Source organism: Rutidosis leptorrhynchoides, chromosome 2, assembly GCF_046630445.1.
Source record: "Rutidosis leptorrhynchoides isolate AG116_Rl617_1_P2 chromosome 2, CSIRO_AGI_Rlap_v1, whole genome shotgun sequence".
In the NCBI taxonomy this organism is placed as follows: Eukaryota; Viridiplantae; Streptophyta; class Magnoliopsida; order Asterales; family Asteraceae; genus Rutidosis; species Rutidosis leptorrhynchoides.
In genome coordinates this window covers 454,534,484-454,606,572 of record NC_092334.1, presented here as the reverse complement: position 1 = coordinate 454,606,572, position 72,089 = coordinate 454,534,484, and the positions used below count along the sequence as shown (strand labels likewise).

Here is a 72,089-nt window from a genome sequence, read left to right as displayed (position 1 = left end):
TTGAATATTATATGAAGTTACAAGTGGGTGGAGTTGGTTAATATGAGGTTGACGTGTTGTTCTTTTCTGTTCCTTATAAAACCCCAAGAATCCAATGGCATATTTAATTGATGCTACGTAATAGAACTAAAATACCTGGCTGCTGCTACGCTTATTTTTTTTTCTCTGACTTCTGTTTACTGTTGAAACGCCACGGAGCACCACCACAAACCATAATAAACGCTGCTATTTCAATTCTTGTTTCTGTTCGCTTTGATAATAAAGATGATGAATAGTGAACGTATGAATGAGGGATGATGAGTTCGTAGGGAAGAAGGGACACGATGATCTGCTTAAATTATTTTTTGTTTGTGGCCGACAACTTCAACAAATGAAACCGAATCCCTTTATTTTTATTTACTGGATCGTTTATCATTTGGGCCAATTAGTGTGTTAGTGGACTGCAATAATTAATTTAATACATGTTTGGACCGAGATAGTTAAAGGCCGCAGGCCACTTTCTTGAAAATGTTTGGCTGTGATTTTCTGTTGTTGGGTCGAGATCCTTCTGGGCAGTTAGTGGGCCGAAATTTATATATTGATTATCATGATTCGATTGTGTTCATGTGACGTTATGATGAACGATTAAGATCGTGATTGAAATAATGAAGCACGTTGATGATAACGGTAGCTTACGTGAATCGTGATGATGATCATAAATAGATGACGATTATGAGCGAGAAAAGATAGTATAAATGATGATATAGAGAATGATATAAATAATGATATAGATGACGATTTAGAGGATGAGGTTATGATCGAAATATAATAAGTTAGATAAAACATAATGATGATAGTTAAGATTAGATGATGCTGATTCGGTTTGAGGATAAAAAGTTAATAATAAAAATTATGATGATTAGGATTAGGTTATGATAATGATAAGATTATGGTGATGATGATGATATGATGATACATGTTGGTGAGGATACGGAAAACAAAGGTGAATAGATTAAGGATGTTTACGGGTTAGCGGGACGTCACGGGTTCAAACCCGGACTTGGGCATTTTTAAGGGCTACTTCTGTGAGGTAGCTATTTATTTATTTATTTACTTATTATTATTCTCTTATTATTACTATCATTATCATTATCATTATCATTATCATTATTATTATTATTATTATTATTATTATTATTATTATTATTATTATTATTATTATTATCTAAGAAATATTAGATACATAAAAATATATTTGCTACATGATATATTAGTATTACATAAAATTATAGAATAAACGTATTAACATGAATTATATAAATATTTACATAATAAATTATTGATTTTCAACATAATATTAATCATGTAGTTATATATATAAAACTATCTAAATATTTATTATTTTAAATGAATATACAAATTAAGTATACACGATATATAATTTGATATATAATATATAAATTTGTTCGACTATAATTATGTGTGTTAATATATACATAAATGATATAGGTTCATGAATCCGAGTCCAACCCTGCATTGTTCAATATAGTCATATGTATTTTTACTACAAAATACATTAGGTGAGTTCATTTGCTCCCTTTTTACTCTTTATATTTTTGGGACTGAGAATACATGCGCTGTTTTTACAACTGCTTTATTAAAAGCTTTTGAAATATATTTTTGAACTGCGATTACATGAAATGCTTTTATAAATGTTTGACGAGATAGACACAAGCAAAACATTCCTCGAATGAATTATTATGCAGACAGAAGTTCTGTGGATTATTATTGAATAATGTGGACTTGATAATTGCCACTAATTGTTGTGAATATTTTTCCCCTGATTATTATTGCTTGGTAACCTAAGAATTAGAAACGGGTATGGCCCTAATTCACGCGAATCCTAAAGGTAGCTACCGGGTTTAACAGCCCCACCTAGAATGTTCACTAGACGGAAGGGCTAGTGGGCGTGGTGTTTAGTACTTCGAAGTTTATATGATTATTATACAGACGAGATGTTATGTTTTGAGGATATTACTATGCGCATTATATGTTAAGGTCGGTTACCAAGCCAAGCTATGAAAGTAATGAAAAATGAATGTTATGTATCGAGAGAATGATTTTATACACAGGTTATGTGTATGATATTTTTGTGCACAAGATATGTGCACGGTTACTAAGATTTATGAAAGATGATTTCGTACACGAGAAAGGTGTACTGTATTTAAAAGATATCACATTTACATTACAGGTGGGTATAGGATTCGGGCCCATTCATATCATGCAGCATTTAAATCTTGTGGTCTATCAAAATTACAGAATTTTATTATTTTATGATAAACTTATGAACTCACCAACCTTTTGGTTGACACTTGAAAGCATGTTTATTCTCAGGTATGAAAGAAATCTTCCGCTGTGCATTTGCTCATTTTAGAGATATTACTTGGAGTCATTCATGACATATTTCAAAAGACGTTGCATTCGAGTCATTGAGTTCATCAAGATTATTATCAAGTCATTCATAGTTGGATATATTAGGAAATGTTATGCATGTCGTCAACTTTTGATGTAATGAAAGTTTGTCTTTTAAAAACGAATGCAATGTTTGTAAAATGTATCATATAGAGGTCAAGTACCTCGCGATGTAACCAAATGTAAGGTATTCGTCTAGATGGATTAGGACGGGTCCTTTCAGTTGGTATTAGAGCGGTGGTCTTAGCGAACCAGGTCTTGCATTAGTATGTCTAACTGATAGTTGTTTAGATGCATTAGTGAGTCTGGACTTCGACCGTGTCAGCATGTCAAAAGTTTTGCTTATCTTTTCGTGTCAAAAATTACTTGCTTATCATCCTTAAAGTCTAGACACATCTTACTGCCTCTATTGCATAGATAGTGTATAGATAAATTCGTATCTTAGCGTATCTGTTACTGTAAACCTTTCCTGACATATTACGTAGATTCCTCCGTAACTTATGGGATTTTAGTATTTTATATGCATATGTAAATTATGTATTGCGGGGTACTAATCTACATACTATAATCTATTCTTATCGAAAATCCTTCATCTGATCGTACGAGATGAATCCCTCAACCAATTCGAATTCCTCGGATTCCGACAGCTATTCCGATATGGAGTTTCACCTAAGCTCCGGAAGAAGTGTCACCAGAATGAATCAACCAATCAGCCATCCCCAATTCATCTAATGGATTCGTAGCTTACTTAATCATTGGAGGCAAGAAGAAGGTGATCCCTTCCACCAACCGAATTCACCTCTTGGTGAAGAACCTGATGCACTTATTGGTGAACCTATCCGAAACACCATTTTCAGCCTCATTTCCAGAATATCTCGTCACGATTATATACTATCTCAGATTCTAGACCTTAATCATTCGCTCGTTCCGACCGACAATCACCCCGGTGTAATAGAAGAAGTTAACGAACTTCGCGCTCGAGTAATCAATTTGGAGAATATGGTGTAAAAATTACCAGCTTCAGCAACATCACCGGCATCAACAGTACCATCAGTAACAGCCCCAGTACCATCAACAAACCATGCCTCAACATCTCAATCTATACCTCGAGCATAATCTACATGACGTTCTACAGCATTTATCTTCGTTCGACATGACGATTATGTAATCTCTAATATTTTAGAGATTATATATTCTTATTTTAACGGTAAATCAAATGAGTTTAATATTATATTGACTCATTAATCTATGATACATATGAAGAAAATATATATGTATATATATTTTCATAAAGATTGTAATTAAAAATTCTTTCGTACAAACTGTTAATGAAGAAAATATTTTAACGGGTAGGTAATACCCGAGGAATATTTAGATTTCATATTAATAAGTTATACTGTACAATCTTCAAATCTGATTCAACAGTCATTCACTATCATACTTACATCCACAGATATATGAATCCGTTCATCACAGAATAACCATTTTCATTCAATTTCATATTTGGATTTTGATTTACCATAATCCAACAAGTGGCATAATGAAGAAAACATTGGACAAAATAAAATTTGTTAGAAACAAACAAATTAACTATGAGAAATTCTATTAAGAATCCACGCTAACAAAATCCTAGCTAACTGTTCCTAGCTAACTGTTTATTCCGTATTACCTTTTATTTATCGCAATTTATTTATCGCATTTTATTTATCACAGTTTTAATTCTCGCAATTTTATTTATCATCATTTAATTTCTGTTATTTATTTTATGCACTTTAAATATCGGGACACGTATACAGGGTTTTGACATATCATATCGACGCATCTATATATATTATTTGGAATAACCATAGACACTCTATATGCAGTAATGCTGAAGTTAACTATACAGGGTTGAGGTTGATTCTACAATAATATATATAGTTTGAGTTGTGATCGAGTCTGAGACATGTACACGGGTCACGATACGTATTAATTAATTCGAATATTATATATTAAACTATATATCAATTATTGGACTGTAACTGTGGACTATCGACTGTGGACTAATAATATTGGACAATTGAAATTAATTAAAATATTGATCATAACATATGAAACTAAACAAATCTTCAAGTTTACCACTTGATTTCATTTTAAACCTCATTTGTATCTTGACGATTACAATCTGCGATTCAAACCTTTCATAATTCTTGAAAACACCTCAATTTAGAGGATGAACCAACCGCACTTCATCTATGGAAGAAAAGATTGACGCATGTAGTTATCCACCTGAAGAACTCTCGAAAACTGAGTAAACATTTAACACGTAGCTGTGCTAATTCCTTAGTGTTATTATTACCCAAAATAACTTGGTAATCCCTTTCAAAGTAGCAAATTTTGTCACAGCTCCAGCAAGTCAACTTCGACTTTTCATTTGAATTAACCTTATTATAACCTTGATATATATGCGTGCTCATTTATTGTTACCAGAGAACCTTTTATATCCCACCATACTACCATCAGAGTTTAATTATCTAAAAACACAATTCTCTTGAAACCACCTCGGATTGATAAACGACGATTCAGATATGGCTGCATTAAATGCAGAGAAAACAGAAAAATTGTAGATGGCCTAAATGGCCAAGAGTTGATGATAAAGAATGGAGTGTTAAGAACGCTCGATAGAAAATTTGGTACTAAAAAATGAATTGAGCTAATCATGAAGAAAACCAAGGACAAATACAAGGACCAAACCCTATATTCAAAGAATCCAGGTAATTCTGGATCCGATGAAATCTTTAGAGAATATCTTGCTCCGAAGTCATGTTAAAATCTTGCGGAAAATTTTTTCTTCATTAACCTTCGAACTTAGAAATTCCAAAATACCATCATAAATATCTTCGATATTTGTGAGGATATTTTCATAAATATTCTTGTCCGAAATTATCTACCTCTTCGTGTTTTCTGTACTTCATTATATTTAAAACTTCTGTAAAATCTAAGTATAAATTATGAATGATTTCTGGAGAAGTGTTGGGAATTGAAGCATGAGTTAGTGTAATATAATGACGCTTGGCCAACGTGATTATATTACAGTAAATCATGCTGAGTTTCTAATGGAACGTGATGATTCACAGAATCATAACATCATCATTTACCATGTTACACGATTCTTACATTCTACTAAATCTCTAAACAAAATCAAGAACATATTTTCTTGATAATTCCATCTTTTCCAGTGACTTCTGATGATTTGACAAATATTTTGGAAAAATGAATTGAAGTATAAAAGTTGAGAGTTGTGGGAAATAATGGAACGAAAGAGGTTCATTTATAGTGGGAGTATCAGACGTTGAAGTCGAAACAAATTATCGTATTTATTTAAAGAGATCTTAATTTTCTTAAATTTTGAAGAATCAGATCTTATAGATTTCTAAGATTTTTTTTTAAATCCCTTAATTTCGGAATTCAAACGTGACTACGTCAAGAGTTAAGAAGAAACCTTATTTCTTCATTTCACCCTTTTGTGATAGATTCACTCGTACTCTTCAAGTAATCGAATTAATTTATCCTTATTACTCTATGGTAATAAAACTCTAGTTATCAACTCATAATCGTCATGAAAACATTTTTATTGTTAGCCATGACCACCTCACTCAAATTTTGGGACGAAATTTCTTTAACGGGTAGGTACTGTGACGACCCGGAAATTTCTGACCAAATTTAAACTTAAATCTATTACGATTTCGAAATGATAAGCAAAGTCTGTTACGTTGCGTTTCAAAATTTTTGAACTAGTTTGTACATACTTTTGACCTTTGACCATTTTCGACGATTCACGAACAACTATTTGTAAATAGATAACATATATATTTAAAAAAAATATTTATAATTTGAAATATAATTTGGAATATTATATAATCTAATTATTAGAATTTATATTGTAAAATAAATAAAATAAAATGCGATGTAACGGAAACTATAATTATGAATATATAGATATATATAAATATGTATATAAATATTACTTTTAAATATATAAAGTTATATTAATTCTATTTGTTTAAAAATATATAATATATTTATCTTAATAATTAAAAATTGCTATTTTTAAACTATTTATATATAGAAAGGGAATATATTAAAAATAAATGATTTCGAGTTTAATTAGTAAACGTCAGAAATACTCGGTTGACATTTCGTTAGTGTTCATATAGATTTAACATGAGTTTATGAAGGATTAAAATAAAAGTTGAACCGTAATTCGATTACGAAGATTATAGATTTGTTAAAAATATTTTTACCTATTTAAGTTTAAATATTAGTACTCCGTACATATAAATTGGAACAGAAAATAAATAATTTTCGAACCTTTTTGATCAGGTTTCAAACATTTAATGACCAAAATAAATAAATATATTTAATTTAAAAATTGGGAATTTTTCGAAAGACTTTTAGATATTAACTGTTTAGCAATGAACCACGACATATTACTCCGTAAAATGGTGTTGGTAAGTAGACGCCAAATTAAAAGGCTGGCAAGACTTAATTATTTGGTTTGACTGTAGTGCTTTATATGTATGATATTTCAATTATATATGTTGCCTGCATTCAATCAATAATCAATCAATACTCAATTTGTTGCCATCTTTGTTTTTCCAATCGATTGAACTAAGAAAACCATCACCACACCTTCATCACTTCCAACGGCTCACCACCCTACCACCACCGGAGAACCGTCATCACCATCATCAAACACCACGAACTACCATGGTTCAACCACCACCCTAAACTGCTAGTTACCATTTCTATTCCGAGTTTACACGAAACCCACTTCCATTTCTGCTGTAAAAGATCTAAACCCCAAACTTGCTGTTGTTCAGCTCACTCGATCACCATTTGTTTACACCACTCAAACTATTGAATGAGCTACTACACGATTATGTTTTTTTTTCCAACAAATAAAAACCAAGAACCAAATGCTTTTGGTTGTGCTACAGTTATTCGATATATATACACTCAAGTCAATCCATCATCAAACAATACCACCCTATGCTTGATCGATTGCTAATCTGTTTTGATTTCAGTTCGCAACCAACATCATCCTACCATCACCTTCGTGACCCCTACATGTTATAAATACCACCTTCGGCTATATCACAGCCGGGAATCACCTTCCAATACCACTAAACAACCGACAACCTCGAGTATTTTTTTTAAAAAATCACAATAACCGTCACCTTCTGTTTCATCTTCTTTTCTAAAAGTAAACATAAATTGACACCTTTTTGCTGTTGTTGCTTTCTCTTCGTGATTACCATGGTGGGCTGAAAGTATTATCATCTATGCAACTTGGTTCTTTTTATTAATTGATGTAATAAAGTATTATATAAATGGTGGCCGACAATCACAAAACCAATACCCCCATTTGAATATTATATGAAGTTACAAGTGGGTGGAGTTGGTTAATATGAGGTTGACGTGTTGTTGTTTTCTGTTCCTTACAAAACCTCAAAAATCCAATGGCGTATTTAATTGATGCTACGTAATAGAACTAAAACACCTGGCTACTGTTACGCATATTTTTTTTCTCTGACTTCTGTTTACTGTTGAAATGCCACGGAGCACCACCACAAACCATAATAAACGCTGCTATTTCAATTCCTGTTTCTGTTCGCTTTGATAATAAAGATGATGAATAGTGAACGTATGAATGGGGGATGATGAGTTCGTAGGGAAGAAGGGACACGATGATCTGCTCAAATTATTTTCTGTTAGTGGCCGACAACTTCAACAAATGAAACCGAATCCCTTTATTTTTATTTACTGGATCATTTATCATTTGGGCCAATTAGTGTGTTAGTGGACTGCAATAATTAAATTGATACATGTTTGGACCGAGATAGTTAAAGGCCGCAGGCCACTTACTTGAAAATTTTTGGCTGTGATTTTCTATTGTTGGGTCGAGATCCTTCTGGGCAGTTCGTGGGCTGAAATTTATATATTGATTGTCATGATTCGGTTGTTTTCATGGGACGTTATGATGAACGATTAAGATAGTGATTGAAATAATGAAGCACGTTGATGATAACGGTAGCTTACGTGAATCGTGATGATGATCATAAATAGATGACGATTATGAGCGAGAAAAGATAGTATAGATGATGATATAGAGAATGATATAAATAATGATATAGATGACAATTTAGAGGATGAGGTTATGATCGAAATATAATAAGATAGATAAAACATGATGATGATAGTTAAGATTAGATGATGCTGATTCGGTTTGAGGATAAAAAGTTAATAATAAAAATTATGATGATTAGGATTAGGTTATGATAATGATAAGATTATGGTGATGATGACGATATGATGATACATGTTGGTGAGGATACGGAAAACAAAGGTGAATAGATTAAGGATGTTTACGGGTTAACGGGACGTCACGGGTTCAAACCCGGACTTGGGCATTTTTAAGGGCTACTTCTGTGAGGTAGCTATTTATTTATTTATTTACTTATTATTATTCTCTTATTATTACTATCATTATCATTATCATCATCATCATCATCATCATCATCATTATTATTATTATTATTATTATTATTATCTAAGAAATATTAGATACATAAAAATATATTTGCTACATAATATATTAGTATTACATAAAATTATAGAATAAACGTATTAACACGAATTATATAAATATTTACATAATAAATTATTGATTTTCAACATAATATTAATCACGTAGTTATATATATAAAACTATCTAAATATTTATTATTTTAAATGAATATATAAACTAAGTATATAAGATATATAATTTAAGATATAATATATAAATTTGTTCGACTACAATTATGTGTGTTAATATATACATAATGATATAGGTTCGTGAATCCGAGGCCAACCCTGCATTGTTCAATATAGTCATATGTATTTTTACTACAAAATACATTAGGTGAGTTCATTTGCTCCCCTTTTTACTCTTTATATTTTTGGGACTGAGAATACATGCGCTATTTTTACAACTGCTTTATTAAATTCTTTTGAAATGTATTTTTGAACGGCGATTACAAGAAATGCTTTTATAAATGTTTGACGAGATAGACACAAGCAAAACATTCCTCGAATGAATTATTATGCAGACAGAAGTTCTGTGGATTATTATTGAATTATGTGGACTTGATAATTGCCACTAATTGTTGTGAATATTTTTCCCCTGATTATTATTGCTTGGTAACCTAAGAATTAGAAACGGGTATGGCCCTAATTCACACGAATCCTAAAGGTAGCTACCGAGTTTAACACCCCCACTCAGAATGTTCACTAGACGGAAGGGCTAGTGGGCGTGGTTTTTAGTACTTCGAAGTTTATATGATTATTATACAGACAAGATGTTCTGTTTTGGGGATATTACTATGCGCATTATATGTTAAGGTCGGTTACCAAGCCAAGCTATGAAAGTAATGAAAAATGAATGTTATGTATCGAGAGAATAATTTTATACACAGGTTATGTGTATGATATTTTTGTGCACAAGATATGTGTACGGTTACTAAGATTTATGAAAGATGATTTCGTACACGAGAAAGGTGTACTGTATTTAAAAGATATCGCATGTACATTACAGGTGGGTATAGGATTCGGGCCCATTTGTATCATGCTGCATTTAAATCTTGTGGTCTATCAAAATTACAGAATTTTATTGTTTTATGATAAACTTATGAACTCACCAACCTTTTGGTTGACACTTGAAAGCATGTTTATTCTCAGGTATGAAAGAAATCTTCTGCTGTGCATTTGCTCATTTTAGAGATATTACTTGGAGTCATTTATGACATTTTTCAAAATACGTTGCATTCGAGTCATTGAGTTCATCAAGATTATTATCAAGTCATTCATTGTTGGATATATTAGGAAATGGTATGCATGTCGTCAACTTTTGATGTAATGAAAGTTTGTCTTTTAAAAATGAATGCAATGTTTGTAAAATGTATCATATAGAGGTCAAGTACCTCGCGATGTAACCAAATGTAATGTATTCGTCCGGATGGATTAGGACAGGTCCTTTCACACACGTAATGACCCGTAGGGACTGTTCAGGTAGTAGTTCCCTTATTTCTTGACCAAAGATTTGGACCTTCATTTGTGTCCGTGAGATATGTAGTCTGAATGTGTATAGACTGTGACTGAACCAGTAGGTGTGACTGACCGAGTAGTGATATTATATGACAGGACTTGTTGTGTGGAACCTGTAGAGTTGACCTGAAGAATTATTTTCCTTCTTTGGTTTAACCTGACCTTGTGTATGGTCCTTAGAAGTTTATTGAGGGAGGCTTTCTTTATTTAGTCTTTTGGGGAGATAGAGATAGACTTTGACCTAACTTTAATCTGGGTATTAATTATACTGTTGACATTAAGATCAGAACAAGTGTCAGACTATGTTTGGGGAATATTGTGGCTAGTATCTCCTTAGAGTAAATTGGTATGGTTTGACCATGACTATTTCAAATGGTAGTGGGATCTCGTTAGTTGACAGTTGTGACTATATAGGACGTGAATGTGGGCGACGAATCGTGTGGACTCTCTAGAGAATAAGTGACACTTGACCTGAATGAAGATTTGTATCCGATCTGTGCTGTGACTGAGATACAGAACAATTGGTTAGACGAGACTTATAATTGTGATTGGGATATCGGTAGAATTGCATGATGTGATTTAATATATTCCTATACTTTAAGAGTTGTGTGATATCTTTACTTGACGATTGTAATCTTCAGGGGTTTGAATGGTAATGATGGGGTTAGTTATTGGTTGATGGTGTCATGTTTCGAGGAAACTATAACTTCTTCATTTGACAGCTGTAACTGTAGAGGATTTGAGTAGAAATGACATAATTACCAGTGGTTTTCTCAAAGGAGATCAGTTGGGTAAGTTTGAACGGTATGATTGTGGCAAGTGTGCTAGTATACCGGGATAGTAGTAATCAGATGATCCAGTTAGAAACCTCGTGTTTAGAATAAATTTGTATTAGTGGACTATAACTACCAATGACCCGAAAAACAGACGGTAATAGATTGACGAACTTGAATAGGGCCATGCTTCAAATTACTCAAAATGAAGGTATGATTTGGGATAATGTATTTTGTCTGGCCAACAGAAATACATTATGGTAAATCATACAGTAGTTTCGAGAGTCGGATGAGATATAGCAGGAAATGGACCAGGGGTTGATTAATGGTATGTATGTACATTTTGAATGAAAACATTAATTCAATGGATTGTAATCTATGGGTTGTATAGAAATTGATATTTCAAGAAAACTTGAGGGAACACAACTGATTTTGTTAGTGGAATTTCTTTAATGCCGGTCTATTGCGATTTTTAAGGACTTTTGACCAGAAGTTGACTTTTCGAATATGGTAATGAACGTTGGTTTGGAATTGAATGTCGGTTTATTAATGATTAAACAAAGTTTAATCGCGAGTCGTGATAGAGTTTTAACCAAGTAATGACAATTTTGAAGTGGTATATGTGGTGTCAGATTGGTGTATTGATGTTATTTGATTGAAATAACTTGTTAATAACCATGTCATAACTGTATAAGTGGATATTCGCTAGCAGAAATCATTGATGATATGATTGAAAATGATTTGAGAATTGTGTTTGTAATAATTCTTACTATTGAATAGATGATCAGAGACATGTTTTAGTCGATGGATTACGGGTATTTAACTGCAGATTAGGGATAAGTTTAACGAATAAGTGTTGACTTTGTGGTTCAGTAATTACGAAAATTGATTGAATAAGTGTTTTCAATTGATGTGATAATGACAGATTGATGGATTTGATGATTGGAATTGGAAAATTCGATGGAGTTATCTTATGGGTAATCTCGTAACATGATGATATGGTTTAAATACGATGGATTAAAGGTGGATTACCATCCGTCTTTATGACTTTCGATGTGCAATGGTCGTTCTAATGTGGAACTTTTTGTGAAAAGTGACTGAAACCAAGATGTTAGTGTAAATTGGTGGGCTAAATGGTGAACAATTATCTATGACTTGAGAAAACAGTGTGTATATAGTAACTTGATCTGATGCATGTTGTAAAAATTTATTAGATCGATGCCAGGTCGATGTATTGTTTATGTGTCGTTTCGGGTTTGAAAGGAGGATAATGATAGATGGTATTGAATTGATGAGTTGTTATCCTTTTATCTTAGAACTCGGATAGAAAATGACTTGCGCAGTTTTTTGTTTTTTTGGTATACGATAGATTGATGATACTTATCTATGTGTGCAAGCGAAGAGTGTGATACTATGGTCAATTATGTGGTAAATTGTCCGAATGTTGTGTTGTATGATTAGAATTTAGTGAATTAGATGAATATCCGTTGCAGGTGCTTAGAAATTTTAGGAAGGTAAATGCGTAAAAGAGATGAATGTTGTGACAAAATGAGAAATTTGTTGATAACGGATGGTATAGTAATACGATATGGACCTTGATCGATAAAAGGACTGTGGAAATTGTGAATGCTGGTTGTTAGGATTACGAACTTCATGGTAAACACCATTGTTGTTGACTGTGTTTTGTCATGAGAGTTAGTTATACTTTACATTTTGTTGGAAACGGCATTTGGTTTTGAACGATGAGATATTTGACTTGATTGTTGGTTTTAGTGAGTGAATCTGTTGAATCTTTTGATGTGAAAGCTACTGAAGGGGATTTAACCGATTATGTAAGTTAGAGTACATGTGTATTGCACATTTGATTAATACTTGGATTAGATATCAGTGAATGTGATTAGAACACGTGACTTTATTTTTGAGGTAGACCAGATTCCGAGGACGGAATCTCTTTAAGGGGGTAGATTTGTAACACCCTCGAAGCGGGCCTAGTTAAAATGGACTATTTTGTCCTTGTATGCTATTAATTGTGATATTTTTAATTAAATGTTTATAATTATTTAGTTACTTGGTTAAGACCAGTTCGTGACAAGGGTCACAGGGGTGGTTGGTTTATCTAAATTGAACCCCGTTTGGGTATCTAACTAGTTATGTTAGTAGTTAGATAACTGTTAAATACCTGTGTGTTGTGATGTATGGGGTTTTTAACCCTTAAGTATGTAGGTGGGAAGTATTATCTTCATTTTTCTGGATTCTTCCCCAAATATTACTCCCGTACGTTCATCTCCATCTCTCCAAACCCTAATCATAAAAACTTGTTCTTGAGCCCAAATTGATCTTCGAATCGTGTTCCTTGTTGTCTACTGATTCTAGCAAGGTAAGAATCATATGTTTTCATGTTCAAATCGTTGTTAAAAATTGAGTGTTTGTGTAAAGTTTTACAAAGTGAGTAATTTCGGTCAAAATGGTTAGATTTGATGTTGTTTGAGTCCAAATCTTGTGGGTTTATGTCTCTACATGTTTAATGTATTCGATTTGGTCAGTTTTGAGGTTATAATCGAGCTCTAGAGCAAGAATTGGTTGATTTTGGGTTAAACCCGTAGCTATGTTCATTTTCTTCATCAGATGAACACACTCGGCCGAGTGTCTCTTGACACTCGACCGACTGTGTAGACGATCGACCGGTTGAGTGACACACTCGACCGAGTGTGTATAGTTTCTGACCTGATGATTTGAATTTAGTCAGTCGACCGAGTGAGAGGACACACGACCGTGTGTGTGTACATAGTCGACCGACTGTGTTATGCAGTCGACCGAGTGTCTTTGACAGGGAAAAATTTTAATAAGTGTTGATTTCTAGCCGTTATGCTGTCCGTTTATTTATTGATGATTATGATAGTATAACTAAATTGCGTATATATGTTTCTCATGAGAAAAGGAGAAAGAGAAGGTTCGGTGATTAGACAGCTGAACACCTTCTCGTTTGCTGGTAATCGGTAAGTGGGACTAACTAGAGTATATAGTATAGAGTAGCATGTTATATTATGATTGCCATGCTTGTTAGATATACTTGCTACTGCTGTTAGTTAGTATTTTGAGATGACTGCATGTTAGTTGATGCATGTCTGCTGGAGCCCAGTGCGTCCCTATTGTGTGGTAGCCTCGGTAGGAGAGATCAACCTGCGGGTTGGGTTCCTCATTTGGTAGCCTAGACAATCGTGATGTATATATGTGTGAATGACGCCTCCGTCGAGTGTGGATTATATATATACAACACGGTGGTGGAGGAACTTCTGGTAAGCCCCAGTCCGATCAACTGGTGGTTAATGGTTTGGTCGAGCCGCCAGAGTCTCTGTAGACGGCATTTGGGTGATGTTTATGTGTTAGACTATGTGATATGATTAGTATGACGGTTCATGTATACTATTGCCTGTAGTTAGTTACACTCACTTAGCTTCGTGCTAATCCTCCACATCTTCCCTGCAGGTTATGGATTTGTTGTATGATAGTTATCAGGGTAAAGATGGGATGCTGGAAGATATGTTTGACAAAGCCGAAAACTCTGATGTCGTGTCCTTTATATTAAAAGCTGTTTTATTATTTTATATAACACCCAGACTTTTAAATATTAACGTGTTTAGTATTATTAAGTAGATATGATATTATGTATATGATAAACAGGTCTTTCGCTATATTTTAAAAAAAAAATCTGGGGTGTTATAGTTGGACTCGAGCATAAATAGTTTTCTAAACAGGCGACAGAAACTCTCCGAGCCACACCAACTTTCGGTCAAAAAATTGGGGCTAGTACCGTTTCCTAGTACTGTTTCTCTCTAATAATTCCGTTCCAAATGGTGCGACCTGAAATTTTCCTGCAACAAACATTAGTGTATAACCCCCCTTCCCGTACATACTAGATATTATTATTACCCATAGCGTGTTTTTTTCATTATTAAATCGCCACCACCATTTGCAAAGGAGAGAAATGTTTTTACAAAATAGTGATCCTATGTAACATCCTCAATCGGGCCTAGCTGTAAGATTACTATATTGCCCTTAAGTTAGCATTGTGTTACTATATGCTTTTATTTTTATTTAATGTTTGTTATTATTTAATGATGTGGTTAGGACCAGTTTGTGACAAGGGTCACAGAACAGGTTTGTTTATTTAATTTGGACTTCGTTTGGGTTGCCAAATGATGTACGAAAGATATCAGATAACTGATAAATACCCGTGTGTTACACAGTGTAGGATTTAACCCACTTTAAGTGGCTAGTGCTCCCATTTTCTTCTTTTGGTTTCCAGAAATTTCTCACACACAAACACACCCGTACTTCATCTTCTTCAACCACCAAAATCCTAATCTAGAATCCTTGTTCTTGAGCTCGAATCTTTCTTACTATCTTGTTCCTTGTGTTTTACTGATTCTATCAAGGTAAGATTTGTAGCATTTCATGCTCCAATCTTTGAGAAATTTGAGTTTTTGTGTTAGTTTTCGTAAAGTGTGTATTTTGGGTCAAAGTGGTTAGATTTGATGTTGTTTGAGTCCAAATCTTGTGGGTTTATGTTTCTTAATGTATAGTGTCTTCGATTTGGTCAGTTTTGAGGTCCTAATCGAGCTCTAGAGCAAGAATTGGTCGATTTTGGGTGAAACCCGTCACTTTGCTGCTGTTGCAGCTGATGAACTACCTTCGGCCGATGGTCGTTGACCATCGACCGATGGTGAGGGACGATCGGCAGGTGGACAAGACCATCGACCGATGGTGTATGACTTCTGACCAGCGGATGTAATTTTGACAATCGACCGATTGGGGGAGACCATCGACCGATGGTGTGTTGACGATCGGCCGATGGATGGGACCATCGACCGATGGTCTTAGACAGTGAAAATTTTACTAAGTGTTGATTTTTAGCCGTTATGCTGCCCGTTTGTATTTTGGTGTTTATGATGTAAATCTTGTAAATTTGTGCATAAGTGTTAAACAGAAAATTTTTAGCGGACACTTTTTCTGACAAAAATTTCAGTATTATGTTGTTTTGTGCTATCGGATAGAAACTAACTTGTGTATATGTTCTTCTCAGGAGAAAAGGAGAAAGAGAAGGTTCAGTGATTAGATAGCTGAATACCTTCTCGTTTGCTGTAATTGGTGAGTGGGACTAACTGGAGAATATAGTATATAGAAGCATGTTATATTATGATTGTCATGCTTGTTAGATATACTTATTGTTGTGGTTAGTTAGTTATTGTGATGACTGCATGTTAGTGGATGCTTGTCTGCTGGAGCCCAGTGCGTCCCTATTGTGTGGTAGCCTCGGTAGGAGAGATCAACCTGCGGGTTGGGTTCCTCTGTGGTAGCCTAGACAGCCGTGGTGTATATATATGTGAATGACACGTCCGTCGCGTGTGGATTATGTATATACATACGGTGGTGGAGGAACTTCTGGTAAGCCCCAGTCCGATCAGCTGGTGGTTAATGGTTTGGCCGAGCCGCCAGAGTCTCTGTAGATGGCACTTGGGTGATGTTTGTGTGTTAGACTATTGTGACATGATTAGTATAACACTTATGTATGCTATGGCCTGTAGTTAGTCGTACTCACTTAGCTTCATGCTAATTCCCCTCCATCTCCTCCCTGCAGGTTACTAGCTTTTGTAGATGTCGCATTTTGGGGAGAAGACGGGCATGGCGATGTTATGTTTGACAGGGTTAACTCTGATGTGGTCTTTTAGAATATGAACCGTGTACTTTTGAAAACAGAATGTATTTACTTCTTTTCCTGTTAATATGTAATTTGTTTTAATGACATGTGACATCGGTTTGTACAGATGTTGATATCGTATTTAATTAATATTATGCTTCCGCCATGTATATAAAAAAAAAATTAGCGGTGTCACATCCTACATTCAAACCGCCTTTGTCGTAAGGGAGAAAGATTTGTTCCCATTTAATCCAATTAATTTTTTGTCTGTATCAGACCCACCCCAAAAAAAAATTCGTCTTTTAGATTCAAGAATATTGATTATATTAGCGAGTGAATAAAATAGAGAGAAATAGTAGAGTGAGATACTAGTGAGGATGGATTTGATTAATGTGAGACGACCTCCAAAGGAGATAGATTTAGCTTTCTAGTCTGAGAGCCTTTTGTCGAATTTTTCAATGATTGGTAACCAAGATGAGTCCTTGGATGTGGGAACTCCAATGGGTAAACCGAGGTAAGTAAAGGGGGTTGTTCCGGCCGAACATTTAATATAATTTGCCATTGTTTCAACATCATTTTTCGAAACCCCAATTCCATACAAATTACTTTTTTTAAGATTGACTTTAAGTCCCTAAATATTTTCGAAGAACTTGAGTAGTTTAGAGATGTTTTTCGCATTTCGTTTACTCCACTCACTGAAGAAGATTGTATCTCCGTGTATTGTAAATGGGAGACCTTAACCTTATCATGACCGACATTTTTGACACGAACTTGATCGTTTATGATGGCACGTTTTGTTAGGATATTAAGACCTTCGGCCGCGATGATGAAAAGGAAAGGTGATATTGGATCACCTTGTCGTATACCCCTCCCGGGGGTAAACTCTTTGGTCGGTGAACCATTTATTAGAACGGAGATGGAAGAAGATGAGAGACATGCTCGGATAAAGCTAATCCATTTACTACCGAATCGCATATTTTTCATGGTATAAAGACGAAATCCCATTCGATACAATCGAATGCCTTTTCGAAATCAACTTTGAAAATGAGGCCTTTTTTGTTTTTTTCTTTTAAGTTCATCAATGATTTTGTTCGAAATTAATACGCTATCAAGTATGTTTCTACCTTTTAAGAAAGTGGTATGTTTAATTTCGATGACCATATAAATTACTTTTGAGAAGCGATTAGATAAGATTTTGGTTAGAATTTTATAGTAGCTTCTGATAAGACATATTGGGCGATATTCGTTGAAACCAATTAGATTAACTTTCTTTGGAATTAGTGTGAAGAAGGAGGCGTTACAACCTCTTGAGATTTTGGAGTTGAGCCAAAACCATTCAAGTGCATTAATGAGGTCCTCTTTAATCATCCACCAATATTTTTTAAAGAATTTCATATTGAAGTTGTTTGGTCCGGAGGCTTTTGAACTTTCACGATCCTGAAGTGCGTCAAAAATTTCTTTTTCGTTAAAACAGGCTTCTAGGATTAGGTTGTCGGAGTGGGAAATATATTCAAGATGGGGTTCATTTTCGAAGGAGCAAGAACGTTTTTGTTTTTTAGATTTGAAGATTGTCTCGAAGTATTGTAGGGCTTCATTTTTTATTACATTTGGATCTTCTGGCCAGGTTCCATTAGATGAAATACCACGAATGTTATTTTTATTTGAGCGTTTTTAATATACTTATGACAATATTTGGAGTTTTCATCGCCTTCGAGGGTCCATTTGATTTGAGCTTTTTGTTTTAACATTTTGGATTTATTTTTTTCTTTATTTAGGTGATTTAATTTTTCTTCAATCCATAATTTCCTTTCATATTCGATTAATGGCCTGGATTCTGCTTGTTTTTCCCATTATGAGGCATCATTAAGGTGAGATTTTATCTGGTTATCCAGGTTGTCTGGTTGGTTGCTACATCTTTTAAGTTATAGTTTCACATTTTTTAACTTGTTTCGAAAGATACAATCTTGACGGTTGCCTTTAACAGGTATGAGTCACGCGGTTTTAATCACTTCATCAGCATTTTTTAGTTTAAGCCAAGTATTGAAAACCCGAATGGGTTTAGGACCGAAATCCACGAAGTATTTTTTAGTATTATTGGATAGTGATCGGATAGGTCATGATCAAGTGTTTTAGAAGAGATGTTTGGCCATATTTTTAATATTTCATCTGAAACTAAGAAACGGTCGAGTTTGCTGAATTATAATTATTATCGCAAATACGTGTGAAGTTTTTACCACCGAGAGGAATCTCAATTAAACATGAGTCGTTAATGAATTTGTTATAATTGTCAGCCCATGATTGCTTAAAAACACAGTTAAGGCGTTCAGAGATGTATCTAACTTCGTTAAAGTCTTCGAAGATTAAATGTGGAACATCGAGGGAGGAAGAAAGAGCAGAAAGTTCAGCCCAAAATTGTAGTTTTTTTTATGTGAATGTGGACCATATACATTAATAGTAACAATATCAGTGTCATACCCAATCCATCTTCCTTTGATAGCAAGGAAGAATTCCCCTTCGATAGCTTGTTCGAATAAAAATGTGTTTGTAACCTAAATTAATATGATACCACCTGATGAACCAATTGCATCCTGTGGTTTTCACAATCTTCCTTTGAGGTTGGACAGTCTCTCACAATTTTCTTGAATTTCAGATCATCTGTCCTGTGGTTTTCTTTTTTGTTGATAGCGTTAGGTGATATAGAAGGTTTTTGTTTGGATTTGATTTCAGCAATAAAAGGGTTGTTTTCCATGTTAATTAAGTCGTTTGAAGTGTAATTGTTGTTTGAGAGATGGTGGTGATTTGATGGATTGACGAACTAAGTGTGTGCAGATGGTTTGATGATATTGTTCGATGTTGTGGGTGTGCTATTCGTATGGTTAAGGGATTGGTTTTGGGTGTACTGATTATGATCGCGTTTATTTTCCAGCTCGGTAATGGACTTTTTTATAGTAGGGGTGTGAATGAGTACTTGGGCTGGTGATTTGTTATTGGGCTCGTTGTCTTTGGGTAGGCTAGTGGGTTCCTGGATTGTGTTGGTAAAATTGGGAATGTGATCATGGGCTTTTGAGTTAATGTTGGGCTTATTGGATATTGGAGAGTTTATGGGCTTAGGAAATTGGGGGAATATGGATTTTGGGATAAGTGAGGATGAATAGGTATTGCAATTTGGGGAATTAATTTCTTATGTATCGTTATTTCCTGTAGAATCGATATCCTCAATATTGTTGCTGCAATTAATAGAGTTGGAGGAAAATTGGTGGTTTCGATGCGTTTAGATGACTGTGTTGCCGATTGGGATTTTTGGCAGTCTGTTCCGGCAATGTTGGGAGCCCCGTTCTCTTCCGGTGGATTATGATTGTTGTTGGAGCAATTTGTGTTATGACCCAGGGTTTTATGAGACGATTGACCTTCAAACAAATGGTCTTCATCCATATGAGATTCCTCATCGGAGACGATGTCATCAGATTGGTCATCATCATCCCATACCGATGATATGTTATCATTTGAATTAAAATCCACTTGCCAATTGCAATTTTCACGAACGAAAGCCTGGGTAACCTGAGAATCATGTTCAATATTGACCGGACTGTTGATGAATGTGAAGGAATCTGTTTTTATAAGAGCTTTTCCCTATGATAGATCTTGAGTTCCTTTGTCAACAATGGTGCAATTTTGTAATTCAATTACTTCGCCCCAGCAACAAGCGATGTCCTTGAAAGTTTTTCCGTTCAGCAAGTGATAGGGACACCTTTTGATATTGAGCCAAACTAAACGACCAGATGATGAATATTCTTCGGGATCCTAAGGTTGAATGTTGTCAAGCCAATTCCAGAGTGGGTGTTTCATGTCGTTTAACATGTACAGGGCCACCCTTTTGTCTTCATAGATTAACATTAATTCATAACCACCTAGGTATTTTGATTCAAACCCATATAGATTTTCAGCTTTACATAAATCACTGAAATAATCTAAGTATTCCAATTTTTTAACCCCACCAATGAGAGTGTGTCCTAATAGATCAATAAGTTTCTCGTCATAGCTCGCTTTGTTTGTGAACACAATGTTTACCTTATTGAATTAAACAGCTCCATTAGCATTGTTGGTCCCAATTGTGGCAGTCTTTCGATTAATGACCTCAGCGAAGTTACGATCATCAACACACTTGTTGGTATCACATCTTGGTGTGGGTCTTGGTTGTGGGTTGGGGGTATAATGTGTTGGGACATCTTATGGGGAGTTTGTATGGGGTGAGTTACGGTCCCTGGCTTTGTAGGCTTTTAGTAACATACCTTCGACATTAATCATGTTTAATTTTCTTGCCATAGATTCGATTTGGTGGTCAGGGATGTTTTTGAATCTGACGAAGCCGAACCTCTTCCCACTCTTCAGCCTTTTTTGGGAATATAAACTTCAGTGATATCCCCATATTTTTTAAACAGACCCCATAAGTTAACGGAGTTCCTGTTGTCGGGTGTAAGACCCGAATAATTATTGTACAGAGTGTAAATAGGGTACATAAAGTGTGGGCTGCATTATGTATTTAAAAAGAAGTCAGAAACCTGCCCGGAACCTTGTGCGCGCCGCGTAGGGTTAAGTGTGCGCGCCGCGCACTAGCCCTGTGCACAGATTCCAGCTTTTTAAATTAAAGTTTAATGAGGGGCATTATTGTCATTTCACATGAGGTCGGGTTTAGGTCATTTATGGCCAGTTTTGTGGTGGTTGAAACACATTCAACACAACCACCAACGCCATCTTCAATTTTAGAGAAAGAAACCCATTGAGAGAGAGAGAAAGCTCAAATCAAGGAGGAAGAAGCTTGATTCGGGTTAAATCTCAAGTATTAAAGTTGTTCATCTAGCCTTTAGCTACGTTTTGATTGTGGTGGTAAGTCTTAACTTTGATTTCCTTATTTTAATTTGTTTAAGGGTTAGGGTTTGGATTAGTGATGAACATAAAACCCATATTTGGTGATTTTGGGTGTTCTTGGGTAAGATTGAGTCATGAGGACTTGATAGAAACTAACATAGGGTTTCAAAATGTTAATGGGTGATTATGAGACTTAAAAGGATAAGTTAATCACTAGCACGCTTTGTTGTTTTTGTAAATGAGTGTATTTGGGTGGTGGATGACCCAAGTGGGTGTGTTGACTTTGAAATGGGTCAAAAGGGTTTTGAATGACCTAGTGGTGTATAGTAGGGTGATTTAACGCCATGGTCATTAGTTTTAGTGATTGTTGGTAAGTTTGGGCCTATGATTGGTATTATGAGAACAAAGGGTGAACACTTACACTAAGCGGTCTATTTGGGCGGGTTAAAGGTCCCATTTAGACAAGTGTTGATTTTATGTTAATATCATAGGTGATTTCGTTGACGGTTGAAGAGCTTGTGGGCTTACCTTCGTTTTGAATACAAGGTGAATGGAATAATTATATACGTATGTATGTGATGTATTTATTTGTATGCTATGGTATGAACCAAAGAGTCGGTAGTGCCATAGTATGTGCGATTGTGCTATGATGTGAACCAAAGAGCCGGTAGCATCGTAGTACGTGTGTTGTAGTGTGAACCAAAGAGCCGGTAGCACTAGCTCGAGTATGACTCGGGTTGTGACGTGAACCAAAGAGCCGGTAGCATCATAACCGATGCGTATGATGTGAACCAAAGAGCCAGTGGCACCATGACGCGAGTATGGTTAACCATGGTTGTGTGTTGTATTGTAGCATATTTGTATTATGTCGATTATATGCTATTGATTATGCTAGTTGCGGTATTGGAGATTTTTAGCTTCATACTTGAGTTGGTAGGATAATTATATTGCTAGCATGTATGCGGTATGTGAGTAAGTGTATGCAAGTAGGTATATTATATATGCATGTGTATAATTATTTCATTCACTAAGCATTTTGCTTACCCTCTCGTTGTTTACTCTTTTTAGGCTCCGGCGTGGACAAAGGTAAGGGCGTTCGTTTGGATTAGAGGCCTCCCGCTTTGTTTTGGATAGGGGACGCTTTTGGGAAGATTAGTTTTGAAGTTTGACCAAGATGTGGGTAATTTAACCGCAAACACCATGCTCTAGGTGTCGTTTGAAATTTAAACTCTTATGGTCAAAACTTGTATTTTTGTACGAAACTCGTAATTCGGCATATGTGGGCCCGGTGTCGTAAAACTTCTTTTATTATTGGAATGTGTTAGTTTTACGTATTATAACGTGTTGTGAAAAGCGTTTCCTCTAAATATGTCGGGAAGTAGGAGATCATTAAATGAAAAATGCAAAATCCGGACAGAAGCTGAAGCAGCTTGTGCGCGCCGCGCACAAGGGGTGTTGCGCGCCGCGCACCCCTGTGTAAAAAAAAAAAAAAAACTTACTGTTTACGGTTGGAAAATGGGTTGGGCTGTTACATCGGGGAAATTAAAGAACATGAAAGATGTGATGTGTTTGTTATCAGTTGTACTTTGGGTAGTGTTGTCTTTGGGATTTCTAAATTTTTTGATTAGATCTTTTGCGTTTTCTTGTTGTTTGAAACGGTGGTAAATTTAGGATGAAGATTAGTTGAGATTGGTATGTGGGTGAGTAGGCATGTTAAGGGGTGGAAATTCATTCCATTGAATCTTAGGATTAGTTGTCGGTGATTGAGCGTTTTTCCTCTTGTTATTATCGACTTTAATCCAAACACCAGCATTGTCAGGTTGGTAATTGATCTTATTGATAGTTCTGGAAATAAAAATGCTCGAAGAAATAATATTCATCGATATATGTTAATTGTGATAACATTCATCATGATGAATGTTATTCTTCGAGCGTTTTTATTTTTCATCTTATGTGAAGTTTTTTTTCAAAGTTTAGCCCGATTTAGAGTTTAGGATTTAGTGTTTTGGGTTTAGTCCATAAACCCTCAACTATAAACAATTCGTGTGAAAGCTCAATCTAAACCCTAAACCCTAATTTTCGAACCCTAATTTCTAATGGCTAATTTCTAAACCATAAAAAAAACTCTAAGAATAACATTCATAACGATGAATGTTATATGTTATTTCTTCGGCGTTTTCTCGCCACATCACAAAGTGTCTTTTTTAAATATTTATATTTTCAAGTGATCTTAATGTAATAATTTTCAAAAACAGGAAAGAAAAAAATTACTTCCCCTTCCTCCAACTTTGTGAAAAAATTATTTATTCGGGTGTGCCAACTACTAAGTCATCTAGGATTCCAATGTCAGGACGATTTGTTAGGGAGGAAGTAAAGTGGTACGAATCGAAGGAAGGTCATAATCAAGCAAGGAAGTCCGTGATGGATAGGTTGACTCATTATGATGAAATACAGGAAGAAGCTAACAGGAAGATTAAGGAAAGAAGGTGTTGTGTAGAAGAGTATGTGTGATATGGAAGATATCGGTTATTTAAAAAAAAATGAAGTCGGTCCGTCTGAAAGGAAATCGTTTACTCGGAAGAAACCTGCATGGCCATACCACAGAGATGGCCTAGGGGCAAGCAGTTGCGAAAGTTCAAACAAGCATTTAAAGTCACTCAATTGATACAAACGTGACTAAGAAAAACAAACAATTCGATGGAAGTTTAAGAGTGGAACTGATCACTTCATTAAAAAAAATCATGATTTATCATGTATTTCATTTACATTCAAAAGTTAATGTATTTCAGTTACTATTTCACGAATAAAGATTCATTTTATATTTACATTCAAAAGTTAATGTATTTCAATTACTATTTCACGAATAAAGATGCATTTTATAATGTGTTCTATACTTCTATATTACAGTCAAAAATATTTGTGACCGTCAAAGAATAACCGTCTAGTGGCAAATGGACCTCAAATCACTTAATTCCCATACGAGTTATTTGTACCAAGTGGCGAAACTACTTGGGGGCAGGGGGCGCCCGCCTCAGTGAATTTTTTTCGGTGTAAAATTTTTGGATTTTTTCGACTTTATCCCCAGTGAATTTTTTTGCCCCAAAACTTACATATTTTGGCTCAAAACCTTCAAATTTTAACCAAACTTTTCTAACTTTTGTTTCAAAACCTTCAATTTTTGCCTAAAAATCTTTAAATTTTGCCTAAAAACCTTCATAATTTGCCTAAAAATCTCAATTTTTTGTCACAAAACCTCCATATTTTGTCCAAAAAAATTGCTACGGTTTTAAATTTTTTTTGCCTCCGGTGATAAAAATTCTATACCCTCTTAAGAGATGCATTCTAACTCTCTACAGTACAAGTTTATTTTTTATAAAGGGACAATGAGTAGGTGACAGAATAGTGAATTAACACTACACTGCCAAACATAAAAAACGTAGTCTAGATCTCGTATGTCGACAACAAGCAAATAATAACAAAACTACTTCTAATAATGCAAATTTTTTTATATGCGCATTCTTAGAAATTAATATGCACATCATCATTGCGTATGTTTGTCTTGCCCAAATACACATGTGTAACCGCACATACAGTAACACAAAAATTTAATAATATGGTATAAACCACAAATATTATTCGTGTAATTTGTTATAATATAAATATAATGATAACACTAGGTGTAAGTCGACAATCAGTATTATGATTAGCATATATTTTTACATATATTATGGTTATCAACATTAATAATTTGTAATTAGAAAACATTGATCATCGTATCCCTATCTTATTATCGTCCACTAATTAATTTCAAGAGGCACCAACGGGAATGGAGGACCATAGTAGCGTGGCCATTTGTCAAAGCAATGTGGATAAACAATGTTACAGGTACAAGTTAAATACTTCGTATCATCAATTATAAAGTCTATTTTTCTACAGTAATATTTTTGAAAAGTAAGAGGCGGCATAAGAAAAATTTGCTGCCATGGGTGATAGTCTTACGATGTAAAGTTGTCTTACGATGTATCTGTTTGCTTCGAAATATATGGTTTCCGTGTTCTCCCACTTTGACCCGCCGTTAGCCTTCTTATTCAACCTTCACAGTCAGCTCAAGGACAATGTTTACTTTGTAGTATATATCTTACGTAGTATTTTTATTATAATTCAACGGTCGTATGCTTCATATATATATATATATATATATATATATATATATATATATATATATATATATATATATATATATATATATATATATATATATATATATATATATATATATATATATATATATACGGCGCATTAGTAGATCATTTATTTCAACGACCTTCAGCATTTGCACGTAACACACACGTTAGGGCGGAAACCCGAACCCGATCGATGGTATCCGGGAGCACATCCATTCGGGCAGTGTTCCGGGTAGAGGTTTGATGTCAAAGCTAAGGTATACGAAATAGTTTATATTTTACTAGGAAAAACTATTAAATACGATACAATTTTACACAAGATATTTATTTATTTATAGAATGGATATACTTAAACCTTGCTACAACACTTATAGGCAGTGTACCTAATCGTACAGTAGTGTAGTTTTTAGTAAGTCCGGTTCGTTCCACAGGGAAATCTTTAAACAAAGCGTAACGCTATATTAGTTTACTTTTATAAAAATACAAACATATATATAAGTAATATTATTATTATAAAGGGGGGTTTTTACCGTTTAATGACCGGTTTGTCGATTTTAAAACTTTAGTCGCACTTAAAACCTAATGTAAAATATTAAATAAATAAAAGACTTAATTTAAAGCGTAAAGTAAATAACGATAATGAAATTGCGAATAATAAAAGTGCGATAAAATAAACTTGCGATAATTAAAAAGTACGATAATTAAAAATGCAATTAAATATAATAACAATAAAAATGCGATAATTAGAAGTGCAATTAAATATAAAATAAAGGAAATTAAATATGAAATAAAAGAATTATGCTTATTTAAACTTCCGTAATCATGATGTTTGACGTGTTGATTTTAGTTTTATGCCCATGGGTTAATTGTCCTTTGTCCTGGATTATTTAATATGTCCGTCTGGTTTTTGTCCATAACAGTCCATCAGTCATAAATATAAAGTGCGAGTGTCCTCGTCAAATTATTATTATACCCGAAGTTAAATATTCCAACTAATTGGGGATTCGAGTTGTAACAAGGTTTTAATACTTTGTTTAATGAATACACCAGGTTATCAACTGCGTGTAAACCAAGGTTTTACTACTTTGTTAACAATTACACCAATTACCCTTGAATGTAATTTCACCCCTGTTTTAATAATTCTAGTGGCTATTAATCCATTCCCGTGTCCGGTTAAATGAACGATTATTCGTACATATAAATACCCCGCCCATCGTGTCCGATCGAGTGTGTATGGTAATTTATAGGGACGCCCAATTGTAAATCTTTATATTAACATTAACAAACTATCATTTAGTTAAACAAATATAAAGCCCATTAATAGCCCATAGTCTAATTTCCACAAGTGTCGTTCTTTTGTCCAAACCCCAATTATGGTACAAAGCCCAATTACCCAATTTTAGTAATTAGCCCAACATCATGATTACTTCGTTTTAAATAAGCATAATAATAACTTAGCTACGAGACATTAATGTAAAAAGGTTGAACATAACTTACAATGATTAAAAATAGCGTAGCGTTACACGGACAGAATTTCGACTTACACCCTTACAACATTCGCTAACATACCCTTATTATTAGAATTATAATTAAAATTAAAATATAAATTATAAATATAAATATAAATTTTACGTATGATAAGAGAAGAAAAAGATTGATGATTTTGATCAGAATTCGGTTGGCTTTATAGGCAGTTTTCAAATTTAGGGCTCCGCGACTCGCGGCATATTTTGCCTTCAAACTCCGCGAGTCGCGGAGTTTGAAATTCCAGCTCACACTTTGGAGTCTTTCTCTGCCGACGGTTTTTATTTATAAATATAATATATATAATTAATATAATTAATTATATATTATATTATATTTATATACCTAGTTAACTTGTAATTTTTAGTCCGTTGCGTCGAGCGTTAAGAGTTGACTCTGGTCCCGGTTCCGGATTTTCGAACGTCCTTGCGTACAATTTAATATCTTGTACTTTGCGTTTTGAATCTTGTACTCTTGTAATTTCGAGACGTTTCTTATCAATAATTGGAACCTTTTTTGATTGTCTTTTGTACTTTTGAGCTTTTTGGTCGTTTGCGTCTTCAATTCGTCGAATCTGTCTTTTGTCTTCACCTTTTATTATTTAAACGAATATCACTTGTAAATAGAACAATTGCAACTAAAAGCTTGTCTTTCTTGAGGAATAATGCTATGAAATATATGTTCGTTTTTAGCATTATCAAATATTCCCACACTTGAGCGTTGCTTGTCCTCAAGCAATATTGTCTTGAAATACTAGAATCACTTCTTTATTCTTCACACTTTGTACATCAGTGATTTCTATATGGCGGTATAAACAATGGTAGTAACGATATGGTTTACAGTCCAACATGACTATAAAAATTTAGATCCATTAAGGAAATTGGATCTTTATGAAAACATTTGATCTTTTGAAAATTAAATCTAGTTTTTACCCTAGATAAGTTTTCCGGGATAACCCTTTACCGGTGTTTGCAAAATATTTTTGTGGGTTTGGTGGGTTTCAGATTTGAAAATTTTAGCTCAAAACTTGCGGTTTTGTGTCACCCACTTGCTAACCTTGTATTTGGAAAGCAACACGTCCAGTTTACTTGTCCCGTATATTACCTTTCGGTAAACTACTGTCCGGTTGTAAAGGAAAGCGTTGAACAAGCAACTGTTAAGGCAATGTCCCCTGACATGCTTTTAATTATGGTCTATAACGTGTCGGACGCAATTACTATCCTTGGTAGGAGCAATAGTAAAGCTCACCCTCATAATTTTTCGGTATGGCACAAGGTCCTGTCTTTGACCATGCTATGCAATCACCGTTCTTACGGTTGACACCCGATTTAGTTCAGGTGACCTAATGAATTCCAGGTGAATTCCTAGGATTTTACGTTCAATGGTAATGAACGCATTGAAAATGGTTTTTCAGAAAACAAATCGGTTTATAATTTTGATCAAAATATTTTCTCGTTCAAGCTCGAGTTTAGATATCATTGAATTCCATGAGTATGAATTCTCAATCTTTAAGGTCAATCTCTAGGATTGAGTAATATCAGGCTTAAAAGCTGATTTTTGATCTTTAAGGAGATTATCCTTTCTGGGGATCTGATTCATTAGTCTTATCAAGCTAATTTGCATGGTGCCTCCCCATTGTACGAGATAAATCCTTCTCATGGTTAGGATAAATCTGACCACTTGGCGACCCTGTTTAATGCTGAGGTCCGTGGATTTCCTGCTGATTTTAGTGATGATTTTTCTAGATTTTTCGTCAACCTACAGCTGGTCTGGACGACAACTTCATGACCTAAATCAAGAAGCGCGTGTCTTTTTCGGAAGATTTTACTTCCTTTTAATGATGGAATTGATTCATCGTGTAGATCCATCTCTTCTTTTCTTTTATCGGGTAAAACAGTTTAGTTTAGTCCAAAGCAAATGTATTTTCAGTTATTTGTTACAGATATATGTGACATATGTTTAAGATAACTTGGTAAATTTTCCCACACTTGGCTTTTATTTTCCTTTTTATCGTCCTCTATTCCATTTTAAATGAATTTTAACATTTTGGTTTGTTTCTCAATTTATGTCCTTTCCGAGGTTACAATAATTTCGGTGTTAAAACCTAGTTTTATCGTTCATAAATATGTATAAACATGATTTTGAGTTCATTTAATTGAAAATTTTGAAAATTTTTTACTAGAATTGGGTAGTCAGTATATAAGACCAGGGCTGTTCTTTATTATCAGAGAGCACTAGATTCTAATACAACTACTGCTTTACTAGTATTTTTAATGGTAACCAAGTGTATAAAGTAAAAAATTTTTAAATCCGAAAGAATTTAACCCCTTCCCACACTTAAGATCTTGCAATGCCCTCATTTGCAAGAAATCAGTAACAATTTAAATTATTGAGGGTGATTTGTGTGAAAATGATTAAATTTTTACCAAAGTTTCCAAATATATTGGCGTTTGTTTGCTGAATGATAAATGGTGCACATCATTTGTTCATTCCGTCTTGTTGTTATTTCACATATATTTTGCATCTTGTCGTCAAAATTAGTTGTTTTTGCTGAACTTAATGCCAGTCTTTGAAAATGAGTTGTTTTACCCTGTTGTGTACATAAGATAAACTGCAAACATATATACATATTTTTGAAGTTTGGTATATTACCCCACATTCAAAAATTATTAAAATCTAAGAATAAAAGTTAGATAATTATAAAAAATGATTACAATATTAACAAAAGTATTAAACGTATCAATAATTACAAATTACAAAATAAAAAAAAATAATAAGTAAACTAAGGATGATATTGGTACCAATAGGGGTTCCAGGCATAACCATAGGTGCTATAGAATGCTTCGGCAGGGTCATACGTAGGATATGGTGGCTGCATCTCTATAGACCAGGGAGGGAAGATGGGTTTCGGTGTAGGAATATAGTTTCTACCTATATGTTGGCAATGAGCTATGATTTGGTTCTGATGAACTTGCCAATCTTCAAATGCTCTCTGTCTAGCATTTTCGTATTCCTGAGAAGCTATAAACCTATGCATTTCTTGCATCTCATTCCCCCCTCCTACATTACCTTGCTGTTGGTTTCTCTCCACCTGTGGATGTCTACCATGGTATCGTACTGCGGCGTTATTTCGCCTTTTCAAAACTTTTGCACCATGGTATACATTTAAACCTATAGTATCGTGGGGTTCTGGTTCTTCTACTAATAATCCCCCCTGACTTATATCCACACCGAGATATTCACCAATCAAAGTAATAAAAATACCACCTCCTATTATGCTATGCGGTCGCATCACCCGAACCATAGCTGATAAATAATAACCCACACAATATGGTATACTTACAGCGCTTTGTGGGTCTCGAATACACATATGGTAAAACAAATCCTGTTCATTTACTTTTTCCTTGTTTTTACCCCTTTGTGTAATCGAATTAGCTAAAAACCTATGTATCACTCTTAATTCGGCTCTATCTATATCCAAATAAGAGTAATTTCCCCCTTTGAAACGGTGATGGCTTGTCATTTGACTCCACACACCGTGTGTATCAAAATTTTCATCTATCTTTCTACCGTTTAGTATTAATCCTCTACAATCGGCAGACGCTAACTCCTCAGGCGTATATATACGTAAAGCCTGAGCCATGTCCAGTAAAGACATGTGGCGCATCGAACCGCCTAACAAAAATCTAATAAAAGAACGATCGGTTAAACTAGCTACCCGATCATTCAACTCTATACTACATAACAATTCTTCACACCATACTTTATATACAGGTCTACGTATGGTGAATAAACATACCCAGTCATTAAAAGAAGAATTGCCATACCTCTGTACAAGTAATTCCCTAATTGGCCCGGCCAATTCTACAGCTTCTAAGGGTCCCCATTCTATGACCCTCGGTACCTCAACAACCTTAGAATGAAGAGTATGCAAACCCCTTTGATATTTTGGATAATCTATCCAAAGTCTGTCAAATCTCAGGTTCGGGTGCAACTCTTCCAAGTGCATATCGGAAAAGGTCATGACTGGATGAGGTATATCCTGCTTGTAGTAGTTATCCACCTCCTGTTGTTCCAAATTCTCAGCAGGAGCATTGCGGGCTTGGGATGAAGATTCACCCCTTTCATTCTGCAAAACACATCAAACACAATTTTTGTGCATCCAAATATGCATTAGTGTCAGCAAAATCATCAATCAAAATAATTACAATGACATTATCAATTTATATCAAACTTAAGCTCATTTTCACATTTTTATAAAATCTACACTTTTTCAAATAGCATATACGAAAATGTTCGCCAAGTTCATAAACATTCAACTCAAATAACATGTCAAAATAATCATTACTAGCAATTAAACAAGTCTCAAATGGCATTATCTTTCAAAAATCAAGTTCATGAATTTTAGACTTGAAAAAGTCCACTTTAATTCTCAAAATCATGTTTAGGCTCAAAGTTTGGATCATTTAACTACCTAGACATGTTACACTACTCAATTTAGCAACAATTCATGACAAAAATCGGCCATAACATGTTTATATCAAAAAGCCCCAAATTTGCTCAAGAACACAAACCCTAGATTATTCAAAATTTGAAGTTTAAGGCTTTTAATCATGTTAAACAGCATCAATCTAGGTTATACAAGCATAATACATAAACAATTTAAGCCTAATTACACTAAAAAGCATCAAAATCAAATTGGGAAAAAAAATGACTCAAGAACACCTAATTTCGGATTAAATGGTGTTTAGGTGTAGAAATTTACCGTTTTTCTTGAGTAATTCTTAGATAGCATCCTTCTCAACATGATTTTAGCAAAAGATTTGGTGATTAACGGTTAAAAATTGTGATTTTGGGGGTTTTTTCTCGGGTATTTTCGGAGTATTTCGCAGCTATTTTCTGTTTTGGGTGTGTGAAACTGAGCTGTTGCAGCTCTTTATTTTTTTTCTGTAATCCGACTCCTCCGCGAGTCGCGGAGATTAACCCTCCAAACTCCGCGAGTCGCGGAGTTTGGTAATTTTTTTTTTTTTCTCAATGTTTTTGGCATACTTTAATTCAATAAGATTAAAAATAATGATAATAAAAGTTCTCGTCCCTCCCTCGGGTAAAGCAATTTCGGTTCAAAGACCTAGTCTTCAACTTACGACGAATTTTAAAAATCATATTCTTAACTTAATGAGATAAAGTAAATTTTTGTTTTTAAATTCACACAACTTAAATATAAAATTCAAAATTAATATTAAAAATTCACACCAAACTTATATTAATTTTTTTTAAATATTTACAATTTTAAATATATTGTTTTTACAAAGTTTACAATATTAATTTAAGATTTAAATATTAATTTTAAAAACATTGTAAAAATAAAATTAAAAATCTTTTTGTTTTTTTATCCCACTTTAATCAATCAAATATTATCAAAAATATGCGCCCCTCTTTTCGGTAAAGTAATTTCGGTTCCAAAACCTAATTTAACTCATGACGAATTTTTGAAATATTTTGGGTTGATTGTTTAAAGATATTTATACCTTAAGAATAAACGTTAAATTTCGCAGTGATGTAATAAATTTTTGAATGATATCAATAATTTCGGTCGCCAAACCTAATTTTATTTAATACCAATTTAATACTTTTTAGCGAACAAATTAGCGTTTATTATCAAAAGGTTAAAAATAAAAATAAAAATAAAAACTGTACAGACATACCTGTGAAATAGATTTCTTAGTTATATGATCTATCTCATTCATAAGATAGTCGGTTTAATTGGTTTTCCATGGCTACATAGGCGTAACCTCGAGCATTCAGTGTCTTTTCTTCTAAACATATGAACGGTCCGTCTCTGCATAAAGTAACAAATTCGGTATTTGAATAGGTTTGATTATTTGAACATTTACCTCCATGTGACCATTTTCCGCATTTGTGACATCGTTCTAGGTGTCGTGCTCTTCTTTTCGCTGCGGATTTTGATTTTCCTTTACCAAATTGTAACTTATTATCTTCGCATCTGGATTCTTTTCTAACTCCGTCCATTCTTTCTCTGATTACTGATACTATTTCACTCGGGAGTATGTCATTATTACGTTTAGTGATCAAAGCGTGTAGCATTAGACCATGGTTTAGTTCACAGGCAGTCTTCATTTCGTAAAAACCTAAAAAAAAAAAAAATCAGAATGGGGGGAGAAGACTAGTTCTTTAGGGTCTGCTAGGGAAAGACCATTCGGGTTCCATTTTCGAGAACTACACGAAAACAGACAATCTAACTCTAACAGAAATACATATTATCCTTTAAAGACTTGATTCTCCCCACACTTAGTTAGCTGTGGTGTCAAAATTGTGATTAACTTCGTTGTCGACTTCCATCGGACCATGTATGTAATGTTTAACTCTGTGACCATTAACTTTAAATTCAATCCCATTTGAATTTATCAATTCTATCGTTCCATATGGGAAAACTCTTTTGACTATGAATGGTCCAGACCATCTTGATTTCAATTTTCCAGGAAATAGCTTGAATCGTGAATTGAAAAGAAGAACTCTGTCTCCTTCTTTAAATTCTTTTGAACTTCTGATTCTTTTATCATGCCATTTCTTCGTTATTTCTTTATAGATTAACGAATTTTCGTATGCTTCATGTCTTAATTCTTCTAATTCGTTTAGTTGACTTAATCGTAGACGTCCGGCTTCATGTAAATCAAGATTACATGTCTTCAAAGCCCAAAATGCTTTGTGTTCAATTTCTACTGGAAGATGACATGCTTTTCCATAAACAAGTCTAAAAGGTGTGGTTCCAATTGGAGTTTTGTAGGCTGTTCTAAAAGCCCAGAGTGCATCCTCCAATTTAATGGACCATTCCTTCGGATTTGATCCTACGGTTTTCTCTAGAATACGTTTTAAAGCTCGGTTGGTATTTTCAACTTGTCCACTTGTTTGTGGATGATATGCGGTGGAGATTTTATGAGTTACTCCATATCTTTTAAGAACTTTCTCAAGTTGATTATTACAGAAATGAGTACCCCGATCACTTATTAAAGCTTTCGGTGTTCCAAACCTTGCAAAAAGACGTTTTAAAAAGTTGACTACAACTCGTGCATCGTTAGTTGGGAGAGCTTGTGCTTCCGCCCATTTAGATACATAATCAATGGCTACGAGTATATATAGATTATTATGAGATTTTGGAAATGGACCCATAAAGTCAATACCCCAAATGTCAAATACTTCACATACTTGGATGACATTTTGTGGCATTTCATCACGTTGACTTATTTTTCCGGCCCTTTGACATGCATCACAGGATTTGCAAAGAAGGTGTGCGTCTTTGTAAATTGTAGGCCAATAGAATCCAGCTTCATAAACTTTTCTTGCTGTTAGTTGAGGCCCATAATGCCCTCCTGTTGGTCCTGTGTGACAATGGTTTAAAATTTTACTAGCTTCATCTCCAAATACACATCGGCGTATTATTCCATCGGGACAACTTTTAAACAGATGTGGATCTTCCCAGAAATAGTGTTTTATATCACTGAAGAATTTCTTTCGTCTTTGGTACGATAATCCTTTTTCAAGGAATCCACAAACTAAGTAGTTTGCATAGTCTGCAAACTATGGGATTTCATTATAATCTATCTTCAATAGATATTCATCAGGAAAGTTGTCTTGTATGGCCGATTCATTTAGAACTTCTAATTCGGGATTTTCAAGACGAGAAAGATGATCAGCGGCGAGATTTTCTGCTCCTCTTTTATCTCGGATTTCAATATCAAACTCTTGTAAGAGTAAGATCCAACGGATTAATCTTGGTTTAGCATCTTGTTTTGAAAATAGGTATCTAAGAGCAGAATGGTCGGTATAGACCACCGTTTTTGCTAGAACGAGATATGATCGAAATTTGTCAAAAGCAAAGACAATAGCAAGGAGTTCTTTTTCAGTAGTTGTATAGTTTGTTTGTGCTCCTTGTAATGTCTTACTAGCATAATATATAGGTTGAAATCGTTTTTCAATCCTTTGTCCTAAAACGGCTCCCATTGCAAAATCACTTGCATCGCACATTAGTTCAAATGGTAGATTCCAATTTGGTGTTATCATGATCGGTGCATTAGTGAGTTTCTCTTTAAGAATATTAAAAGATTTGATACACTCATCTGAAAAGATGAATGGAGCATCCTTTTCTAGGAGTTTATTCATAGGGGTGGCAATTTTAGAAAAATCTTTTATGAAACGTCGGTAAAAACCGGCATGCCCTAGAAAACTCCTAACTCCTCTAACATTTGTGGGATGTGGAAGTTTAGCAATTACATCTACTTTAGCTCTATCCACTTCAATTCCTTCTTTTGAAATTTTATGTCCAAGAACGATGCCTTCTTTAACCATGAAATGGCATTTCTCCCAATTAAGTACTAGATTTGATTTTTCGCATCTAATTAGCATTCGTTCCAGATTAATTAGACATGATTTAAATGTATCACCGAAGACTGAAAAGTCATCCATGAATACTTCCATGCATTCTTCTATCATGTCGTGAAAAATCGCCATCATGCACCTTTGAAAGGTTGCAGGGGCGTTACAAAGTCCAAATGGCATGCGTTTGTAAGCAAAAGTACCATAAGGGCACGTGAATGTGGTTTTCTCTTGGTCTTCGGGTGCTATTGGAATTTGAAAATATTCGGAAAATCCATCTAGAAAACAATAGTAACTATTTCCGGCTAATCTTTCTAACATTTGATCAATGAAAGGTAAGGGAAAGTGATCTTTTCTGGTGGCGTCATTTAATTTTCTATAATCAATACATACACGCCATCCTGTTACAGTCCTAGTAGGAATAAGCTCATTATTTTCATTTGTAATGACAGTCATGCCACCCTTCTTAGGTACGCATTGAACTGGGCTTACCCATGGACTATCAGAAATTGGATATATCAAACCTGCATCTAGCAGTTTAATAATCTCTTTCTTAACTACATCTTGCATATTAGGATTTAGTCTTCGTTGGCGTTGCACATACGTTTTATGACCTTCTTCCATAAGGATTTTATGTGTGCAATACGAAGGACTTATTCCTTTAATATCATGAATCTTCCATGCAATGGCTGGTTTATGAGCTTTCAACACAGAAATGAGTTGTGATTTCTCATTTTCAGTAAGAGAAGACGATATTATTACAGGTAATTCAGATTCACCATGTAAATAAGCGTATTCCAAATGGTTTGGAAGTGGCTTTAACTCTAATTTCGGAGGTGCTTCTATCGATGATTTGTATCGATATCTGTCTTCTTCTTTTAGCATTTGAATTTCTTCTGTTGTTGGTTCATATCCATTAGCTATAAGTGTAGCTAACATTTCAGCTTCATCAATTGGTTCATTACCTTCTCCTAAAGAACATTCTCCTGTTCCTTGTAATTCTGGAAATTCTTCTAATAATTCTGCATGTGCATCTATAGTTTGAATATAATAACATGTATCATCTGCAGATTGTGGTTGTTGCATTACTCTATCAACTGAAAAGGTAACACTCTCATCCTCTATACTTAGGGTCAGTTTCTTACCGAACATGTCTATCATTGCTTTAGCCGTGTTTAAGAATGGTCTTCCTAATATGAGAGGAACTTGAGAATCTTCTTCCATGTCCAGAACAACAAAATCTACTGGAAATACTAAAGTACCAACTTTAACTAGCATGTTTTCCATTATCCCTCTAGGATATTTTATTGATCTATCGGCTAGTTGTATGCTTATTCTGGTTGGTTTCAATTCTCCAAGGTCTAGTTTAGTGTATAGTGAATACGGCATTAGATTTATACTAGCACCTAAGTCTGCCAATGCTTCTATTGAACTAAGACTACCCAGAAAACATGGAATTGTGAAACTTCCTGGATCAGATAATTTTTCTGGTATCTTATTCAACAGCACTGCTGAACAATTAGCATTCATAGTAACAGCCGAGAGTTCTTCCATTTTCTTTCTATTTGAGATTAGATCTTTCAAGAATTTAGCATATCTTGGCATTCCTGAAATCACATCAATGAAAGGAAGATTTACATTTATCTGTTTAAACATATCCAAGAATTTGGATTGCTCGGCTTCAAGTTTCTTTTTCTTCATTTTACTCGGGTAAGGAAGTGGTGGTTGGTATGGTTTAACATAAGGTTTATCCTTAACTGTGTTATCTTTATTAACCTTTTCAACTACCGGTTCTTTTTCCTTATCTTGATCAGGTTGTGGTTCTTGTGGAGTAGGAATAGCTTCATCAGAAGTTACAGGTATTTCAGGTGGTTTAAGTGTTGTACCACTTCCTGTGGTAATGGCTTTAGCTGTTTCATTTCGGGGGTTAGCATTTGTATCACTAGGTAGACTTCCCGGTTTTCTTTCACCTATTAACCTTGCTAGGTTACTTACTTCTTGTTCTAGATTTTGAATAGAAGCTTGTTGATTTCTAAATGCTTGAGCATTTTGTTCATTGGTTTGTTTTTGAGATGTGAAAAACTGCGTTTGAGTTTCAACTAGCTTTGTCATCATATCTTCTAAATTCGGCTTTTTATCATCGGTTTGTTGTGGTGATTTGTTTTGAAAATTAGGTCTTTGCTGGTTGTAAGTATTATTGGATACTTGTTGATTGCTAGGACCTTGTTGGTTTTTGTATGGAATATTTCGGTTATAATTCTGGTTTTGATTGTAAATCGGTCTTGGCGGTTGATAATTATTCTGATAATTATTTCCAGGCCTTTGGTTTATGTATGAAATATTCTCTCTTTGTTCCATTGTTAATTCAATACTGAGACAATCTTTTGTCAAATGTGGTCCTCCACACTGCTCACAACTAATTCGTATTGAGTGAATATCTTTAGTCATCTTTTCCATTCGTCTCTCCACAGCATCTATCTTTGCGGAAATAGAATCTAAGTCATGGCTAGAATCGGCTCTAGCTGCTTTAGATGATCTAACGATATCTTTTTCTTGGTGCCACTCATGTGAGTGGGAAGCAGTGTTATCAATAATTTTGTAAGCATCAGTTTTGGTTTTCTTCATAATAGAACCACCAGCTGCTATATCTATGTCTTTCCTTGTAGTGATGTCGCATCCTTGGTAAAATATTTGTACTATTTGATAGGTGTCTAAACCATGTTGCGGACATCCTCTTAATAACTTTCCATATCTTGTCCACGCCTCATATAGAGTTTCATTTGGCTTCTGTGTGAACGTAACAATTTCTGCTTGAAGTCTTACGGCTTTAGATGCAGGAAAGAATTGTTTAAGAAATTTGTCAACTAAAACATCCCATGTATCGATCGCCCCTTCAGGTAACGATTCCAACCAATCTTTGGCTTCTCCCTTTAAAGTCCAGGGAAATAACATGAGATATATCTGTTCATCCTCCACTTCTCGGATTTTAAATAGTGTGCAGATCCTATTAAAGGTACGTAGATGTTCATTTGGATCTTCCTTCGGCGCACCACTAAATTGGCATTGATTAGTCACCATGTGTAGAATTTGTCCTTTGATCTCATAATCTGGCGCATTAATGTCTGGATGAGTAATTGCGTGACCTTGGCCAGTGCGTTTAGCTCTCATTCGGTCTTCCATACTTAAAGGTTCCAGATTTTCCATAATTGAATTTGTTGAATCGGTATCACTAGATGATTCTGATTTAATGGTTCGTTCCTCAATAATCTCTGTTTGAATGATTGGTGGTTCCGGAGGAAAGTTTAGTGGTTCAGGATCTATGAACCGTTCCTGAATATTTTCCGGATTCTCAATTGTGAGGTCGGGTTCAAAAAATGGATTATCGGAAATTTGAACTGAAGTACTTGGTCGACTGGATGACGATTCTAAAGAAAAATCAACGGCAGTTATATTTGCTAAATGTCTTGATCGAGTTACAGGTGGTGAACGTACAAAAGGTGATGAACGTCTTGCTCGGTGCATTCACTGAATATCCTATTAGTTTTTAAAAGGAAAGAAAAATTATAATAAGTTATCCAATCAATAGACTTTTCTGATTTTGCCCACGTTTCGAATAGCCAAAAGATGCAGCAGAGGGGCAGGATTCGTTTGGTCTCAATATAATTGAGGACTGTTTGGCTCCAATAACCCGGTCCACGTACAAATCCAACTATTACTACGAACCAGAAAATTTTGATGTCTATTAATTTAACCACTTAAAATAAATTTTCGTAATTTTAAGAAATTTAGATAAGAAGTAGAATAAAAATCTATGTCCTAAAACTAGAATAGCGAGAAATAAGAAAGAAAAAGAGTTCGTCGAAAAAGGTCGAAAAAGAAAAAAAATGGTTGAAAAATAAAAGGTGACGGAAAAATAAAAGAAACTTATCAAAACTTAAAAATACTTGACTAACCTAACCTTATTACTACAACTAACTTAAAATTATAATCGCAAATTGAGATTACTAATTGGAATGATAATTGATACATAGTAAAAGGTGTCTAAAAATATTAAAGCTTACAGGAAAAACTAAATCCCAAATGGAAATAACTTAAAAAGAAACTAAAACTTAAAAAGGCGTCGCAAAATTCTAAAGCACCTAAATCTTAGTCTAAAGAAAAAGCACTTAAGGAATTCTACGGCAAAGCCTAAAAATCTTAGGAGTAAAAATGACTATGGCAAAAACTAAGTTTAAAATTAAATATGAGCTAAAAATACAAATATTACGCTAAAATGATTAAAAAGGGACAAAATATAAAAATATACAAAAAGTTGTAAAAAGTACAATTTTTATAAAAATATTATTTTTATATTATTTATTTAATAAAACTATTAATTTTACAATTTAATTAAACTAATTAATACTAAATACATAAATTAAATAAAAATTAAAAGTTAAAATAAAACTAATAATAATAATAATAATTATTAGGGTTAAATAATAATAATAATTAATTAATACCCGTAATTAATGCTCGATTAGGGTTTTTCGTCGCCTGTCAGAAAGTCTCCGCGAGTCGCGGCAATTAAAGCATCAAACCCCGTGAGTCGCGGGGTTCCAGAATTCAGCTGACAGGTTTAAATATTCGACGCGTTTTTTCTTTATTTATTTTTTTTTTTCTGTTTTCTGTTTTTAAATATATAAAAGATATTAAAATAAAACTTATATTTTTATAAACTAAACTAAAAATAAAGAAACTTATAAAACTTAAATATTTAACAAAATCTTAAAAATACTTATATTTTTGTTTTTCTTTTTATATTTTTGAATAATTAAAACGTATTTTTACAAAAACGAATTTTAATAAAAGTTAACTAAAAATCTTCTTTTTTTTTTTATATTAGCGTTGCGCTTCCGGCATTTAAGAGTGTCCCCGGCAACGGCGCCAAAAATACTTGATGTCAAAGCTAAGGTATACGAAATAGTTTATATTTTACTAGGAAAAACTATTAAATACGATACAATTTTATACAAGATATTTATTTATTTATAGAATGGATATACTTAAACCTTGCTACAACACTTATAGGCAGTGTACCTAATCGTACAGTAGTGTAGTTTTTAGTAAGTCCGGTTCATTCCACAGGGAAATCTTTAAACAAAGCGTAACGCTATATTAGTTTACTTTTATAAAAATACAAACATATATATAAGTAATATTATTATTATAAAGGGGGGTTTTTACCGTTTAATGACCGGTTTGTCGATTTTAAAACTTTAGTCGCAGTTAAAACCTAATGTAAAATATTAAATAAATAAAAGACTTAATTTAAAGCGTAAAGTAAATAACGATAATGAAATTGCGAATAATAAAAGTGCGATAAAATAAACTTGCGATAATTAAAAAGTACGATAATTAAAAATGCAATTAAATATAATAACAATAAAAATGCGATAATTAGAAGTGCAATTAAATATAAAATAAAGGAAATTAAATATGAAATAAAAGAATTATGCTTATTTAAACTTCCGTAATCATGATGTTTGACGTGTTGATTTTAGTTTTATGCCCATGGGTTAATTGTCCTTTGTCCTGGATTATTTAATATGTCCGTCTGGTTTTTGTCCATAACAGTCCATCAGTCATAAATATAAAGTGCGAGTGTCCTCGTCAAATTATTATTATACCCGAAGTTAAATATTCCAACTAATTGGGGATTCGAGTTGTAACAAGGTTTTAATACTTTGTTTAATGAATACACCAGGTTATCAACTGCGTGTAAACCAAGGTTTTACTACTTTGTTAACAATTACACCAATTACCCTTGAATGTAATTTCACCCCTGTTTTAATAATTCTAGTGGCTATTAATCCATTCCCGTGTCCGGTTAAATGAACGATTATTCGTACATATAAATACCCCGCCCATCGTGTCCGATCGAGTGTGTATGGTAATTTATAGGGACGCCCAATTGTAAATCTTTATATTAACATTAACAAACTATCATTTAGTTAAACAAATATAAAGCCCATTAATAGCCCATAGTCTAATTTCCACAAGTGTCGTTCTTTTGTCCAAACCCCAATTATGGTACAAAGCCCAATTACCCAATTTTAGTAATTAGCCCAACATCATGATTACTTCGTTTTAAATAAGCATAATAATAACTTAGCTACGAGACATTAATGTAAAAAGGTTGAACATAACTTACAATGATTAAAAATAGCGTAGCGTTACACGGACAGAATTTCGACTTACACCCTTACAACATTCGCTAACATACCCTTATTATTAGAATTATAATTAAAATTAAAATATAAATTATAAATATAAATATAAATTTTACGTATGATAAGAGAAGAAAAAGATTGATGATTTTGATCAGAATTCGGTTGGCTTTATAGGCAGTTTTCAAATTTAGGGCTCCGCGACTCGCGGCATATTTTGCCTTCAAACTCCGCGAGTCGCGGAGTTTGAAATTCCAGCTCACACTTTGGAGTCTTTCTCTGCCGACGGTTTTTATTTATAAATATAATATATATAATTAATATAATTAATTATATATTATATTATATTTATATACCTAGTTAACTTGTAATTTTTAGTCCGTTGCGTCGAGCGTTAAGAGTTGACTCTGGTCCCGGTTCCGGATTTTCGAACGTCCTTGCGTACAATTTAATATCTTGTACTTTGCGTTTTGAATCTTGTACTCTTGTAATTTCGAGACGTTTCTTATCAATAATTGGAACCTTTTTTGATTGTCTTTTGTACTTTTGAGCTTTTTGGTCGTTTGCGTCTTCAATTCGTCGAATCTGTCTTTTGTCTTCACCTTTTATTATTTAAACGAATATCACTTGTAAATAGAACAATTGCAACTAAAAGCTTGTCTTTCTTGAGGAATAATGCTATGAAATATATGTTCGTTTTTAGCATTATCAAGGTTCGTGAACGAATCTGGTAAAACCTCCCTATAGGGTCAATATATACCACAACTATTGGTGTTCAATTGGTTTAAACAAAATCATGTCATCTCTAAGGATCGAACCCATGACCTCTCCATATTTAATTATCAAACGAATATCTATTAACCCGCTTAAATGGATATGGATATGGATGAGTGAACTGAAATTAAATGGATATGGATATGGATGAACAAAACTTAAATGGATATAAATATGGATATAACGTCACCCGATCTATTGTCATTTCTAAACCTTAATATGAAACTGAATAAGTGTGACGACCCGGAAATTTCTGATCAAATTTAAACTTAATCTATATATATTTCCTATACGATAAGCAAAGTCTGTAATGTTGAGTCTCAAAATTTTGGAACTGTTTATATGGATTTAGTTAACCTTTGACTATTCCCGACGATTCACGAACAATGGTATGTAAATATATATATATATATATATATATATATATATATATATATATATATATATATATATATATATATATATATATATATATATATGTATATATATATATGTGTATATATATATATATATGTATATATATATATATATGTATATATATATATATTCATATATAAATATATATATGTGATCTTTAAACATAATTAATATATGTATATTGTGATACATATATAAAATGAATAAATACTAATTACTGAATATATGTTATTATATATTAATGAATATCACATAGTTAAAAATATGTAGTTGTAATATTAATATATTAAAGGTAATTCCAAGTTAAAGTATATTTATTGTATTAATATTATTACTACCTTCATTATTTATTATAATAGATAGTAATACTAATATTAATATCAGTATTACTAATATTATTATTTTTAATATATAAATATGAAATTTGATACATTAAGTTGTTATATTATATTACTAATATTATTGTATCATTATTATTTTAATTAGTAGAAAAATTATAATTTTAGTTATTATTATTATTACCAAAAATTATCATTTTTATTTAAGATGATTATTATTATTATTGTTATCATTATTCTTATTATTAATAGTAGTATTATTTTGATATTATTAACACTATTACTATCTCTATTATATTTGTTATTAACATTAGTATCCTTATTATTAGGAAATGTTAACAATATTATTAACATTAATACATTAATAATTATTATTATTAGTTTAATTTAAATTATAAAAAAAAAAGAAACAGATATATATAGATAATTAAACGAATCAGACATATATATCACTATCTGATAATTTTTTTTTCTTCCTTTTCTATTGAACCCGTGAACCAATTCCTCTTCTCCTTCACTACAAAACACGATCGAATAATCCATGTTACAGCATCAAACACCCAATTGTATACATAAATTCATCTACTGCAATTGCAAGTGAAATCAAACAGAAATAAATAAAAAAATATATCGTTCCTCAGTTCTTGATTAATTTTTCTAAAAACTCGATTTTGAAACAAATATCAAAATCTATTAATGTAATCTTTTTAGGAACCATTTATTTAATCTATCTGTGAAATTTCATAATTCAATTCCTCATATTGAGTTACAATTTTAGAGTCAAAGGTTCAAACAAAAAAGGTCAAACGATTTTAAATCCCTAAAATTCGTGAGTTGTAGTTTGTGTCAGGTCGTAATGATGATTGTCGAGTGTCTCCATGTTGATAAGAACCATTTTTTATGAAGGTGTCGAAGTCCCAAAACACCCCAATCTCAAAATCAATTTTTCTGTTTTGCAATTTTTTTTCTTCGAAGAACTGCTACTGCAGTTTAAATTTTTATTTATTTATTTAGGTTCTGTAATAATGAAGAAGATCTTAATACATGATTTATGTTTGTTAGCAAGTTTCAAATCATGAGTTAGCAATTCGTTTCATGATTATTATCCTGTTTTGGGTCGACTGATTATAAAAAGAAGGATGAAGAGAACAGATAACTAATACGGATTATAATTAAATAAAATGGGTTCATATCAGAAAAACATAACTGGTTCGATGGTAAAGAGGTGATTTGAGTGAGCGGAAGGTCTCGAGTTCGATTCCAGTTGAGAGCATTTTTTTTACTACTTAAAGAGGGTATACATTCTATTTTATATCTATTATTATTATTATTATTTTTATTATAAATATTTTTATTGTTATTATGATCATTATTATTGCTATTATTATTATAATTGTTATTATTACTATTACTATCATATTTACAAGTATAACAATCAATAATATTATTAATTACTAGTATAACTATTATTATTACCATTATTATTATTACCATTATTATTATTATTATTATTATTATTATTATTATTATTATTATTATTATTATTATTATTATTATTATTATTATTATTATTATTATTATTATTGTTGTTATAATTTATTAATAATATTATTACTAAATATTATTAGGGTTATAATTATTATTATTATTATTATTACCATGATTACAAGTAAAAATGAACATTGTTGTTATTATTAGTACCATTATTAATGTAATTATTATTATAAACTTTGTCATGCAAGTATTAGTTATCATTATTATTATTATTCGTAACATAAATAGTATAAATATTATCATTATTATTATTAACATAATCATTAGTATTATTATTATTAAACTTATTATCATTATTATCATTTTTATAAAATTAATATTTTGTTATCACTAAAACTATCAATATTATCATAAAAAGATACTTTTATATAAAAATACATTACTTTATATTTTTATTGCTAAAAAGATATTATCTAAGCTATATCAATTAACATATAAATATATACTAAACCTTAATATATAGTTTTTATTATTAATCATAAGTAATAATTATATAAAACATATAACTAAATATATTAAAATTATCTAAATAACATATAGTATAACAAGTATATTATTAATAACAAAAATATATATATAATTGATCGATTACGATTACGTGTATTAATATATCCACAAATGATATAGGTTCGAGAAACGGAGGCCAACCCTATACTTATTCAATGTCGTTCTATGTATTTTTACTACAAAATACAGTATGGTGAGTTTCATTTGCTCCCTTTTTCTCTTTATATTTTTGGGACTGAGAATACATGCGCAACTTTTATAAATGTTTTACAAAATAAGCACAAGTTCATGAAACTACATTCTACGATTGTTTTGTTATACCGGATATCTGTACTTATTATTATTATGCTTGGTAACCTAAGAATTAGTGAAAAACACTAATTGACGCGAATCCTAAAGGTAGATCTACGGGCACCAACCACCCCCATTTTCTAATAGTGGAAATGCTTTAGTACTTCGAAGGGTTCTTGTCATACATTTGAATAGTGGAATGTATGATGTCAGATATCTTAAGCGCTCTATGTTAAGGTCGGTTACCAGGCGACTCATCGTATGAATGATTTTTGCAGTTGTAATGATCCTGCGTATTTAATTAAATGAAATCTTGTGGCTTATTAAATATTATGATTACTATATAGAACTTAAACCTATGAACTCACCAACCTTTTGGTTGACACTTTAAAGGATGTTTATTCTCAGGTATTAAAGAAACCTTCCGCTGTGCATTTGCTCATTTTAGAGATATTACTTGGAGTCATTCATGACATGTTTCAAAAGACGTTGCATTCGAGTCGTTGAGTTTATCAAGATTATTATTAAGTCAATTTATAGTTGAATATATTATGAGATAGTATGCATGTCGTCAACTTTCGATTTAATGAAAGATTGTCTTTTTAAAAACGAATTCAATGTTTGTAAAATTGTATCATATAGAGGTCAAGTACCTCGCGATGTAATCAACAGTTATGAATCGTTTATAATCGATATGGACTTCATCCAGATGGATTAGGACGGGTCATCACAACAAGACACACAACCGAACTTGACCTCGTAAACTCAAAATTATTGAGCCTCATGATTGTCCTGTTGGGAATGTGAATCAAAGAAGTCAAATCTATAATTAATCAATATGAGTCAAAAAGAATTAATTGGTTACGTCTTGGTAATAAAAATACGTTGTTTTTCCATACCATCTCTCGAGTTCGTAGCCACTCTTCGCAAATTACGAGCATGTTAATTAACAGTTCTGTAAGTAACTAGGAGGGGGTGAATAGTTACTTGATACGTTTTTAACACTTTTTTGATTTATCACTAAATTTGATTAGCTATGATCAACCAATTCAACTCAAACTTGATGTGTGTGGTGCATATGTTCAAAATGATAATCAAGGTAATGTAAAGAACATAAACACAAGGATTTATAGTGGTTCGGGTGGATGTTAACTAATCCATCTTAATCCACTCCCCGATTACACTAATCGGGATTTCTTGCTTCACTAAGAACTTTTCTCCAAACCCGGCGGAGATCCGATTTACAAGTCTTCAACTTCTTTGGTAGACAACATACCTAATATTTCTATCCCTTTGAAAGACCAACTCCAACCTAACTCAACTTGTCTTCACCTTAGACAAGTATTAATCTTCAAATAAGATTAATCAACTTCCTAAGTCCCTTTAAGGAAGTAGATCACTAAGCTAGCCTATGCTTCTACTAATTGAAATTACAAGACTCATACACTTTGCAATGATGATCCTAAGACAATACTAGGACATACTTTACACTAAGTAAACTCACAAGAAAAATAATTTTGATTAGTAAGTTTACAACAACCAAATTCTATATCTATGAAATCATAGAATTTTCTCTTGCTTGATCACATTTGAGAAGTAATTAAAGCCCTCGTGATCTCTGGAAATAAGCTTTTGAAATATGCAAGAGGGTCAGCTTCAAATGCTCTTCAATGCTTGCCTTTTATGGTGAGATTCAAAAACTAGTCGTTGTCACACGGTCACTGACACGGTCGACCGTGGTTCGATCGTGCGTGCTCCAGTCCAAAAGTATTTATCCGTTGTATAACCGTTTGACTCATATTTGAACATAACATTTTAGAATCTTTACTCCATCTAGCACCTGCAGAAGAAACCTAATATCCTATACAAGTACTATATGCATTAAGTGTGTGAGATTTGATCTTATTGAGTGAAAATGACATAACACTCTAAATGTGATAAACCCAACATTCTTGGAGAAGTGTCTTGATTGATATTTTGGGTAATCTCAGTTTGGTCAAGACTTAGTTAGCCTCATTAATGCATTTGGTTCAATCTTAAAGACTAGTCAACATGTCATTAACTTCCTTGTTTCAATTAATCACAAGTCATATTCATTTTAAGATTAAGTAGAGATTAATTGAATGATGTCTTTCTAAAATAAACATTAAGTGTATAAAGACATCAATGTTAAGTCATACTTGGACAAGTAATCACAATGTGTTACTTAGACAAGACGAAATAGACAATTGACCATTATTCCTTTGTGAACCATTTTACACTTAATTTATTGGAGTAAACTAGTTACTTGAATCCTAGTATTCTAACTAGTAAATACATAGCAAACATAGTAATCAAGTTGGCAAATTGATGAGTATTAAACATATTAGCAAGTAGCAAGTAATAATCACACATAGCAAGAGATAGTTATTCTAAAATCAATCATATAGATATTTGCACAATACTATGGTTTAAGTTTTAGCAAGCTTACTTGCAATGTAACATATTGCATGATTAATGTGTAAGCACACATTAATGTCCAACACATGCACAAGGGAAGAGCAATCTCTAGTTGGGACTTGGTGACCATCCTAAGTGTATCTAAGTGTATTTAGGATTACAAGTCTTTACTAGTTACACTTGAAAACATTGTTCTTCATTTAGCCTTAATTTGTCACTACGTCATTTTTAATTGTAATTAATGTTCTAGTGACATTAGCTTAAGTGTGTTGGTACTTGGTGATCATCCTAAGGATATCTAGATAAGTTTTATGATCACAAGTTATTGATTAACACTTATGTGTTATGCCTAATTATGATTAATTTGTCATTAAGAGGTAATTAAGCGTAATTAACCAAGATTAGTGTTTTTATGACCAAAACTCAATTGAGTATTGAGAGGACATCTATTCTAAGCGTGTTGAAAAAGGTTTCATGAATTATAGATGTCGGGAAGTGGTCAAACTAAATTTGATCAAAAATGGTGACAGAGGATTCTGCGGTCGCACTACGGTTGACCGTGGTGGCAGCCGTGCAACTTGTTTTCACAAAACTGAGTTGCAGATTCAGTCTGGGCTTCTATGGCTAAGTGTACGGTTGACCGTACTTTGACCGTGTATTTTAATGATCTTTATTTTCATTTTTTACGTTTTATTTGACTTGGTCATTTGCAAGATCAAGTATGGATTAGTGAACTTGCGTGTTTTATGTTAAGATGTCGATCATCACTTATGCATATGTGTGTTTCATCATCAAAACAAATTCTTTGGTTAAGCATCATACTTAACTTAGTCGGTTAGTCCATTAACCAACATTCAACCAACAGGTTCTTAGGTTGAAAATCCCACTGTGGTAAAACAACATGTTTTAAGTGTGTTTCAAGCTCTGTTTAGTCAACTCCCTCACGGCCATAATGATTTAGATCAGGATGCTATTGGTCTTAGGCAGTTGTCAGCTCGGGAAAATGTTGGGTTGGAATGTTTGTTTTCGTACTGTGAGGTATTTAATGTATTATGAATATTTGATGGTAACAAGACGCCCTGTCCCAATGGATCCATGTTAGATTTATTTAAGAAGTGTTAGGGGTTTTTAGATGTGGAAATTATGCAAATACTTTCGCATTTTTATTTCAATGCTAAATTTTTGAGAGGTTTTAATTCGTCATTTATTGTGATGATTCCTAAATCTGTTGCTGCTAAGTGTATAGAGGATATGCGACCGATAAGCCTTATTAATGCTCCATATAAGATTATCGCTAAGACTCTTGCAAATCGGTTGAAGTCGGTTCTTCCTAATCTCATTAGTGACTCCCAACATGGTTGTGTTCCTTATAGACTTTTGACTCGTGGGGTGATGGTGTTGCATGAGTTGGTCCATGCCGCTAAGAAGTCGAAGAATCCCGCCTAGTTTTTAAAGCTCCACTTCTCCAGAGCTTACGATAGTGTTTATCATGAGTTTCTTTTTTCAAGTTCTAGTGAAAATAGGTTTTGATGGCGGATTCTTATCGTGGATTAAAGCTTGCGTTTTGGATGTGAAGTTCTCGGTCTTGTTAAACGGATATCCTTCCAAAGAATGAGTGATGTATAAGGGCTTGATACAAGGGGATCCTCTTTCTCAATTTCTTTTCATTATGGTAACGCAAGTATTGAGCAAAATGCTATCCTAGAATTTAAGGTGTGGTGCGCTAAAATGGATCAAAGTGGGCCGCGATATTCATGTTAATCATTCTCAATTTGCGGAAGACACCATTATTTTTGCTCACTCCTCGGATAAAGAACTACTACATATTAAAAGTATTCTTCATGAGTTTTTTCAATCCTCGGGCCTTCGTGTTAATTCGAGGAAAACGATGCTATATGGTGTGCACATTTCACGAGTTGACTTACGACACTTCACCTCAATCTTTGGTTGTCAAGTGGGTTCTTTTCCTATGGAGTACTTAGGCAATCCGGTGGGCATTTCTAACGACAAAAGTTCCATGTGAGATCCGATTATCAAGAAGTTTAATTCTAAGATGGCGGGTTGGAAAGGGCGGTGCATGTCTATGGGAGGTAGGTTGGTAATGATTAATGTGGTTCTTGCAAATCTTCCTATCCATTACATGTCTATGTATAAAGCTCATAAGAATGTTATTTGTCGCATTGAAGCTCTTAGAAGAAACTTTTTATGGGGGTGAGGATTGCTCTAAACGAAAATTATGTTTGGTTAAATGGGAGTTGGCGTGTAATCCGAAGGAGCTTGAAGGGCTAGGTCTTATTCCTTTTCAGTAAAAAAAACTTGGCTTTGCTTGCTAAATGGCGCTACAACCTCAATTCTAATAAGGAGGCGCTTTGGAAATCTCTTGTCATCAACTAGTTCGATATAAATTTTCAAGGTAAATTAATGTCTAATGTTAATATTAATTCCTTAAGTTTGTCTAAACTATCACCTATATGGCGGGATATTGTTAAGCTTCAAAATGATAAATCCATGGGGTTATTTTGGGTCCTCAATGTTGGCAATGGAAAGTTGGAAATGGGTTGCTTGTTTCATTTTGGATGGATAAATGGCTTGCTAATTACTCAATTGAAGAAAAGTTTCCCTCTTTGTTTAGACTTAGTTACAATCAACATGCCAAAGCTCATGAATGTTGTATTTGTGACTCTTCTGACCCAAGTGTGATTACATGGATGGTATTTTTTTTTACTTTATTGGAATATGATTATACTCAGGTGGGATAACTTATCAAGTTGTTAAATGCTACTGTCCTAAAATTCAATGAAATGGATCGAGTGGTTTGGTGTAGGGAGCCTGTTAATGGGGCGTATTCAGTGGCCCATGGTTTACACTTGTTGTTGTTTAGTGGGCCGGGGCAGGGGCCATGTTGGGCCGCTCATGTGTGGAATAATCGAATTTCGTCTAAAATTACGATCTTTCATTGGTTAGCGATTCATGGTTCAATTCTGGTTAGGAAAGTTTTACATCATCGCCATGTTCTACCCAGCAGTCATTCAGTCAATTGTATTTGGTGCCAAAATCACAAAGAGTCAGTTTCCCATCTTTTTATGCATTGCCCGTGGCGTTTAACATTTGGACAGAGTTTTTTTATTGGTGGAATATGCCAGGTTCAATTGCACAATTCTCAAGTGATTGGTTCTCGGGCATGGGTATTAATGCTTATAAGTTTTGGAAACTTATAGCCTCGTCGACTATTTTGGTATATTTGGGTCACCGGCAATAATGCAATTTTTTCGGGTATTTCGGTGTGCCCGTCAAATGTTGTGACGCTCCGTACAAAACCATCGTGTACGATTCTTCAACAACAGGATCTTTACACGGTTAAATACTACATGTTGTTTGAAAACCAGTTTTGCATTCATAAAAAGATAGCGTTTACAAAAGATAACGTGACACAAAGGTTGTTACAAAGTCATTATTTGAAAATAACATAAGTTACAAATGCAAGATAAAAGTTCCATGATTGAGACATCTCTAAGTAATGCAGCGGAAATCTAACACAGCAGGTCCATAACAGCAAGTCTATAATACCAAGACAGCAATTCTATCAGCGGAAGCAACATCGTCTAAGAACCTGAGAAATACACGCTTAAAAAGTCAACACGAATGTTGGTGAGCTATAGTTTGTTATCAGTAAAGTAATGTAGACCACGAGTTATCGTATTCAAAACAGTATGAAAAGTATATGCTTGTCTGTGGGCACCCGGTAACTAACTTAACGTAACAGTAATACCCCCTAAAAGTACACTTGGCGAGTGCGTATGTCTTCGAAGTATCAAACACCCGTTAAATGCTAGCGCGACTAGCCCGAGTGGGGATGTAAAACCCTATGGATCCATATCTAATATTCGAGTTCAAGGTTCAGAAACCAATGATTAAACGTTACCGAGCTAAGGGGAATCTTTGTGCTATTTTATAACCCACACATATATAAAGTTTAAGTACTCGTGTCTAGTATGTAAAACATAAAAAGCGCATGTATTTTCAGTCCCAAAAATAGTAAAACTAGTAAAGGGATGCTATAACTCACAGTGAATAAGCAATAAAAGTCGATACGAAACGTATGCAGGTAGTAAGTCGGTCCGAAAGGTCGTCAACCTAAGTCAAAGGTCACTAGGTCAGTATGTTGTCCCAAAAGGTTAAAAGTGGATAAATTAAGTTTAAGTGTCATCATCGACATCATCATTATCATCATCATTCATCAATACTAAGGTAAGTTTAACAAGACTAGAGATCGAAACAAAAGGCTGACTTCGGACAGTTGTTACGACCTCTATACAAATCGAAATGACGCGTAGTCAATGGCCATGGCTCCGTATGTGAGTCCTCTAACCACTGACCAATTTTCAGAACCTAACTCGTCTTCGTTTAACCATGGCGACGGTTTAAGTGCGAGTAGGTCATAAATTTCAGCACAACGTTACAAAGGCGTAGTGACTTTCGGAAGGCTATAAATCTTAAACCGTATATCGGATAAAGTCGAGGCCTAAACGAAAAGTCATCTAATCGAAACGAACTATCTGAAAATAAATTTTCCAGAAGCCCAGAAGTCTGATCAGACCCCAAAAAACAGCAAACAAATGCTCCGGTGAGATTCTTGGTGCTTGATGCTCATCACGGTTCTCATCCTTGATGCTTGTAAGCTTCAAGTGTACAACTCTTTGATGATTTGGCATCACTTTGACCAAGGTTCAACCATCAATACACAACTAAGAGTAAAATCTATCATTCTACAAGTTTTGAACATAAAGATTGCCTCTTTATTGCATAAATCCAATAAAGCTTTTACACAAGTTTTATGCATCTCCATCATATGTGATGATGAAGATTTGATCTTTATCATCAAAACAAACACAAAAAGGTTCCAAGTAAGTGAGATCTACAATAATGACTTATATCTCAAGTATTAAGAAAACCCTAAGCTAGAAAGCTTGGATCTTTACAAGATTAATGAGACCATAAGCTAGAAAGCTAAGATCTTTAACAAAATAATGAAAGTAATGAGACCATAAGCTAAAAAGCTAAGATCTTTAACATAATAATGAAACCCTAAGCTAGAAAGCTTGGATCTTTAGTGTTCTTGAAGATCTTGAAGCATAAAGCTTGAATCTTTAAGATACATGAAGATCATAAACACAAGTTTTGATCTTTATAACAAAATAAAGAAATCATAAGTTATAAAATCTTGATCTAACAAGTAAATGAAGATTCAAAGCTAGAAAGCTTGAATCTTTCATGTTCTTGAAGGATTCAAACCCAAGTTTGAATCTACAAGATGTAACAAGATCAAAAGCTAAAAGCTAGATCCATTAAATGATGATGATGATGTCGATTATGATGAGAGAAGAAGAAGAAGAAGAAGAAAATTTAAAACTTACACTTTTTAGAGTGAGAAAGACTAGAGAGAGAATTAGAGAGTAAGTGTGTGTAATTTGTAAATGAAATGTAGTGTAGAATGGGTGAAATAAGGCTTGTATTTATAGGTGGTGAGGAGGTGGGAGGGGTGTGGTGGCCGTGGGTATGGGAGGGAGACAACTTTTTGCTTTTTGGTTAATGATTTTCTAAAGTTGGTGCTTATGTTAGGATCCCATGCAACATTAAGGATAATGCTTAACAAAAATGCTAGTATGTTCCCTCTAATAAATGGGCATTTGTCTTTCATTATTATAGGTCACTAACTTATTATAATTGGGCCAATTAAATAGTCCACTAGCTAGTGTAGGGTGGGCTAAGGTCCAACAAGGTAGAAAGTCCAACAAGACCAACCAGTGTGCTCTAGTAAATTACTAAGCGTAAATAAACATCCAAAAACCCAAGTAATTGTTATTATAAAATAACAATTAGTATTTTGTAGTCATAATATTCCGAATATGACCAAAGTTAAACGTGTACACAGTACATAGCTTGTTTCAAACGTCAAGTGACACCAACGGTCGTAAAAGCATTCGGGGATCAAGTTAAGTGATTACACACTTAATAGCACGTTGTAAGGTATTAATGAAAGTAATTAATCATTAAATAAGATCACAGAGCATAAACTAGCTCAGTACGCACATATACGCAGTTTTGTGAAAGCACAAAGTACAAAAGCAAGTCGAAAAAGCCGGGTCGTTACAAATGTGGTTCAAAGTATTAAGATGAAGACTTTTCTTTGGGCGTCTTCTGCAAAATTATGCCTTGGTCATCAGTTCTACATATGGGACTCTAATCTGTTTATTTTTTAGTCAATTCGCAATGGTTGTAAACTTGTAATGTGCTGGTTTTTTCTTTTCTTTTCTGCTTATTGGTTGTAAATTGTGACTCACCCGATGGTCTGTTTCGTTATTAATATGAGAGATGATATTTTCAACATGACTTTTCCTTCTTCCACCATCATTTTTATGGTTTTTTCCTAAAATATCTCTTATTAAATTATATTAAAATGTTTTAAAAAATTTGTGCAAGTATATCATTAAGGACAGTTTAGACATTTTAGGTGAAAGAAGTAAAAGTAATATGGAAATGTCACCAACGGATTTTCGGTCCAGCGGTACCGCGGTTACACTTGTGTACTCGCAGGGCTAGAGGTATCGGGTTCGAAACTCGTCACCCGCTCAAGGAATTGAAATATATTTCTTGAAGGTGGCCCAAAGGGAAGATTTTACCGACCCGCTCCGGGACTAAGGTCCTGCCCGCCTGCCCCTCGGGATGGTTTAAGGGTCGGATCCTCAGTGTGGTTCGGGTTTTCTGCCCGAAAGCGCGCGTGTGTGTAAATGATGAGTGTCGTTGAAATAAATGATACGCTAATGCAAGCTTGCATTTCAAAAAAAAATAATATGGAAATGTCAATCCTCTGTTAATATACTTTCCTTTTTTGAAAAAAAAAAATAGAAAAAAAAAGGAAAGTCAAATCTAACTACGATTAAATGTACAACTCATGAGCCTAACTATGGTCAACTCCCCGTGGTTTAGGAAAGAAAAGCGTTATCAACGTCTAATACGACATACACGTGTACGGCCGGATATAAGTTGATCCACCCCACGCCACATTGTCTGGTCAATATTAGGGTTGCGTTCGGGTTAGGTTTCGCTCATAGATCTACGCAAATTACATCATCCTGTAAACTTCATTCATCCGACTTCATCAATCATATTCGCTTTCTAGTTATGGAAACCGAACGTGTTACCGAGTTTCCGATGAGTCAATTGGATCTTAGGCCGAGGAAACGACAGCGTTTAGGCTGGGACGTCCTTCCACCACCGCCTAAGGTATAATTCTCCTTTTTCTTTTTTTCATTTTTCTAATTCCTTTTGTTTTTCCTTACTTTTTTGCTAGATTCTATCGAAATTGTTATCGATTTACAGGTAATTGTTTTAATTTACATACGTCCAACTTTAATTGGATTACGGCTTGTTGTATATCAAATTTTGATTTGTATATATTTAGATCTGTGCTTTACGGTTGTTGAATTAGGGTTTCGACCGATTTCGAATTTGTATGAATTATATTTACCTTATTTTTTCGTTATTTCTTACAATATTATTGGCGATTTTGATGCTGTGAGTTACATTTTCCTGAATTATATCCGATTTTGCAAATATAAGTTTTTAGAAGACTAGATTTTTCAACCGAAAGATTAATTGTGCAAAAATAAGTAATTGATTGTGATTGATGATAATTTTGTTGTTTACATGTTTATTATGGAGTAGTTAACATGGCTTTGTATAGTGTATTTTTTTTTTTTTTACTGATATCATATTGTATTATTGGAAGTTATGATATGTGGTTGCTACTTTGTAAAAAATAACTGAATGGTAAGGAGTTGATTATGCATATTGAAAGGAAAATGAATGGAAAATGTCTGTAGGCTCAGGTAGGGTTGTTTTATGGACAAGAGATTGGGAATGTTACCAGCTTTGCATCTTCTCGGGCACCATCAAACCATATTAGTTCACCCCTTAATCGTGTGGTTCGAAATCTTTCTCCACCTTGGCGTCAAGATGATAAAGATGGACATTATGTTTTTGCTGTTGGAGATAATTTAACTTCTCGATGTAACTACCCTTAATAACTATCAAGAAGTTTATAATTTGTGTTGTTTATTATAGCACATACATATGTAGTTCATAAAAAAACATATCTGCCATAATAATAATGATAAATCATTAATTGAATGTACAATTCTGCATATAACAGTAGATGAAACTAATGTATGTTGACCTACTTTCTAGTTATGTAGTTGGTTAATTTCTTTTGTGCACTGATAACTTTTTTTTATCTGTTTGTACATATCTTGCAGATAAGATTCATGGAAAAATGGGAGAAGGTGAGTTTGATCTGTTAACAGGGTGTGGTAATGGTTAGTTGTTGGTAATGTATTGAATTCATTCATCATTTAATCGATAAATGTTCAATGCAGGTACGTTTGGCCAAGTATTGGAATGTTGGGACAAGGAAAGAAAGGAAATGGTTGCTATAAAAATTGTTCGTGGTATTAAAAAATATCGAGAGGCAGCTATGATAGAGATCGATGTGTTGCAACAACTTGGTAAACATGACAAAGGTGGCAATCGGTGAGCGACAAATAACCCTTAATATGAGTTGCATTTAGGGTTATTTTATGTCTCTGTTTGTGTTGTTAAATTGGTTTATTCCTTGCAGTTGTGTACAAATAAGGAACTGGTTTGACTATCGTAACCATATCTGTATTGTAAGTCTATGATATGATTAATGTGGTGGATTTGTTTCCCCAGATTGATAGGTTTTGGGGTTAAATTGTTGGGTGCATTTAAATGGTCTTAACAGGTTTTTGAGAAGCTTGGACCAAGCTTATATGATTTTCTACGCAAAAACAATTATCGCTCATTTCCAATTGACCTAGTGCGGGAGATTGGCAGACAACTATTGGAATGTATAGCATGTGTGTAGTAATCGCTTAAGCTAGTCTCTTCCATATTTATTGTTTTGATTTACGGTCCTTGATGCATCTGTTAATAATTAGTTATCTCTGTTATTCTATTATTATTTTGAAATATGAACCACACTGCTGTTGCAGTTAACCTACAATAAAGTTATCTAATTTTTGCACCTGGGTATTGAAACTTTTTTGAATGTATTGCAGTTATGCATGATCTGAGGCTAATACACACGGATTTGAAGCCTGAAAACATTCTCCTTGTGTCTCCAGAGTATGTGAAAGTGCCTGATTACAAGGTAATTATAATTTGCGTGCTTCTTCTGTTGTTGCAACGTTGTGATGGTTCACGCTCTTAACATAATTCTCTTTTTATGTTTTTTTCCAGGGTTCATCAAGATCACCAAAAGATTCTTCATTCTCCAAAAGGGTTCCAAAATCCAGTGCCATCAAAGTGATTGATTTTGGTAGTACTACTTATGATCGTCAGGACCAGAACTACATTGTGTCTACTCGTCATTATCGTGCACCAGAAGTTATATTAGGTATGCAATTTGGTCTCGCTTATACACATTTTTATATAATTGGTTTGGACACTAAACCTTTGGTTCAAACAGGACTTGGATGGAGCTACCCATGTGATATATGGAGTGTTGGTTGCATTCTCGTGGAGCTTTGCTCGGTAAGATTAGAACTTGAGTCCAACATAAGTCTGATATTTCCAGTTTTCGAATACCTATGACCAATTTTAATACTGTAACAGGGTGAGGCTCTTTTCCAAACACATGAAAACTTGGAACATCTTGCCATGATGGAGCGGGTTCTTGGTTTGTTGCCAGCACAGATGTTAAAGAAATCAGAGTAAGTGATCTCTTTCATGTTTGGTTTTTTCTTCCTCCCTCGCAGGTGCGGGATTGGGTATTATTGTTGTTGCTGTTGTCAGTTTGTTACACCACGTACTAACTTATGCCCATGTCACTGTAGCCGACATGCAGAGAAGTATGTGAGAAAGGGTCGGTTGGACTGGCCCGAGGGTGCTGCCTCAAGAGATAGTGTCAAAGCTGTTACAAAGCTACCTCGGCTACAGGTCTAGATTGACGAATTTTATTTTTTTGACAAAGTTTGTCCTCGCACATTCTAAATGTTGTGTGATTTGCAATGCAGAACTTGATCATGCAGCATGTAGACCACTCTGCAGGTGATCTAATTCACCTTTTGCAAGGGCTTTTGAGGTACGATCCTTCGGAGAGGCTGACTGCACGTGCAGCTCTAAGACATCCTTTCTTCACCCGGGATCATCTTAGACGATACTAGGCAAATATGTGGGAATTGTAATGTAGATTAACGAAGGTCAAGTGGAAATAAAGATGATGTTTGCATCAATGGTGGCAAGCTCTTTACGTGTACATAATCATACCAAAGTTTGGCCTGAAAATTGATCAGGACCAAATAAGCTATCGCCAAGCACATCTCATTGACTGACCTGTGACCTCAACTTATGTACAAATCCTAGAGAAGCTTAACTTCGGATATGTAATGTCATGATTTATTGCTGTATAATGTTTCTTTCTTTTACTTTGACATAATCTGCTGTTGAAACTCCTCCTGTGCAAGACTGGTATTTGAATTTAATTATATTTACTAATCACCTTTTTAGAAGCTGATATGTTTTGCACCCTTTGTTAAATGAGAATTCATTTCGTGCCCTTGATGAATGAGAAAGAGTCCAATTCTAAAACCTTGATTTGAAATGAATGTGTTTATCAAAAGACCATTTTGTACTTTGTAATAAAACTTGCAGCAAAAATGATGACAAATGTGACAGACTTAAGGTCAATGTCAATCTAGGGTTAGCATTTTTTTTTTTTTTTTAGTAAAATAAAAAATAAAAAAAATCTAGGGTTAGCAATTACTTGCAACAAATTAGGTAATTTTGTCGAGAAATCAAAAATAGACACCCAGATTGATTTGCACTCTTTCAACACTTGAAAAGACAAAAACATGAGAGGAATTGATAGAAATTAGAATTATACTAGTAGGATTTTTGGGCGTTTAGAAAGTAAAATTGGCCACAAATTGTTAGTGGGAACTTTAGGGTAGATAAATGGGAATCGCAGCAATTGGGTCAAAAACAAATCACAAAAGCTAGAAGAATAAGGTCCGCCGCCCCTCTTAATTCCTTGGTGGCCTTAAAGGTATGGTCTTCTAGTCCCTACCAAAAAAGCGAAGGTTCTTAACGTAGTCACAACTATCCCATTTGTATATAGTCAACTTTCTCTACTTTTCTTAGATATTTTTAACGGTGCCTGGGTGATGTGATGATATTGTATGAAATATATAGTGGTGACATGACAAATTTGATAAAAAGAAGGTGGTAAATAGTGGATAGAGGGTGATGGAGAGTCACAGTGTCACACCTCTTTTGTTTATTTTATTATTTTTATTATTGAATTAAATTGAATTGTTATTGATTTTATCTTTTTTTATTGGTTGATTTCTTCAGACGCTTGTTTTTCTTTCTGTGATGACATCAATCACGTCACCCAATATTTTGTACATCACCGCAGATTAGTGACATTGATGGGTTGTTCTTTATGTGAAATTTGCTTATTTTAGCCTTCGTTTTTTTTAAAGTTAGTTGATCTATTTTGTAAAAAAGATTGTTTTTCGACATCTTTTTGTAGCATTGAAGGGTTATTCCTTTTATGAAAGTTACTTCCTTTTTCGTTGAGGAAGGGGAAAAAAAGTTAGTTGATTTTTTTGTAATTTTTTTTTTCCGACATCTTTTTCTAATATTGAAGGGTTGGTTCTTTTACGAAAGTTGCTTCATTTATCGTTGGGGCAAAAAAAAAATCACTGTAGCGCAAATAGTACTATTCAATCGGTGAGAAAAATAAAAATAAAAATACTATAGCGCGAATAGTACTATTCATAACAGAAAAGACAAATTTTATCTATTAGTTAATATGTAAATAATATAATAATAGTCGAAATAATAGTAGTAATATAATGATAGTGATAAAACAAAATTTGTCTTAATGTGTAAAGAATGTAGTTTTTTGTAGTTAATATGTAAAAAATAAAGAGTTTTGTGATAAATATTGGGAGTTTAAAAGTTTTGTGTTTGTTTTGAAAGAAGTAAAAGTTTTGTGGTTGGTGTTAAAGAAGTAGGAAGTTACTATTCATGTGAACTATGTCAAATAGATATATAGAGTAATAATAAAGTATACAGTAGTTCTTTTATACCTTTATATATATATATATATATATATATATATATATATATATATATATATATATATATATATATATATATATATATATATATATTTTTTTTTTTTGGTAGGATCAAGAGGGAAGTAACCATTCGGGGGGAAACGAGGGGAAGCAAAAACGTTTTTTTTTCTTTTCGTTTTTTGAAAAAACTTTGTTCACGAACATTATAGATGAGATGAAAATATGAACATTTAGTAGAGACACTTTGTGATAAATGTTTTTATTTTGGCTGGAAAACGCTCGAAGAAGTAATATATAACAATTATCGTGTTTTTCGAGCGTATTTTGAGGTTTTAGCTATTGGGGTTTAGATATTAGGGTTTAGATATTAGGGTTTAGAAATTTAGGGTTTAGGGTTTAGATTTAGGATTTAGATTGAGTTTTTAACACGAACGGTTTAGAGTTTAGGGTTTAGGGTTTGGTGTTTTGGGTTTATGGAATAAACCTAAAACACCAAACCCTAAACCCTAAACACTAAACTCTAAATCGGGCTAAATTTACTTCACAAAACATGAAAAAAAACGTTCATATTCTTCACGAACAATATTATCTTGAATGTTATTTTTGTCGATCGTTTTTCCGCCTAAATAATAACATTCATCACGAAGTGTCTCTTCTAAATGTTCATATTTTCGTGTGATCTTGATGCCGGAAAAAAAAAAATTTCAAAAAAAACGAATTTTTTTTTCTTCCCCTCGCTTTCCCCCGATTGGTTACTTCCTCATTGATCCTGCCCATATATATATATATATATATATATATATATATATATATATATATATATATATATATATATATATATATATATATATATATATATATATATATATATATATATATATATATTTGTGTGTGTGTGTGTGTGAGAGAGAGAGAAAAGTAGTTTGAAATTAAGGACAAAACAAGTGTAAAAAAATATTTCTTAAACTACTAATTTTGATTAATACCTCTATCGTATTACTTAGAAGTGTTAATATTAATGTTATGATTTTGAATAAATATTCTCTTTCATATTATAACCGTTCAAAATAAATGTCAGTAACTTCAGATGTTATTTGATCAATTCAAATGTAATTCATAAAATGATAAGAATATTTGTTGTGGGTTAGTAGTGTGAGATGTTACATTTTCTTTTAATGTTAATGAAGTGAATATGTGGGTTAAATATGTTAGTAAATCGTGTAAAATGACTAAATGCTCAATCAGAATAGTAAATTTGTTGTCGACATATTGACGTCAACGTGACGTCATCTATTATATTTTATTTTTTATGTTATTTTTTTTTTTTGAATTTTTTAACCCGACGATTATTTGTCCAACCAAGTAGGCCGGGCCACTTTCTAATTATATAAATATTATCAATTTGAAAAATGATTTGTGGTTCGGAGTGAGGCTTTCGTGCCTCGAATTTGGTCTGCAACTTCGGTATATACTGTTCAAAATGAGCCAAAATCCGAGCATGAATTTTGTATTTTTTAAGACTGATTTTTTTTAACCCAAATATATATAGTTTGATAGAATAGCAAATGTAAATATGGAGTAGAGGTTTACGTGTGTGTTTGATAGCCAAAAGACCAAGGTTTGATTCCTTTCTTTTTTTTTCTTTTTTTTCTTTAGCCCTTTCATTTTTTATATTTATTAAGCTTCTTACCTTTAACATAAAAATCTTTTAATATAAACTCTAAAATTCTCCCTTTATTTTGTTTATATAAAAAACACATAGTAATAACTATAAATATAGAGATTAAACAATAAAAATTATGTGGGGTTTTATTATTTTAACTGCCAAAGATTATAATTTACTAGCGTTATATTATTTTAATGAAAGACATATAATTATTTAAACGCGTTGACAAAAATCTTGTTTAAATCATAGGATAATTTTTCCAAATATCGTTGTTTGCTTTTAAAATTCTTATTCCGAAAGAAGCATTATTTATTTATAATTATTTTCGCGGGTTAAATCAAAAAGATAAAATACATCTCTTATTCTCTTTGCGTTCAGTCTATTTATCACCTTCTCTAATCTCGATACACAACGCGGCCGATCGTTCACCGTCAAAATTTTCCGGCAATGGCCACGTATTCATCTTCTTCTTCATATTACTTCACCAACAAACTTACAAACCCTAATCCATCCCCTTTCAAATCCACCAAAAATTTTAATTCCGTTAAAAACTCATCGTTCCCTTCAATTCTTATTTCCAGAAACCCTAGATCGACATCCTCATGCTCCGCCGTCATTATTACGCCGTCGTTCACTTCCGACCACAATTTATCTGCTACTTCAAAGCTTCAAAACCTCGTTTCCGAGTTCAATTCAATTTCCGAACCGATTGACCGCTTGAAACGATTGATTTACTATGCAAAACAGTTACCGGAGCTCGAAGAATCGTTAAAATCTACGGCGAATCGAGTGATGGGATGTACGGCGCAGGTTTGGCTTGATGTGCGGATGGATAGTGATGGATTAATGAGGTTTTCAGCTGATAGCGATTCAGAGGTTACGAAAGGATTCTGTTCTTTATTGATTTCAGTGCTTGATGGTGCGAAACCGGATGAAGTGTTGGCAATGAAAAGTGATGATTTGGGGGAATTGAATATTGGTGGATTGCATGGAGTGAAAGTTGTTGATTCTAGGGTTAATACTTGGCATAATGTGTTAATTAGCATGCAGAAAAGAACTAAAGCGATTTTAGCCGAACGAGATGGACGGTTTTTCGGTGAGCCGTTTCCGTCTTTGGTTATCACTGCAGATGGAATTGATGCTAAAGGAAGTTTTGCTGAGGCTCAGGTTGCGATTTTGGGCGTGTTTTACTCTGTTTATTGAATTATTGATATGATAGATTGATATAGTAATAGTTTTTTTGTATAATTGTAGGCAAGGTTTTTGTTTCCGGACGATGGAAAGGTTAAAGATTTGGCGAATTTGTTGAAGGAAAAGGAGATTGGTATTGTTGCTCATTTTTATATGGATCCTGAGGTGCAGGGTGTTCTAACTTCTGCACAGAAGCTTTGGCCTCATATTCATATATCAGATTCGTTGGTTATGGCGGATAGTGCGGTGACCATGGCAAAAGCAGGGTGCAAATTTATTGCTGTTTTAGGGGTGGATTTTATGTCTGAAAATGTAAGAGCAATTCTTGATCAGGCTGGTTTTCCTGAGGTAAGCTTCATTAAACAAGTTTCGCTTTCTTACAAATTGTTTGATATGTTTGTTTTGTTCATGATGAGTTGACGGCATATAGTAGATTTTAGTTATGCATGTAAATGTGCTACTATAGTTGTTATGACTAGTGATGAGTTGAAGAATTTAATAGCATGCAACGATTATTTTTTAAGACTAGTGATTCTACACAAAGAAATACAAATAAGGTGATATGAATGTAGTTTATCTTTTTTTTTTTTTTTTTTTTTTTTTTTTTTTTTTTTTTTTTTTGCATATTGGTTGATTTAGTGTTTCAAATGAATCATTTTTGTCACCTGTATGCAGAATAATTTGATTTTTATTTTTGCTAGTACATGCTTCATGCTTGGATACTGATCGAGAGGGCGTTTGTGCCTGTGTTTGCCGTCTCTGTGACATGTCAATTGGGCAATGTTTTTTTTTATTGTCTATGGATGTGTTGTTCATCGGTTCCTTGAGTTGTATTCTTAGACAAAATTATACCCGAAGCATTTCAATTATCTACAACTCAGTTCCATAATGACTTACGGGTCTTTTTCAGGTTGGCGTGTACAGGATGTCAGATGAACAGATCAGCTGCTCGTTAGCTGTTGCCGCATCGAGTCCCGCATACATGGATTATCTATATGAAGCTTCAGTTACTTCTCCTTCCTTGCATGTCGTCTACATTAATACATCATTAGAAACAAAAGCTCACGCACATGAACTTGTGCCTACTATCACATGTACTTCTTCAAACGTTGTGCCAACCATCTTACAGGTGGGTTTTTCATTATCATATGTGTACTTACCGTTTTCCAGTTAGATAAAAAAATACCTATATAGGTCATTTTTCTAAAGCAACCACTGCGTTTGTTTATCAGGCCTTTGCTGAAGTTCCAAACTTGAATGTATGGTATGGTCCTGATTCTTACATGGGTGCAAATATTGTGGAGTTACTTCAGCAGATGACATCAATGACTGATGAAGAAATAGTGAAGATACATCCGGACCATAATAGAAACTCAATCAAGGCATTGTTACCTCGGCTACATTATTTTAAGGTAATCTAGCTACTACAGTCAGAGTTTGACTTATGAAGTTGTAATTTTTTACTGTTGCATATGTTCTTATTTTTTATTTTTTATTTTCATCAAATGTGTCGATGACTTGTGTGTGTCAGGATGGAACATGCATCGTTCATCATCTTTTTGGGCATGAAGTTGTGGAAAAGATCAATGACATGTATTGTGATGCATTTCTTACTGCTCATTTCGAGGTCCCTGGTGAAATGTTCTCATTGGCTATGGAAGCTAAAAGGAGAGGAATGGGGGTGGTAGGGTCCACCCAAAACATTTTAGATTTTATAAAGAGTAGGGTACAAGAGTCTCTGGATAGAAATGTTGACGACCATCTTCAATTTGTATTGGGAACAGAATCAGGAATGGTGACCTCAATTGTTGCAGCTGTTCGTCAATTGTTGTGCTCTCCAAAATCTTCTTCTAGGGTGGGAAGAGTTAGTGTTGAAATAGTCTTTCCAGTATCTTCAGATTCTGTGACAACTTCACAAACTTCATCAACGAGCCCAAAATTGGGCGAGTTAGATCAGGTTTTGACTATGTCTGTATTACCTGGAGTTACAAGTGGTGAGGGGTGCTCTCTTCATGGTGGCTGTGCATCCTGCCCATACATGAAGGTTTGTTTGACTTTTAATTTTCAAATGTATTTTATTTTATACTAAATAAATGTGGAATACGGGAGGTTGGATGGGTTCAATTGACACCAAACGCGCAATAATGTATTTTTAAACGGGCCGAATCTGGTCATAAAGACCACAAAATATTGTATATATTAAGGCTCCCAAAAACTGTATTGCTAAAATACTATTAATACAGTTTTTACTTTTTATGTAGAACGACAACCCTACACTCTATTGCACATAGCATATACAATCACACATACCGCTAGATCGTAGGCCCATTGTCCTAGAATTGTCTTATAGAGTCATGGTATAATTTTGACTTGATTGAGTCAACTCATTTGCCTTTTACCTCAACTATATTCCTCCCCATTAGACTGGTAGAGTAGGGATGGCAATGGATCGGGTGGTCCCATATCCATATCCATATCCATTTGAATAATTCATCCATCCATATCCATATCCATATCCGTTGGATTGAGCGGGTTATCGGGTACCCATTGGATATGAAGTTTTCTGAAAGATATTCCTATTATGAAATGAAATTAATTAACAAAGATATGTAATATATGTAAGATATATGAATTTAATGCTATATATATAGTTTTATTTTCACAATCTATATTTTCGATAACATTTTAGTAGTTTATAGTGTACTTTTATAATGATATGTAAATGCATACGTATATATTTAAGTAAATATGTATATATTTATTTGTATATATGTATTTCGGGTGATAAATTGATATATCCGTCGATGATAATTTGTCATCGATATCCGATCCACCAATTTTTCACATCATCCATATCCATATCCATATCCATATCCGTTTATCATCCATGTAGATCGTCCATATCCATATAAATGGATCGGATCGGATGGATATCCGATGGATCCGACATCCATTGCCATCCCTAGTTAGGGATGAATGTGACCTAAATGATTCCATTTTAGGCAATTGTCATCTCCAGCTTTTATCGGGCTCTTGCAAAAGTGTTTGCATTGATATTGTGATACTTTTGTGGTTTATAATGAAAGATGATCGGCATGCCTCATATACGTGCTTCTAATATATCTAACAAAGATATCGTGACACCTGCCAAAACTAAAAATTGAGTTTAGGAAAGAGGAAATGTAAAAATTGTGTCACGTGATACTTCTATAAACATTTAGCATAACTCTAACAAGCTTCCTCAGATTTAGTTGGTTTTTTTTTATTGAATTTTCTATAGCTTAACCTATAAGATGGTCTCATATTCTTTCTATTTTAGATGGACTTCTCATTTTTTTCTTGTTCTTACGGTCTACCAGATGAACTCGCTCACTTCACTCGTGAAAGTCTGTAGTAGCCTACCTCTTGGTAAAGACGCTTTGATGCGATATGAAGCTGGAAGGTTTAGTTTGGCTACACCCAAAGGGAAATCAGTTGCAGATGTAGGTTGTGAGCCAATCCTTCATATGAGACATTATCAGGTCAGTTTTAATCATCCAAAGATTCCTCTCTTCTCTAGCCAAAAATTAATAAAGTTAAACTTATTTGATTTATTTACATATGATGTTCAGGCAACAAAGAAACTGCCAAAGAAGCTCATTAATCAGATTCTGGGTGCTGATAACAATGAAAGTACTCCTTAATATATTAGGTACAAGTCATCTGCTATTCCCTACCAAATTAAGGTGGGGGTTGCGGCATAAGTTATGCATCATAAAGATGGCGAATGTTTGAGGGAGGGCCATAGGAAAACTTGCGGTGGTAGCATTTGGTTAAAGGGGGGGTTTTACATTATACAAAGATATGTTGTGTACAACAATTTCAGTATGCCCTGTATCTTCATAATTTATCACATTATTTACAAAGTAGGTAATGTTCTCCACTGAATGTGCAATTTTGTCATGATAAATACTTATAAATTCAACAGGGGTGATGATCTTCATATTCGAATTATTGACCACTTTAGCTATTTGTGATGACTTTCTTACAACTTACAGGATCTGATCTGTACAGAATTATTGATCAGTCTAGATGTGTTTATTGTTTATCAAAAGAGAATGGTGTGAACTAACTAACTCATTCTCGAGTTTTTTTTTATTAATGAAAGGAATCGAAAGCATGAAAGAGTTATAACGTGTTTGTTCAAATTTTTCAGTAAGCTAATTACAAATGCAGATTTTGAGGTCATAGTAAAAAAAAAAAAAAAAAAAAAAAAAAACGTGCATTAGACTATGTTAAAAAGTGAAAAACCAACTATATGATATTTTTTTTATTTAATTGTTTGTTCTTGACACTTATTTTTATCAGTTATATGTTATATGAAGACTTTAAAATGGAACAAAGTATAAAATGAAAACTAAACCAAATCAACTATAAAGAAGCCTTTCAAATCGGCAACCCGAGAAACAAATAATGAAAACTAAACCAAATCAAACTACTCGTATAGAAAAACCTTTCAAAGCGGTAGCCCGAGAAAACAAGCAAGCACATCAGCACATGAGCCTACCGCAATTACTTAATTGCGTCGTATAATCATCTTCCATACTTTAAATGAAGGAGCAAATCGATCCAACTCTGAACCCGAAATAATTTATTTCTTATCGTTACCTTTCCCATCAATAAATTTTCCTTCCACCATCAAAAACTCAGTCGAAATAATCCGCAAAGACCCAAACACTTCATTCATTTTTTGCCCGAACTACGGATTACATTTGATGGCTAATGACACACATACCGTCACGAGTTTTAATGACGGATTTTATACTAAGATGAGGGGTTCTCCTAATAAGATCTACATGCGGTTAAATAAGTTTAAGTTGACGTCGTTTATTTCTCACGCTACGCTGCGCGTTTCCATGATAAGGATGTGACGTTCCGCTATGAGGCGCGGCCTGTTGAGGTGTGGAGACGTTTAAACAGAAACTGGACTGAACCAGTGCTCAATGCGGCGCATCACAGGCAGGATGCGGCGCATCCATGAAGGGGTGAAGTCTGGGAACGTTCTGTTCAAGTTTGAGATAGTGAGCTGAGCGCACAATTAAGTGTGAGCTGAGCGCACTCACCTGATGCGGCGCATCAATGGTGAGATGCGGCGCATCTGGTAGATGGAAGTGAGCTGTCAGCATGTTGATCAACTTTTGCACATGGGATCCGTATTTGGTTGTCCAAGTTGTCACTTTAGGTGCATGTGGGCTACTTTACACCTTGTTTTAGAGCTGTGATCATGCTAATACAAGGGTGTAAAGAGGATCAAGATGGCTAGTTGATGATTACTTGAAGCATGCTTATGTTTCTTGTTTCTCCTATAAATAATCCTCATTGTAACTCATTGTAAACTCACCACCACGAAATTAATCAATATAGAACACTCTTTGGTTGGCCGTGGACTAAAGCAATCGTAAACGATTGCATATAACCACGTTAAATTCTCGTGTTTTTATCATTCTTGCTAGCTTTATAATCTTTTCACTATATTTTCGTTTATTGGAAGTGGGTTGATAACTTGGGGCTATCTAGTCTTGTTTGGGCTCACCTAGTCGGGTTTCCTAACAAGTGGTATCAGAGCTCTCGGGTTTACGAGTTTTCGGGAACAATGGCGGAAAAGAGTGATGTGAAGATCGATCGGTTTGATGGAACCGACTTTAGTTTTTGAAAGATGCAAATGGAAGATATGCTCTATCAAAAGAAGCTTTACCAACCCTTGAAGGGTGTTAAGCCGGAGGGAATGGATCAAGGCGAGTGGGATTTGTTGGATAGGCAAGCCCTAGGAGTTGTTCGGCTTTCTTTGGCCAAGAACGTCGCTTACAACATTGTGGGTGAAACCACAACGGCGAGATTGATTGCGGCTTTATCTAACATGTATGAAAAGCCATCCGCTTTGAACAAGGTTTTCCTAGTTAGGCAATTGGTGAACGCTAGAATGATGGAGGGATCCTCGGCGACGGATCATGTAAACGAATTTAATTTGATTTTAACCCGGTTGAAATCGGTTGATATTAAATTTGATGATGAGCTAGAGGCGTTGTTTTTACTATCTTCATTGCCCGATAGTTGATCCGGTTTAGTGACGGCGGTTAGTGGTTCATCCGGAACTACTAAACTCACTTTTGAAGGAATCCGTGATTTGATTCTTAGCGAAGATATTCGTAGGAAAGATTCGAATAGGAGTTCAGGTTCGGTTCTAAGTGTTGGTCGGGGAAGAGCTAAGTCGCGATGTCCGTCAAAGAGCAAGAGTGTGGTGTGTTGGAATTGTCAACAAGTCAGTCACTATATGTCTAAGTGCCCGAGTTTAATGTCGGGTGAGAGTTCAACGAATATGGTGGTTGAAGATTCGTTGTTGTGCCAAGAAGATGTTCTTGACGAATCTTGGGTTTTAGATTCGGGTGCCTCATGTCATGCTACCCCATACATGAACGAGATGGTAAATTTCAAGTCGTATTCTGGTAAGGTTCGAGTCGCGAATGGGAGTACACTTGATGTTGCGGGTATTGGTGATCTTGTGGTTAAACACACTTGGATCTTAAGGAACGTGAGGTTCATTCCAAAGCTCAAGAGTAGGTTAATCTCGGTTGGCAATTGGATGATGATAAGTGTCATGTCCTATTTGGAGATCAAAGGTGAAAGGTGTTTAAGGGAGGTCATGTGGTTGCTCGAGGGTACAAGAGGGGGGCCATGTATATAGTTGAAGAATGGCTAGGTGATTTCGTGGGTATTAGAAATCCTAGCATGCTAATGCTTTCTGGGTTTGTTGAAGGATCTTGTTTAAGTGGGAGCTCAAGGGAAGTCGAAGCTAGTGAAGATTCAGGACGAATTGGTTATACTAGAGCTTTCGTTACTTCAAGTAGATCTTCTCCAATGGCAACTTTGTTGCAATCGACCGAAGAAGATGAACAAGAGATTTTCTTGAGAGTCACTGTTAAAGAAACATCCGTACAGTGGGAGTTGGCAGTGGTGGAAAATTGGGTTTGTCAAAAGACGTGCGCGTGTATGTAGTCGGTGTTCCAATGGTGAAAGCTAAGTGCCTTGATGGGATTGTCCACATGTTTGATCTACCGGCGGGTTTATTCTTTGTTGGAAAGTTGAATCGGGTGGATGTTATAGTGTACGGGTGGATCGCTTGAGCGATGGGGTTAATTGGGTCGGGTCGGACTCAAACGACACGTTATCTCCTAGACTAAGGAGATAGGTGTCATAGCCAAAGAGTGTTGTTTGTTGTTTTGTTTTCCCAAGCTAGTAACATGAAGAAGATCAAATTATAGCTCAGCGAATTTTTTTGGTGTCGAAAGACTTCACTTGCTCGTAGGTTAACGAGAGAAGTGTGGCGTGATTTGAATGCAAATCCAACGGTATCAAAAGGAGGTATAAATAGTGGGTCAAGTTGTTATTGTGGGATGATGATGTTATTAGGCGAGTTTAACGAAGGATGGGTTTGTTCAAAGTCTCCAAGTGGGAGATTTGTTGAGGTGTGGAGACATTTAAACAAAAACTGGACTGAACCAGTGCTCAATGCGGCGCATCACAGGCAGGATGCGGCGCATCCATGAAGGGGTGTGATATCGGGCAAAAAGTCACGTTTTTACCCCCAGAATTAAGCCCTAAAACAATAAAGATTAAAACTTTGTCGGCAAAATTATCACTTTTTCAGTTGGCTTTGTAGATTAAGTAATTACAAAGGCAATGCAAACAGAATCAAGTAAAACGGAGCTAAAACGAAGATTCTAGAGCGAAAACGGTGAAAGACAAGAAATCAAGTTACGATCCAATGAATCAAGGCTGACCAGCACCACATACGGCCTGCCATACGGCCTGCCATACGGGCTGCCAGTATGGAGTACGGCCTGCCACACGGCCCAACAAATGCCCCCAAGAAAAGGCCTGCCAGCCATACGGCCTGCCAAATACGGGCCACCATACGGCCTGCCAGGCGTATTTGGGCAAAATTCTGGTCTATTTAAAGGGTCTTCTCCATCCATTCCAACACACACTCAATTTGCAATTCAATTTATATTTTCAATCTTTTAGTTAGTTTTTAGTAGTAGTTAGCTTAGCTTTTATTTTCCGGAGGATATCCAGTCCCTGCGATCTCGGGCATATTTGTTCGGCCTTTTCAGGTTTTTATCCGAAACGCTTGTCTTTTGTATTAAACATGTATTCTTACTTTTTATGTTTAATAATGCGCTCCAATATTGCCATGATAGCTTAACTTATCTGTATGTTACCATGATAGAAGTTTGGGTTAGCGTAATTATGTTAATTTAGTACGATCACTGTTATAATACTGAACTAGGAAGTCTGATAGATTTGTATGCTAGCATCTTAAGGATTGACCAACTTAGGTTGTGATCAGGACTTGTCCACCTGTATGAAATTAGCTACTTCATAGGATTAAGACCCCTAGTTATACTGTATCTGAAGATTCTATGAACTAGGTATGGCCGGAGTTCCCGAGAGGCATCTAATGCACTTTTAGGGCACCGAACCTA

At 34.1% G+C, this 72,089-nt stretch overlaps 2 protein-coding genes across 4 annotated transcripts; both read left to right on the top strand.

Moving 5' to 3' along the window:
* The first annotated feature begins 55,666 nt into the window (after positions 1-55,666).
* Positions 55,667-59,033, top strand: LOC139892510 (serine/threonine-protein kinase AFC2-like). Of its 3 annotated transcripts, XM_071875616.1 has the most exons (12): positions 55,667-55,827; positions 56,427-56,613; positions 56,859-56,885; positions 56,979-57,132; positions 57,221-57,269; positions 57,365-57,479; positions 57,681-57,772; positions 57,862-58,018; positions 58,091-58,155; positions 58,237-58,334; positions 58,458-58,560; positions 58,638-59,033. In XM_071875616.1, exons 1-12 carry the CDS (start codon positions 55,726-55,728, stop codon positions 58,785-58,787), a joined length of 1,299 nt encoding a protein of 432 aa, XP_071731717.1. In that variant the 5' UTR covers positions 55,667-55,725; the 3' UTR covers positions 58,788-59,033. The 3 variants fall into 3 exon arrangements, with proteins under 3 accessions (XP_071731717.1, XP_071731718.1, XP_071731719.1); XM_071875617.1 differs by lacking the exon at positions 56,427-56,613 and having other exon boundaries at positions 55,716-55,827; XM_071875618.1 differs by lacking the exons at positions 55,667-55,827; positions 56,427-56,613; positions 56,859-56,885; positions 57,221-57,269; positions 57,365-57,479 and having other exon boundaries at positions 57,114-57,132.
* A 3,665-nt stretch (positions 59,034-62,698) lies between these two features.
* Positions 62,699-67,261, top strand: LOC139892509 (quinolinate synthase, chloroplastic). The gene is made up of 7 exons (XM_071875615.1): positions 62,699-63,543; positions 63,631-63,915; positions 64,478-64,696; positions 64,800-64,979; positions 65,099-65,611; positions 66,927-67,088; positions 67,179-67,261. The coding sequence occupies exons 1-7, from the start codon at positions 62,824-62,826 to the stop codon at positions 67,248-67,250; spliced, it is 2,151 nt and encodes a 716-aa protein (XP_071731716.1). The 5' UTR covers positions 62,699-62,823; the 3' UTR covers positions 67,251-67,261.
* Positions 67,262-72,089: the final 4,828 nt, after the last annotated feature.

Bases quoted from the DNA above. Each gene is read 5' to 3' on its own strand.
- LOC139892509 (XM_071875615.1), top strand. From the start codon at position 62,824: ATGGCCACGTATTCATCTTCTTCTTCATATTACTTCACCAACAAACTT. The intron at 63,916-64,477 runs GTAAGCTTCATT...GGTCTTTTTCAG, and splicing joins ATCAGGCTGGTTTTCCTGAG to GTTGGCGTGTACAGGATGTC. The intron at 65,612-66,926 runs GTTTGTTTGACT...ACGGTCTACCAG, and splicing joins CATCCTGCCCATACATGAAG to ATGAACTCGCTCACTTCACT.
- LOC139892510 (XM_071875616.1), top strand. From the start codon at position 55,726: ATGGAAACCGAACGTGTTACCGAGTTTCCGATGAGTCAATTGGATCTT. The intron at 56,886-56,978 runs GTGAGTTTGATC...TGTTCAATGCAG, and splicing joins TCATGGAAAAATGGGAGAAG to GTACGTTTGGCCAAGTATTG. The intron at 58,561-58,637 runs GTCTAGATTGAC...TTTGCAATGCAG, and splicing joins CAAAGCTACCTCGGCTACAG to AACTTGATCATGCAGCATGT.